General features: G+C 31.7%; 3 protein-coding genes and 1 long non-coding RNA gene across 5 annotated transcripts; 2 read left to right on the top strand and 2 right to left on the bottom strand.

Moving 5' to 3' along the window:
* The first annotated feature begins 2443 nt into the window (after nucleotides 1–2443).
* Nucleotides 2444–11320, top strand: LOC111638438. The gene is made up of 2 exons (XR_002758873.1): nucleotides 2444–2608; nucleotides 11097–11320. It is a non-coding gene; the product is annotated as an uncharacterized LOC111638438 (long non-coding RNA).
* A 1387-nt stretch (nucleotides 11321–12707) lies between these two features.
* Nucleotides 12708–15385, top strand: LOC111638443 (protein ALP1-like). Its single transcript, XM_023384152.1, has one exon. The coding sequence runs from the start codon at nucleotides 13178–13180 to the stop codon at nucleotides 14411–14413; it is 1236 nt and encodes a 411-aa protein (XP_023239920.1). The 5' UTR covers nucleotides 12708–13177; the 3' UTR covers nucleotides 14414–15385.
* A 174-nt stretch (nucleotides 15386–15559) lies between these two features.
* LOC111638439 (myb/SANT-like DNA-binding domain-containing protein 1) lies at nucleotides 15560–16253 on the bottom strand. Its single transcript, XM_023384147.1, has 2 exons — nucleotides 16009–16253; nucleotides 15560–15770 (listed from the first exon to the last, which is right to left on the bottom strand). Exons 1-2 carry the CDS (start codon nucleotides 16251–16253, stop codon nucleotides 15560–15562), a joined length of 456 nt encoding a protein of 151 aa, XP_023239915.1.
* Nucleotides 16254–16327: 74 nt separating this feature from the next.
* LOC111638442 (probable RNA-dependent RNA polymerase 1) lies at nucleotides 16328–49777 on the bottom strand. Of its 2 annotated transcripts, XM_023384150.1 has the most exons (9): nucleotides 49589–49777; nucleotides 44266–45997; nucleotides 44017–44197; nucleotides 43567–43824; nucleotides 43336–43497; nucleotides 32153–32299; nucleotides 31943–32067; nucleotides 26419–27352; nucleotides 26171–26287 (listed from the first exon to the last, which is right to left on the bottom strand). In XM_023384150.1, the coding sequence occupies exons 2-9, from the start codon at nucleotides 45991–45993 to the stop codon at nucleotides 26274–26276; spliced, it is 3549 nt and encodes a 1182-aa protein (XP_023239918.1). In that variant the 5' UTR covers nucleotides 45994–45997; nucleotides 49589–49777; the 3' UTR covers nucleotides 26171–26273. The 2 variants fall into 2 exon arrangements, with proteins under 2 accessions (XP_023239917.1, XP_023239918.1); XM_023384149.1 differs by having other exon boundaries at nucleotides 16328–27352.
* Between the last annotated feature and the right edge of the window lie 3703 nt (nucleotides 49778–53480).

Genomic DNA, 53480 nt, shown 5'->3' with positions numbered 1-53480 from the left:
AATATATATATATATATTATATTATAATTATATGTACAGACGATACTAAACTCAGTTTACCCGCCTAAACTGTCCGTAGCGTGGCGCTGGACGGCGGAAAGTAGTTCGGCTGCCCGATGACGTTTTACGTAATTATAGGAGTTTTTTACCGTTGTTTACGGATACCGCCACAATTTTTTCGCCGTCTTATAGGAATCGTAATTATAGGAACCCGTCTTATAGGGGATCTACTGTACCTAAATTACACAGTGTATGGTAAAACCTGTCTAAAACGAAACCTGAATAAAAGGAACCTGTTCAAAACGGAAATCTGGAAAATCGGAAAAATATTCGGTATCATGCGATTTCAGTTTACACGAGTTTTACTGTATATTTGGTCCACGAGAAAAAAGCTACTAAAGAAATGTCGATAGGATTTATCATTTGTATCGAATATATACAATTGATATTTTTTTATGCAGCCGCGACATTAATATTATCATTTAAATTATAATTCACAACCACAGAGCATTTATCGTATAGTAAATTATATCACGTGTAGGCGCGCAATGCACAATGTACACGTCTAACGATCAAGATTGAACGATGATTGAAATGAATAAATAATTATGCAGATGTAACATTTGTGTTATTGTCCTTATTTTCCATTTATGTCTTTTAGAACAGCTTATTAACGCTAAGATTTATCGGCCAAAACAAAACCGATATTTGTACAGTAGGAAAAAAAAAACTGAAAGTAGGAAACCCCCTTATAATATATGGCGCAAAATAGACCTTATTCTAATATTTCTACGGATGTTGGGCTTAAGTGTAACGGATCGAGATGGATGTACGATAATTTTAAGTGAAATGCGATGATACAATAGTTTTATCCCGTAAGGTTGGTAACTCTGAATTTACACCACTTCCGTATTGACGGCCTGATGGCTGAGCGGTCAAGGTAGCAGCCTACCGCTGTGGGGAACCCGGAATCGAGTCTTGACGGGCCAAGGAATCCCCACGAATTTTTCGGAGGGTGGTCCGTCCGGATATGTCGGGCCCCGTCCCTCACCACCCAGTCGCCCCATTGTAGGCCTGGCCAAAACCATAATGGGTCTGCTATAAGAGGACCTCCTTGTGCCCACAGGGCGGAAAGAGTATAAAAAAAACCACTTCCGTATTGGAATCTGAAGGACCAGTGTACTTTTTTTTTATTTGCTCTTTCCGCCCTGTGGACACAAGGAGGTCCTCTTATAGCAGACCCATTATGGGTTCGGCCAGGCCCACAATGGTGCGGCCAGGTAGTGAGAGACGGGAGGCGACATATTCGGTCGGACCACCCCCAAAAGTTCCTGGGGATATTTTGACCCGTTCGGATTCAACCCCAGAGCAGTAGGCTGCCACCTTGACCGCTCGGCCATCCGACCGTCAAACAGAGCAGATAGTTAATGAGGTAAAGATACCAGCTTACCATTTAGCTTGTGTCCATTTTTTAATTTTTTGAACAAATGAAATACAGTAGAGCCTCGATTATCCCTCGTTACCCCTCGGTTAACCGACCGTCCTAGTCGGCAAATTTCAAATGTCCGCTATTGATGTGGCGCTACAATATTTGGCTATGTCTTGGCTACTTTAATATTATTTTTACGTGTTTTGGCTGGCAACACTGGATCGACCATGAAAGGGGAGCCAGTATTTAAACAAGGCTTAACTTTCTAATTTTTAACGATACAATAGCGATGATTATTATTTTAAAAAATTTTTTTAGGCTTAACATCGATGAAAATTCAACGCAAAGTAGGTTAATAGCGATATACTAATTACATGGGATATAATAATATACTACACCAATAATAGATTTTTTCATACTTTTGGTTATCCGCCTTTCAATTATTCGACCAACCCCAGTCCCCAATTAGGTCGGATAATCGAGGCTCTACTGTACATAAAATATTTTTTTTTTTTTTTTTTAATAAAATGCAGTCTTAAAGATTTTATTTTCTGTTAGTAAAAATAACGTTAATTTTATAAAGGATAGAATCATTTTAAGCCCCTAAGTTTCCTCCAGGCCAGGGAAAAATCTTTAGGGTCCTTCTCTCGATGACCCTGTATGAGGCGTGGCAACCTACCGCTCTGGGGGACCCGGGTTCGAAACCGAACGGGTCGAAATATCCTCAGAAATTTTCGGGGGTGGTCCGTCCGGATATGTCGGGCCCCGTCCCTCAACACCCGGCCTCCCCAATGTGGGCTTGCTAAAAGAGGTCTTCTTAGCGCCCACGGGAAGGAAAGAGAAAAAAAAAATTACCTAGAATGTGGGACTAATTTCTTAATGAGATGAAAGATATTTTTTAATAGTTATTATAATATACTTCATTTTTAAAGGGTATAATTATATTTTTAAATTTAATTCAAATGTACAATTTTTTTTTCAAATAAAATAACTATTACGTAATTATTATCTAAAATTGGCAACACTTGATGGTAAAAATATCGACTGTATTTGGTGTCACGATAGAAGTCATGGTTTGTTTTCGTGTTAAATCAATTTTAAGACGGTGTACGATGATAATGAGCATTTAGAATACAATAAACATCGCTGATTTAACCTTCTTCCATAAATATTAAACCGGTAAATGAGTTTTTGTATATATTTAGTTTTTAATGCAATTTATCAACTTCCCAGCTTAATTGTTTTAATTTAATTAAATTATGTTTTATTTAATTAAAAATTAATTTATCGTCTAAATTTAATGTAAGTCCAGTAATAAATTACATTAAATGTGATGTTACCGGTAAATAAGGAATTGATACCAAAAATAATGTTTTTACTTAGAAATTTATATAAAGTTTGGAACTTTGAATTTCCAGGTAAGACTCCTACAATGAAAGATGTTTTTCTATGCACAACTCTTTAAAAAATATGAAATAACTTCTATTTGGATTTAGCAAATTGGATGATAATTGCGGAAGTCATTAGTGAAGGTGAAGTTTTGGATTAATGTCCGAAATGCATAAATAAACATATGATTTTCTAAAGTTTGTCCTCTTTATGACTGATGGTGTAATGAGTCTAGCGAAAAAGGGAAAGCTGTCACAGAGCTAGTATAATTGAACGTATGACTAGACAAGAAGCTTATTACAGATGACATAATTTGTTTTATTGAAAAGGATTGTCATTGGTTTGCTTGTCCAATGGTATTAAAGCATTTTTCTATGCTATGCACCTTGTACAGAATGTCAACGTGCTATGCTATCTTTATTCAATTCAACAATTGCAGTAGAAATTCAATAAGTATTCACGTACTTAAACTAAAAGGATATATAATTAATTCTGGCTTTTAATCGTTTGTTGAAAATACAAATACATGCGAACAAAAATAAAAACATTCCTGGGTGTTTTGGAAATGTTTATATACATAGAAATGACCTATTGATTTACATACAATTGAAAGTGTTAAAGAACTTTTGTTTTTAACACTTTCAATAATATGTGAATCAATCTTAAATAAACCTACTTATAATATATTAATTTGCCTAGAAAAATCAGATACAGTATTTAACTTAGGTGCTTGGTTTTAAATTTCAGGGATAAATAACATATCATAATTAAAATTCATTTTTAATTTGATTACTAGTATTTGAAATGTCTAGAAGAAAAGGAATTTAAACCTACAAGCACTTTATTTGTTTTACAAAAATTTTTATTTCTCTTAAAGTTAAAATTAATCATTCTGATTTGAATGATATGAAAATTATCATTGTAAGTAATAGATAGGTATTATATCAATTGTGCAGTTTTCTTTATATTCTTTTAAAAGGTCAATTTTTCAAAGAAAATATTTCCTCAAAAAATTGATGAAACTTTATGGGTTAATTCCACAGAAATAACCGCTGTTTTTTTGCCTGGACTGCATTTAATCAGAGACAAAAGCTTATCTTTGTATTCTTTATTTACTTATTTACTATGCATTTTGGGTGCAATATTTTTGTGTAACTTGCACCCCTCTTCAGGTTTTACATTTCTATGAATTGATAAATTTGATTATTACATTTGTTATTACGTTAAATTACAACAATTTTGGATTTATTTACACGATAGTTAACTAACCTGTTTTATGTTTAGACATACATCTGCCCAGTGTTGATGTTGTGTCCCCTAAGGCATTTTTAGACCGTTTTCTCCTCTTTTTGTTTTCTTTTCCTTTAGCTCCTCACATTTCCTCCCACATGTTGTCAACCTCCATTCCATCATTACCAAACCTAAATGATGTATTTACTGTAAATTGTTGTAATTTGCTGTAATAACAAATGTAATAATCAAATTTACAATGCATAGAAATGTAAAACCTGAAGAGGGGTGCAAGTTACACAAAAATATTGCACCCGAAATGCATAGTAAATAAAGAATACGAAGATAAGCTTTTGTCTCTGATTAAATGCGGTCCAGGCAAAAAAAAAGGTGGTTATTTCTGTGGAATTAACCCATAAAGTTTCATCAATTTTTTGAGGAAATATTTTCTTTGAAAAATTGACCTTTTAAAAGAAAATTATCATTTTATTTTGATAAACAGTATTCACTTCTTTGTAATAAACATATACAGTATTAAAGATTTTATGAAATTGGAATAACAAATCATCATCATTAATTTCTTGCTTCAATTTATAATGGAATTTAAATTAAAGTTAAATTAAACTAAGGATAAGTCACTTTTTTTCTAACTATGTGGGAAATTAGTATTAAAATTTATTGCAAAAACCAACTTAACAATGCTTAAATCTGGAACTGCTAGTTTATTTTCTTTTATTTATTTTTTTAACTCTTTGTTAATTAAGTAATATGGACTATACAAAGGTAATGTTAGTATTATGAAAATAGAATCTTTATTTTTCTTGTTCTTCAAATGTTTAAACAGAAAACTTGACTGTGTAAATTCAATTGAGAATTAGTGATTCTGGATGCATTAGCTAGCATTCAAAATAGTTTTATTAAATTTATTTATTTAAGAGAATAAATAAGATGATTTATAGTTTATTTATTGCTAAGAGAGAAAATGGCTTTTAGTTTGTTTATGATTTTAAGCTTATTGCTAAAAATGTCTATTATTTTAATAATAGATTCTTTAACAGTGAACTATACCATGAAAGAAAAGATGCAGAATTATGATATTCACAGAAAAGATAGACGTTTCTCAAATACTGTATATAAATGATAAAAAAATAAGCATTAGTTGTCAAATGGGATTATTTACTTAATATTTAATCTGCCTACTATACATAACAATATACACTACTATATTTTCAATCATTAATTGGAATATACAGTGTCATCCATCATCTATCTAGTTAGGCAAACCAGATCATATACAGGGTATTACCAGTGCTGTTGTTGATCAAAAAGTTCTTTGCATGCTCAATCAGTGATAAGCCATGAAAAGCTATAGATTATGGCAACACATCTGCATCATACTGGCTGTTTGATTGTTATCTGATTTTTGGAACATGAATCAGGCATGGTCAGGCATTGGTCAGTGTTACATTTTAGCAATACATCATCTAGGAACAGCTGTATTGCACACACAGTCCAGAATTAAACCATCATCATTACTTTGCTGTTTTATGTCTTGGATGTAAAAGGAATGTCTTTCAACTGTATGTGATGTAAGGTTCCCACCTGGATGGCATTGGACTGGCTTGACCAGCAATTTTAAATCAAGGCCAGTAGTATGAAAAAATATATAAGTGTTGGCAAAACAGTTTAAAATATAGCCAAATTATATTTTAATTGGAAAAATATTATATAAATTATTTTCAAAATTCCGTAAGTTTACTTATATTGATAAAATGACTTTCTCATTATAATTATGAAATGATTTGCAGAGGTGCTGTAGTATGTTAAATTTTCAAATCAATTCTTGTGATTCTAAAATACATGTGTGCACTAACTCAGCTGTTGTTTTCAGTTTTAAAAATTGATTTTTTAAAATGAACCAATCTAGACATCTGTCTCCTTCTTCTTCTTTTGAAAAAAAAACATTCATGCACTTGTTTGCTTCAACTGAATGAATTCAGAAATTGGTAATTCGTGATGATGACACTTGTTCAATACATTGCATCATTTGCAGAACATCATTTAGTGTTAAATGCAATGGAATTAAAGTATTTAAAAGGCATGCCAATTGTGATAAGCACAAAAAAAGAAGTTTATCTTTTCATTTACTTTCTCCCTTCCCCTAATGATCACATCGGCTAGTGAAGATGGTTTCCAAAGGTGGAAACCCTAATGAGATGCCATCCACACTATTATGCTGTATTAATAACCAAACACCTTTATCGTTGCTGAGAAGGTTTAATTAAAACAAACGTTTTTGACCTATTCCATAGGCCATCGTCAGGTTTAAAATGGACAATTGGAAGATTTCAGTCCACAAGATCGAATTCAAATTTCAAAAAACTGACAATGGATTTAAAAAATAATATACTAGTAATGTATAAAAAAATATAATAAAAATAAAGAATAAAATAAAATAAACTCAGAAATACTACTAAATATAATTATCAACTAATACAATAAAATTAAAGTGTAAATTATGAGTTTTCGGCAGATTTTTTAACAATATACTTCCAGGCTAATGGAAGGCCTTCCGCGTCTTTTGCATTAATACAAGTGTCCTTTAATTTTCTCTTATAAATCTCAATTTTCTCAGTGGTCTTCGCTAACGTTAGGGATCTCACTGGCTTGATAATGACCGCATCATCCCATATAACTACCGAACTTTGTGCCTGAGCCATCTGGCACAAAATTATATTTTTTATACATTACTAGTATATTATCTTTTTAATCTGTTGTCAGTTTTTTTAAATTTGAATATTTGTATTTGATCTTGTGGAATGAAATCTTCCAATTGTCCATTTTAAATCTGATGATGACCTATGGAATAGGTCAAAAACGTTTGTTTTAATTAAATCTTCTCGACAACGATAAAGGTGTTTGGTTATTAATTATTATTTTGCTGAGCACGTTCTTTTTTAATACTATGCTGAATGATGAACCACTGTGGCATTCTGATAAACATCTCAACAGGGCATTATCTTCAAGCCATTTTCCTGCTGTCATTCTGACTGAAACAAGTGAAATTCACAAGTGGGGAAGAAATCTCTAACATTTAGCTTTCCAGAATCAGCCTGTCTGGAATTTTGAAGACCCTCAAAGGACATAAAGTTTTAAAGTAAAAACAGATTAGAAACTATTTCCAAAAACAATGCTAAAAACCAACTGTTCTTCACTTGAGGCTAGAGATGGCTAAAAGAATGCCATTACACCAACTATTTCTTGGACACATTTAAAGACACTGCATGGTCCATTAAGCCTATTGCATGTTTAACAAGAGCCTTGTCAGGTAAATCTCTCACCAAGAGTCATGATTAAGCTAGGTTTACACTGACATATAAACTGCCAGTTCATCTCTGTTCAATGACCTTTCAATCAGTATATTAGGAGTCAAAAGTATCTCAACTTCTGCCAAACTTTGGTTTGTTCAACCAATCAACTTTCATCTCTAGTGTTTCTTTATTCGATCATCAGACAGCATTGAAAATTATATCATCATCATAATTATTATTATTGAAAATATGTAGCAATAAAATAATACTACTTGATTAACAGTAATATATTATTTTTCTAAACTGATTACATAAATGTATTTTCTTAGCATAAGGTTGCCATTGAGAACAAATCACACAGAAACACTTTTAGTGGAAAAAGGTTTGTTTATTGATAGGAAAGGATGTGCATTTTGGGCTTAATTCCTCTCTTCAGTCTTATTATAACAGATTTATCAGCAGAATGATTAGTTACAGATTTACTGATTGTATTGAAATATTTAGGATACGCATACAAAGGTTTATAAAATAAAACATTACCTGAGATTATAGTGACAGTTAGGATAACATGACTCACGAGAAGACATAGGTGTGCCTTCTTTGGCTGATGATACCATGGTATTTTCCACTGGGATAATTGTGCCTTTGTCTCAGAGTCATACCTGTAGACCCAGGTGTAATCTCTAGTTATAATCTTCAAAAAATCAGGATCTGTCTTGTTCTGCCAAATCACTAATGCGACAATAACACTATATATGCAACCGTCATGGCTGTCTGACAGTGACTGCAGAGTAGAATGACTTGCCAAAATTCTCATATGCAGTAGGGTCCAAGGTCAAATGATGACATAATCTTGGTTGGATACTTTTTGATCAGACCTTGTGTATGTTATTTGTTTTTTCATTTTGAATTAGTAACTTTTGAATTGGTGACTAATCTGAATAACAATTTCATTGGGCAGCAATTTGAAAAAATTATAGACCTATAAATTTCCACTGTTGTCCATCCGTACATCTGTCTTTCCTTAATCTTAAGAATGGAGTTAGTCAGATAAAAGATGAGACCAATTATGGAAACCTTGGGGCAGGAGGCCCCAATTAACTATATATGAACTTCTTATGCAAACCAGAAGTCGCGTCATTTCAATTAAAAAATTTTCTCATGAAAGGTGTTATATAGACCAACTGGCACAACTCTATTGTTAAAGGAAAAGTATGATGTACAGGGGCAAGTCACTACTAATTTGAGGTGGAGAGCATATATTTTAAATTAAACAAATTAAAAATATGATTGTCACAGTACCATGCTGCAATTTTTAATGTCAAAATAAATAATTGCTCATTTTGTTTAGAATTATTATTGATAAGTAAATAGATGTTTTAAGATATCTTAATAATGTTATTTGAGAAATGTGGATAGAATGACTTGATTATGCTGAAACAAGATACAAATTTTAACCATAAGAAATAATAATAAAGTGCAATTCATCTATGTGATTTGATTTATGGAAGAATTTTCAAGAATGATGTACACTTGTAAATTAGGGTTATACTATAATCAGATATTTTCAATATTTCTAGAAGCTTAAGTTTAAAATTATAGTTTTAGTTGAAATGCCTAAAATCTAAAATATCTTCACCACTCAATGATAATTTAATTACTAGCATTCTGTAATTAAAAAATGCTTATAACTTGCAGTTTCATTCAAAATGTTTGTATTTATGTTTTTTTTTTTTTTTAGAATAAAATTGCAATTAACCATTTTTATATTTTATCTATTTAATGTTAATACAAAATGATATATGTTTGTGATATAATTATAAAATATAATAGAATCTACCTATTTTAATCACAGAATTGTCATTAGTCATTAATGTTTTTAAAATTTTGCTTAATTGTAATCAGAGTTTGCTTATTGTCACTCTCTACAGGTAAATTGATCTTTTTAGTTGTTTTTGCACTGTCAACCTCAATGTGTGTCTGATGATATGCATTTATTAGGTCTTATCATCAACTATAAATATTACTTGGTTTTTAATTGTTATTTTCTCCTAGTACAGTGGTTTAAATTGCTTGTATTTGTTATTTCTATTATATGCTGGATAAATTATTAATTAACAAGATTTATAAATTATAATTATTAAAATTACAGGCTTTCTTTTGGTCATTCCCACTCTTTTTTGGCTCTATATTAAAGATCAAATCTCTCTTCTCTCTTCCATTCTCTTCCCTGAAACTCAAAGCTATTTTATCTTTTACATGATTCTTTAGCTCCAAATACTAGTGCAAAATTGTAGTTCTTCTGTTTTTGTAATTATTATAAGTTAGGGATTTATTTTTAGGTATGTATTTTATTTTAGAACTTGAATTTTTGTGTTAATTTGATCAATTTTCTATACTTATTTTATGTAAGTAATCTGGAGTCATGAATTTAAATTGCAAGTTCAGAATCAAAATCATATTCTTCCTACACTTTGTACCCCATACCAGAGGGACTGACCAGACGGAGCCTAATGCTGTTTCCTTCTCCTGGATGTTGATATTAGCCTAATGCCTTAAGTGAAAAATAAGTTAAATGACAAAATTAAAAGAAGCATAAACAACAATCCTATTAATATCAAAGCAAAGTAAAGAATGTTTGCATTTATTAATACTTTAATATCATGCTGATAAATATTGATTAGAGACTAGGTAGATTGCCATATTTTAACAAAGCAAAACAAATCAATATTGGGTATGTATTTACAAAATAGGTCTGTCAAATAACATTCTACATCCATATTCTATTTAATTATGTTAAATTTATTTAAACACTAGCAGATGAACCTGGCATTGATCAGGCAAAATATAACAATAGCAAAGATTAAGATTATTAGATTATAGCCGATCTTACCAGTCACTTTCACCGGGTGGAAGAATTAGTTCCCTCATCTTATGAGACTAATGGGTCAAAAAATATGTTCTATTTCCCACAAAAACACAAAAAAACTGCATCTAAAATAGCACAATAGAAACTGAGTTCTTCAGGGTAATCTTTAAAATGTACTGTTTTTGTATTTTATATATAAAAAACATACCTTTCATACATTTCCAGCACTTCTCTATAGTTCTAACAAACGTTTTTGGCTTGATTTATTGGCCTTCTTTAGGTTAGAAGCAATTATGCTGTGTTCGAAAATGGAACAATTCAAGTTTTTTCAATTATAAATTTCAATAATTTTATTGAAATTTATAAATTTCAAGTTACAACATATGAAATTTAAATAACCTAAAGGAATTTTGAATTGTTCCGTTTTCGAACACAGCATAACTACTACTAATTAGAATGGCCCGTAAATCAAGTCGAAAACATTTGTTAGAACTATAAAGAAGTGCTGGAAATGTATGAAAAAATGATTTTTATATATAATTTATAAAATTTCCAGTCTATAATAGAAGATTTAGTTTTTGTCTTTTTGTCATTCAACCTTGTTATCTTAATAGTTACAACTCATTGAGTTGTTTGTGTCTTGGTTAAAGAAACTAATAGTCTCTTAATGATGATGTCTACTAATGGATAAATAAATTGTTTTTATGTTTTCTGTAAACTGAACTGATGATGTAAAACGTAGCTAAACAACCATTATTTGGTTAATCACACAGAAATACATCTATAGTCATTTAATTAGCATATAATAAAGATTCTGTGTTTAAAGTTTTACATGTATAAAGTAAACTATATATTATTTTCATTGCAGGAAAAGTAATCATGGATTCAGGAAATATGGATGTAGAATCCAAATCATTTCTTTATAAAACAGGAATATCAAGCTGGATGAAAACAAATTTTGAGCGACTGAATACGTCGGACAATTTTGAAGCATATGGCTCGTCACCTCCAGAAACTGAAAGTTATTTTATTACTAGATTTAATAAGAACAAATTAAGTAATATTGCCAGAGAAACTTCGAAGATTTCAACAGGTAATTTTAATTTTTAAAGCTTGAAATTTGTTTATGTGAAAGGTCTCTTTAAAATCAATTCAGAATATGTGAATAGAATAAAATTGGAATAATTTTATTGAAAAATACTATTTGAAATTATAACTAAACTATTGTAATCAGTTGTTGTAGATAGCTTTGCTTATCGTCAAATAAACTAGTTGACATTATGCAATATTTACAGGAGAATATATAGAAGTAAAAGTGACATTATTATATTGAAAGTTTAAACAAAGAAATGTGAATTTTATACCATTTTGAAGTTTTGTTTTACATAAAATAAATTTTTAATGCAGTATAGATTATTTTTTATACAAAATATTTTGCAGTTTGAATTTATTTTAATAATGTCTTTAGAAATGAATGTTGTATTTGTGTACAGCTTGTTTTTATAAATAATTTTACACACATTACAAGTTCAAAATGTGTGTTTTAACTTCAGAATGAAAATTTTATTTTTTCCTGCAGGAATATTTACATGAATAAGTGTTTTTGATGTTATCTCAAATTGAAATTTATCTAATCAAATGATGATAATTACATAGCAACTTGAATGTTTACAATTGTATATTGGTTATATAACAGATTGTATTGTTTAATATGAAATTTTAAATTCTTAACTGTGTTTACGTAATGTTTTTCTCAATAAAAATAAACAAGAACCAATAAATAATGATTTTAAAGTTCATTCTAAACAACAATTTTATTAAGAAATACATCCACATCTATCGACAGATTACTTGATCGTATTCTAATTTACCAACTATCTATCTTTGCTCTTTGTGAATCTTTGTGTTTTATTCATTTAAATCAAATTTATTACTTATAATCAAATTATTAAAATAATTAAGTCTGATAATTTCCATAAACTAAAGAAAGATTTATGTAATTAGCATTCCTCCTTCATAGCAAATATGTTTATGATAAAACATTATTAATTTTCTTTAAAGTTCAAAATTTAGAATGTAGTATCAACATATTAAATAAATATACAGAAGAGGTTTATGCTACATATATAGCATAAACCTCTTCTGACTTTTTGAAACATATATATATAAATGTGATATAGCTTGATGAAATTATTCTATTGAGTTACTTGGTTACTTGCAATTTTTCTCTATAAAATTAATACAAATATAATAATATAATACAAACACAAATCAATCATAAACTTAATATATGTTTTACATTTTTAAATTTATATAAATTCTATAGATATACCTTGTGTAATTATAAATAATAGTGTTACTCATATCAACATTTTCCTTTTATATTTTTTAAAATAATTACTACTTGTTAACAAATATAAGTGTATTAAATTATTTTTTTGAATACATTAACATTGCAATTTTCTTTAATTTGCAAATGTTTTCTTATAAATGTATTTGCTGTGGAAGGAGAAGGTATAATTATGTAAATCTTTTATGGTTAATGGAAAGTATCAGATTTAATTACTGCTTTACCAGTTGTTATATAATACCCTATTCACACTGTATATTTTAAGCGGGATTAAGATTTAAGCAGAATTAAGTTAAGCCGCATTGCCGAAAACAAGTTTAACTACTTGTTCACACTGGGTAATTAAAGCGAATTATTCGCTTAGCCCTCAAGCGGGTGCACTCAATATTACATTTTAAATAAAATCAAACTTTTGTTTATTTTTGATAAATCATCATAAATTAATTTATATTTTGTAATTTAAAATAGAAATAACTTATTTAAAATACATAAGACGTTAGTTAGGAATTATTAACATTTATTATCAGTGATGTCATTATCGTTGTCGTTGGCAGCACGATTCTTTCAATGTTATCACTTTAGTGACAGCTGTGATAAGAATGGATTCTCGACAGAAAGTTGTATTATTATTATTTAAACTTCTTGTATTGAAGCAGCGTATACACGCTAACAGAGAAAGGTATCGTTTGACACGAACAAAAGCATTGAAATGGCGACAACGAGCAAAAGAAAAGGCATGTGTTGTAGCCATGATTTGTTCTACGCTTCCTAGTGATCGAATTTGGAAGATCCCAAGAAATCAGAAATGGTGGGAAGAGTGTGTTCCTGCAATGGATGAAGTAAGTTGGCGTGAAAACTTTAGAGTTTCTAGAGAAACGTTTAATTTCTTATGTGCTGCATTACCTGAAATGAAAAGAAATAATACTCACTTGAGACGATGTATTTCTACAGATAAAAGAGTAGCAATTGCTCTATATACATTGGCATCGTCGTCTGAATATAGGACTATTTCACATTTGTTTGGTGTAGGAAAATCCACCGTTTGTAAAATTGTTATAGACTTCTGCAATGCAGTTATAAATAATTTAATGTCTACCGCTATCCAGTTTCCACAGACTAGAAATGAAATTGACTTAAAAATTCGTGATTTTTACGAGATTTGGAATTTTCCACAATGCTTTGGATCAATTGATGGAACACACATTCCTATTTCACCACCAAAACAAGACTGCATTGACTATTACAACTATAAAGGATGGTATTCTATGGTCCTCCTTGCTGTTGCAGATGCCAAATATATGTTTACATATATAAATGTAGGATCTCCTGGAAGGAATAATGATGCACACATTTTAAAAAATTCTCACTCTCTTTTAACATGCCTACAAAATATAAACTCCTTAGAATTAGGGGAAAGAATTGGTGGAGAAGTTGTGCCACCTTTAATTATTGGTGACTCTGCTTTTCCTTTACAGCCAACTTTAATGAAGCCATTTCCAAGTAAAACAGAGGATGAAATAGAAAAAATATTCAATTTTAGATTATCTAGAGCTCGACGAGTAGTGGAAAATGCCTTTGGAAGATTAAAAGCAAGATTTCGAAGACTTTCTAAACGAATGGATAATAGGATTGATATATCAAAACAAATAATTAAAACTTGTTGTATATTGCATAATTTGTGTGAGAAGAGGGATGATCCAATAGAGAAAACATGGCTTAATGAAATAAATCAGTCTGATAGTTCATCAGAAAGAATTTGTGTTATAGGGATAAACAACACCAAAGCTATTTCAATTAGAAATGCTATTGCAAGAAGTTTTAGGGATGAAGATTAAGATTATAAGGATTTTAAATTAAGTTCACAAAACAAGATTTGTTACAGGACAATACTCAAAGTTCAGTAGAATATAGTTGTACTTTAAATTTTGACATTGCTAATATTAAATAATATATAAAGTTCTATCTGTTTGTTCTAAAATCATTAATATAAATTTTATAATTTTTATGTGAGCAGTCCTCATAACTTGAGTGTTAAATGAAACTCCTTGTATTCTTTTTAAACAAGCTCTTGAAAATCAGGAGACTGTTATAAAATTTATATACTCAAACATTAAGCTGAAATAAATTACTTTGACTGAAATTTTGTCTAGTGTTTGTAGTTTTATTCATTTATAAAGTCAGGAAAATAAACTTTATAACTGCAGTCCTCCTGCAATCATCAAATATGTATTTTCAATTGAGGAAAATAAACAATCATATACAATAAAAATGATTTTTATTTCAAATCATAAACATTCAAATTTTAATTAGACATTTTTATTATAGATAACAACTCCTTTTGCAATTCTATACTCTCTCTCTCTAGTTGCAGTCCTTCCTCTGCAATTTTTATAGATTTCCTTTCCAATTCCTCAGAAATGGCATTGCTCCTTTTAATTTCACTTAATAATTCATTTATTTGCCGTTCCAGTGGCCGTTTCTTTTTCTTTGATGACCTTGTCACCCTTATTTCGGGTTCAAGTCGTTCTGGTACTGGTACATCTATCAATTCATTCGAATTTTCATCGTTCTGTAAAAGATACAAGCACAATTATTTAAAAATATACACTTATTTTATTTAAATACTCACAATAAAAGATGTAAATCATATAAAAACATTAATTTATTAGAGTAAATGATGATTACCTGTTTAGTAACAACCACAAGAAAAATCACCAGAACTTAAATGCTTAATTAAACAAAAATATATGTAAAATGGAGTTTGTGAACATGCTTAAATATTTTACAATGTCTATTTAGACAAATGTATTCTGACAACTTGAATTTAACCGGCATTCTATAGTTCTTGCAGTTATAGATGCCAAATGGTAATAAAGGCACAGATGTACAATTTTAATAATAAATTCCAGAATGTTGTGTTATATTTAAAAGTGACCAAGTATTATGAGAACTTGAGTTATTATAACAAATATTTTTGATGGTTAAGTAATAGATCTTGATATAGACAAATAGGATACATCTAATGATAGTTTACCTGTATCCAATTTGAGTGATGGTAACACATTGCTACAACTCTCTTCGATTAATGCTATATTCTGGGCTGGCTGATGTCCTATAATGCTATTAACTGCCTGGAAATATTGCCAGGTAGATGGGCTGCCTCTCGAATGCCCAATCTTCGTTACTTCTTCTCTAGTTAAAATAAAAAGAAAATTTCAATGTTTCAAATAGGAAGAATTATTTTTTTTAATTTTAATAATAGTTATTAATTTGATGTTTTCATCATTTACGATTATCGTACGAGTAACAAGAAATATAATTTTCGTCATTTACTATCAACGTTCGAAATATAATTGTTTAAAGAATTCTTTATTTAAATATTAAACGATAATTAATTTAACGATCACGTATTTCCACAATTTTAACTTACCTGTATTTGGCAGTTAAATTTTTAATTTTCGTCCTTACTTCCGACCACGTTCTAGCTCTGGAGGTTGGCCTCCGAAGACGAATTTCTGCCGCCATTGCCTCATATACACTTTTATTTCGTTTCGCTCGACGTAAATCATCTATCTTTTCCCGCCATATTTCAATTAAAACTGAAATCTTCTCCTCCGACCAATTTTCTGAACGTTTTTTCTCACCCTCGAATGTTTTTCCATCTGCTTCCGCCATTATTTTTGAACTTGTGGCGGACCACGTGGAAAGCTTGAAGCGACTTAAGCTTCTTTGAGAAAGAGATTTAAGCTGAGCCAGCTGTTGGTAGTTAAACCGGTTTAACGTTAAGTCAGTTCCGTTCATATTTCATTCCTTAAGCTAGCTTAGTCATTTAAGCTGGCTTAAAATATACAGTGTGAATAGGGTATTACACAAGTGGCTTATCGGTCTGTTTGCCGACTAAAAAAAAAATGAGGTACAACATCGTCCTACCTCAGAGGTCACCCAGATAAGCAAAATTACTTTTTATCATAATTTATACTTCGTTACTTATCTAAAGTGACTCATGATAATACTACAGCTATATCAGCGATAATTTATCTAATTATTTATGTCAGTCATGTAATTAAATATATAATAACTGTATTAATAATATAGTTATTCATTCGAATCATTAGAAACTTCTTATATTTTAAAATTTCGACTACGTGCTAGACATTTGCTATTGTAAATCTTTGTTTCTCATTTTATTTTTTCATTTATTTGTTTCTAATTTCATATAATTTACCATTTCTTAACACACAACCCCAATATTCTTTGATTTCATACCAAACTTCATAATTAATATCAATATGCATATATATATATATTAATCGTATGGTTAATGTAACATATATTATACTTTAAAATCTAACAATGAGTTGCGTAACTTTCCTGGAAACAAAGTTAAAGTTGTGAGTGGCGCCATTGTTGAAAACTAGCGAAAAGTTTCGTTTCGAGGGTAAAAATAAGTTTTATTTTTAAAATAATTGTAAATGCTAACAAGTAAAACCTTCATTAAGTTCGACGCTTCTCGAGATACAAATAAGAACCCCCATCTATCACCTCCCGAATTTTAATCACCAAAATTTCATAGCATCAATCCACAATACATAAAACCTTTGCAAAATTTCAGAAAATTTCGATACAAGATACAGGAGTTATTAAGCTTCAAAGTGGACGAACAAATTGTACCCCTATATATACTAAAATCTATACGTACAGAAAAAATAAACTAAATTGTTTGCATTTATGGACGTTTCAAGATCCTCTGAGTCTAAAAATGTAAAAATGTTGGGTGGACATTTGACTAATCGCCATACTTTCCTTCTGTTATTATATAAATTAACAGGCCAACTAGCGGGCAAGTAAACCATTCAACATCGGCAATTTTGTTGGTTGCAGGTTCGCGCCTCATCAACGATCTGTCTAGCCACATGGAAATTCCTTCGTTTTCTTCACTTTAGTAACACCTAAATAGGAGTCAGTTTCCCACAGAAAGTCCTCCCGAGAGGCATTCCCCTCTGTAGATAGCCCATGTATCGCGTTGCCATAAATAAATAAACCAAATATTATAAGCCGAGAAAGTAAAAATTATTAAAATTGATTTAAATTAGCGACTACTTACCGATTAATCATATGTCTGAAAAGCCTTTGTGTCGAATCCTTATAATAATCTTTCAGTTTCGGTTTTCGTTTTGTTATCGAACCGATAACGAAATCATTACGTAAGATGCTTCTAAGTGAAGCATCTTGCATAATTATATAAGTGATAAGCATGCGTAATAAAACTGCTATAGACTCATACTAACAATGGAAATGATGTGTCATCATTTTCATAAACATTATTTACTTATTTTTCTATAATAATAAATTATGTTTAATTTTTATAAACTAAGCAATGTATACATTAGATAAGAATTTTATTAAATAACTACAGCTGATCTGAATATAATCAGCATTTTTTAAACATTAAGTTGATTAAATATAGAAAAAATATCAACAATTGTAATTTTAATTGTACAAAATTTAATTACAATTAACTTTTTGAACATAAGTAGTCCTCGGTATTATCATAATAATTCTAGCGTCTTAACGCTGAGTGGTTGAATTTGACCAATGAGTGACCAATTAAGAAGCAAGTATTGTAATTTTCTTATAAATTTATAAAAATGTACGATGTATGTAACTTAAAAGTAACTTTTTAAATGGCGGTTATTACATTTATTAACAATAACTGATATAAAACACAAACTTGATTTAGAGCCAACATTTGTTCGCCTCTGAAACGGTCACTAAATTGTATGTGGCACTGAATCAGGGTTCTCGAACAATTAACATTATTTGTAGTAGAGATTTACATACTAGGACGAGTATTTAAGTTACGTAATGATGTACAGGGTTCAAAATCATATATTTAGCGATTCGCGTATAAGAAGAGACCTGTAACACCTGAAAAAGACGTGTTCATAAGTATTTATTAGCGATTCTTTGGACTATATTTGCCATATAAATACTGAGTCTTCTTTCCACACACATCGTGGGTTCGACCAGGCCCATACTGGGACAATGAGTGGTGAGGAATGAGCCAGACATATCCAGGATAGATCACTTCCAAAACTTTTTGGGGATTTTTCTTCGCCCATATTCAATCATGGATACCAAAGCAGTACACTAAAGTCTTTAACAGCCTTGGACAAACGGCCGAGGGTGGCATATTAAGAATGACGCTATAACGAGGTTCGGTTTATAATAATTTCTGCTGGTTTCGGTGATTATGAAATTTAAATGAATGATTGCTAAAAAGAAATAAGCTTTAAAATGTTTTCAAGTATTTCTTATATTGGCTTAGAAAATCCCAACCACGTCAGTTTTTATCTAAAATTTATTATACTGAAATAACTTTGATATCTGTTTACAATCCTTTTGATAGATGTGATTAGTTAAATATATACTTTGCATATATATTTAATTAGCTTGTCTCTATAATATCAACAAATTCTTAAACTAGGACGATAAATTGTCCTCTCTCCATAAGTATGGATACAGTAGCTAAATTTAATGAATCAAAACAATAAACAAGAGTTCGTTTTTACTCCTTTAATTCTACTTTGCTTCGAGCCAAATTATTGTTGTATTTAATTGTAGCATTGGTCGTTCATTTGTGGCAATGATTATTTTCAGAGAAAATATTTAGTGACAAAGTTTGATATTATCTTGTCCCATTCTCGGCAGATCAGGTGTTTTTGATTCTTCATTATTCCAGAATAATTTGGCAGTGACAGGATGGATAATACCAGCAAACACTGGTAGTTGGTTGTGGATTTACGCCTCGTCAACAGGCTGTCTACTTGGTGTTTTCACGGTTTACTTCACGTTTATAACACCTAAATCGCGGAGTTTTCCATTAAATTCCTCCTATGTCGCGTTGCCTTATACAAATAAACCAATCCAAATCAAAATACTTTGTATCACACCCAAATCCCGTACGTTTCTTCTTGATTTTACATGTCAACAGATTGGGGTATGCTTCGTTTTGAGACGTAAATTGGGTTTGAATCTTTTAAAAGCAGTACTTCTATATTTGTCATTAGTAAGATGTCCATTTGAAAAAAAAATCATCATACCTATATAATAGATATGTTTCTGCCTGTGGTAACTCACTGGAATAAATATCTCGTAGATTTCGGGCTGGATAGAAAAACCATAAAAAATGATTGTAATAATAAAGGAAATATCAAATTGAAAATTGATTGGCAGGAGGCTACAACCATCCCTTCCTACAGTACCATTTTAAAATCCGGCATTGCTGTTAACCCTCCGCACACAAATAAAACCACCAGACAGAGTAAAGACGTTCTTCTGGTGTACCAAAAATATGATGAAAAGAACAGCAATAATACACGCAAATTTATTCAAGAAAAAATCAAACCATTAAGCTGGGAATAGGGGTCGAGCGCATACGGCACATTAGCTCTGGTGGGGTGACTATCGACCTAAACAATAAGCAAGACATTGAAAAGTTAGAAAAAAAACCATTCAGGATAATATTCCAGAACTACAAACAAGGCATCCAAAAAAGAGGAATCTGCATATGATTGTTTATTCAGTGTCTAAACAAATAACTCGTGAGAACCTGACCAAAATGTTATATGAGCAAGATAGCACATTAAATGAAAATTACAGTAAAGAGGAACTCAACGAATATTTGAAAATTAAATTCAATGTAGGGAAACGTGAAGGCCAATATTGCAACTGGGTCATAGAGGTTACTCCTCTACTGAGATGACAGCTTCTGGCCATCGGAAAATTAAACATAGAGTGGTCTTGGTGAAGAGTGGCCGACTTTGTTCCCGTAGTTCAATGCTACCGGTGTTGCAAATTCGGGCACACAACTGAAAGTTGCACACAAGATATCTCCACCTGCAGCCACTGTGCAGGTGACCACAGTTACAAAGAATGCCCAAATCGGAACAGCAGCCCCACATAATTGTCACAATGAAAAAGCAAATTCAACTCCACATAATTCTCATGATGGTTCCTGCCCTGTATATCAACGTGTCAAGAATATCATCATCGACCATACCGATTATGGATCTTAGTGAAAATAAAAGCATCAGTTGTCTGCAGATAAATCTGGGAAGAGGCATTGCTGCCACCTCCCTACTTGCCACAAAATGCCACAAATATGACCTGATATTCATACAGGAACCGTACTGCCTACATAACAATACTGCTTGCCTACCTACGTACTGCTCTGTGCTCAGAGGTACTGACAAGTACCCCTGGGCAATTACCATTATGACTAATTCTAACCTCTCTGCCCTACATCATAGTAATTCATCCAGCAAAAATATCGTCTGCACTGAGCTTATCCACAATAACAATAGATATATCTTCATCAATGTTTATTGTCCTCGAGAAACCAGCGTGGAACAAACAGTCAACAATATTCAAAGAGTCATCAACAGTTTTAGTCATGCAAAAATAATCCTTCTTGGTGACATCAATGCACATTCTCCTACATGGGCGGTGAACAACAAGACCATCGTGGAGACGTCTTCGAAGAGCTCTTTGCCCATAATAGCTTCCAGATTCTTAACAATACTCTCTCACCTCCCACATACACTTCTGCCCAGGGTGAAACTTGGATAGATGTAGCCACTTGTAGCCTCAACTGTATCAATGATTTTGAGTGGTGGATGGTGCTTGGTGACTGTAGCTTAAGTGATCACGCATGTATCTCATTTAACCTCCCCAGTAATAACTGCAACACGGACTCCCCTTCTCTTCTCAAATACAACTACAACCTGACTCTGGCAGACTGGACTGGGATGCGGAACTACATGGACTCCAACTTCATAGACTGTAATCTTAACAACAGGGACAATGTGTGTAGTGCGCTTGACCATAACATTACTATCATTCAGAGTGCATGCGAGCTTCATATCCCAAGGACCACCCCAAAGCATCGTTCTGTTCCTTGGTGGAATGAAAAGCTTACGGAGCTCCGTAAAATTAATAATAGACTACGAAGCAATTACCAAAAATGCAGAACAGAGCCCAACTGCACCACCCTTAGGAATCTCTACCTTGACCATCAAGTAACTTATAAAAAAGAAATTAAAGACGCCAAGGTTCAATCATGGCGGCAATTCTGTACCGCAGCTTCATCTAACCCATGGGGTTACTTAACCAAACTGTGCACTAACAAACTACGGAAAACGCAAACCTTGGTTAATGCTGATGTAGAGTCTACTGGCAATAATTTCTTCGACATCATCAATAGGCAAATGAGCTCTTTCTGCATTGAGGACAACACCAACGAAGACACCCCCTGGCACAAACACATACGAAACGAAATAAACGCACCTATCCACACTACTCACTCTCCAGATTCAGCCACGAAGGGATCAATCATGTCTTCTTAAACCTGAAAGAGAATAAGGCACCAGGAGTGAACAAAATTACCAGCAAAATAGCCAAATCCATATGGAGGCTCATACCACAGCATATCATTAACATGTACTATACAACAGCTGCCTACATAATGGGATCTTCCCGATTGGGTGGAAAACCGCACAAATAATTCCGATTCCAAAGCCTGGAAAACCAAACGAGGCTAGGCCAATCTCCCTGCTGCCAGTGTTTGGTAAGGTTCTGGAGCGACTCCTGACAGACCACCTGGCTTGGCACATAGAGACCAACACTATTCTCAGCAAAGCCCAGTTTGGTTTTCGCCAACAATGGTCATCTGCTGACGCTATCCACCATGTCATCAGGAACATAGAAAGACTCCTCAACACGCACAAGTATGTGTTGGCCACCAGCCTTGACATTTCCAAGGCTTTTGACACTGCCTGGTGGCCACTCATTTTGTACTGTCTGAAGCAAATTAACTGCCCGGCCAACCTTTATTACCTAATTAAGGATTATCTCAACGAACCTTTTTTCATATAGTGACCCCTTCTACAATATGGGTCACTATATGAAAAAAGAAACATCACCCGTGGTTGCCCACAGGGGTCGGTCTGTGGACCACTTCTGTGGAACCTCACGTTTAATCCTTTTCTACTTGAGGATTTTGGACACAACAACATTACTGCATATGCAGACGATGTTCTAATTTTAATTGGAGGTAATTCACGTGCAGCACTGGAGAAAAGAGGCAGTGACACGCTTGAGCAAATCTACAACTGGGGCCTTAAACATAAACTCAAATTTAATCCTGACAAGACCATATGCATAGTATTCAACAAACCAAGACAACCAAATTTATACCTTCGTACCCCAACTATCCGTATGAACAATCAGTCTATTAAAGTACAGAAAACTATTAAGTATCTTGGCGTCTGGCTGGACCACCGTCTCAACTGGGACGACCATATCAAGTACATAACTAACCAAACCAACCTCATTTTTTGGGCTCTCTCTCAGTTTGCATGTAAGAAGTGGGGTTTAAATTCTGCTGCTCTCAGCATCATTTATGATCACATATTCACTCCCATCATCACATATGCAAGTGGTAGCTGGAGCTGGGCTGCCAGAAAGGTACATCCACGTAGTAAGCTTATCTCATCCCAGCGCAAAGCATTGATCCTCATCTCTGGGGCCTACCGCACCACGCCCAATGGGAGTCTGCAGATCCTTACCAAAAACCGCCCATTACCGACGTTATTCAAGCCAGATATGAGCTTTGGCAGCTGAAAACTGGTCATGACATCTGCACTACTACTTGTAATATTCCTGCTGATAATTATGAGAAAATAAACCTGCTCACTGATCTTACTCCCCCTTATATCTGCAATTACATCAGCACAGACACGCCTATCAACCCTGACGTGGAGATCTACACGGATGGCTCAGGGCTAATGGGAAAATTGGATGTACCTTCGTTGTACATCAAGGACAGTATGAGATTCACCACCAGATTTACAGGCTCCACAATTTATGCAGAGTCTTTCAGGCTGAGCTCAAAGCCATTCATATGGCAATTGACTGGTCTGAACAGCATCTCGATAACCAACAGATAGCCATTTTCACAGATTGCCAGTCTGCGATTGCTCTCATCAACAGCAGACAGCTTCACCTTATCACAACAGCAATAAAAAATCTCACTTGTCTTTCCTCAAACAGTTACAGTATCAGCTGGGTCCGTGGGCACCAAGGCACTGCTGGAAATGAAAGAGCAGGATCAGCTGGCAAAGGCTGCTGCCAATGATAATACGTTGGATCCCATATACAACATGCTCAGCCATAGCAAAGTCAAACGTCTTTTGTATAATGATATTCTTCTCCTCCGCTGGCAAAACTCTTGGAACAACAACCACAGTAACCTAACCTACCAATTCATACCTAATATCAACGAGCACCACTGCCATACCTGGATTAATATCAATTCTCTCCTGACTCAGTTTATTACTGGCCACGGAAGATTTTCCAGTTATCTCCATCGCTTTACGGGTAAACGTACTCCCCTTTGTGCCATCTGTAGGGAGGTGGATGGTCCCAACCACTATCTTTACAAATGCGTGTGCCTTGAAAGGGAACGCCTCGAAATTGAACTAATTGCACAGAAATTAAACATCTCCTGGCCGTGTCAGCAACATGATCTCCTTAAACACAAGGATCTTTATTCAGCCTTTCGAAACCTAGTGCTTGCCTGAGCAAAGAAACTACTCATGCGTGGCACGCATCACCATGCATGAGTAGTTTCTCACCAGGCTTCGTTCTCTTCATTACCTTCGCCACTGCTACAGACATCTGTAAATATTGTACATATGCCACCTAACTGCTACTGTTTTCAAAGTTGTAATGTAATGGCTCATATTACTTCTCTTATGTATTGTATCCTATACTCAAATTGTATTTTACACTCTATTATAATGTATCATTACTTTTCTTGCTGTATTGTGCTCAATTTTATGTATTTTATGTGCTTTTTCCTTCTACACTTATGTTTTATTTTGCATTAACACTTGTAATATTGCATAATGTCTGTACTTGTATAGCCTTCAAAATCCATCACTTTGTAATTCTGTATGTACCTTTTACTGTAAACAAATTGTAATTAACTACATCATCCTTGTATTTAACTACATCATCATCGCTATACCTGCAGCATCATTGTATTTACTCCTGTATACTATTCCAACCTAATTCTTGATATCTCTGTAATTCCTGTATTGTAAACATGTTAACAACTACTGTATCTGGTTTTCATTCCCGGTAGCGCCATGCGGAGCCGGGCATGTACAAACTGTTGTACATAATAAAGATATTGATTGATTGATTGATTGTATCTATGACAAGAAGTATCCCGATTATAATAATGGATGCCTAAAACACGCGATGTGGACGACCAAAGGAAAATCCTTCAATTTAGAGGAGTATATAATGAAAAAAGCTAAGCTTAATAAGTGCTGTATATTATCTTAATTAATAATACGATAATAAAAGTTAAAATAATATCTTTACTTTCATATATTTACTACATTTGTAATTATAGTACATCCCGTCCCGTCCCAAAGGTCCCTCCAACACCCCTACTGTACCTGCATGAGCGTATCAGTAGGCCCTGAGACTTAACACACAACCAGGGGCTCGTCCACCATGATTTTGTACCACATGGTGTAACTGTCAATGCCAAATTCTATGTGAAAGTGCTCAAGAGACTCAAACGAAGGGTTCATCGCGTCCAGCCGAACATCACATATGATTGAAAACTTCATGACAATGCATTGGCCCACATCGCCTTCCTCATGACCTGCTTCCCCGCTAATTCAAAGGTGCCAATGGTTCCCCAGCCGCCCTACAATCCTGATGTGGTTCCCTCAACTTCTTGTTCCTGCGCTTGAAAACTCCAATGAAAGGAAATCATTTCAGGACAGTTGACAAAGTCAAAGAGGCTTGTACCAAGACTCTAAAGGGCATTTTGGAAAAGGCCTACCGAGATGCCTTTGATGCCTGAAAATCTCGCTGGAAGTGATGTATTCACGCAGGAGGAGTCTATTTTGAAACCTTTTAATGTATTGTACTGATCGGATCAATAAATGTCTTCTAATCGACTCACTGACATTACTTTTTGGAAACCTTGTACTTTAACAGTAAACTACCCCTCTCAACACAAAAAATTCTGAGTAAACCATAAACTTTTATAAAAAATCTCTTAATGTGCTTAAACTCATAAGGATTGTGCAGGGTCTTTTACAAAAAATTCAATCATCTTGTATACTGTCAATAATACTATCTTTAAAACTTTTGTCAATAATCAAATCTTGAAAGTGATTGACAGCATATTTATTACCTTTCACAGTTATCAAGGACATCCACTTACTATCATTTACTTGAACCAGACGATATTTGATCTCTTTGAGATTTGTCCACTGTTTTAAAATCTCTATGACTTCATTTTGATGGCAGCAAAACCTTCTTGAGAGATCATCATCATGCAATTGTAATCGAAAGGTTGCCTCTTCAACTTGCTCTTCGATTTTCAAGTGTGCATTAATGGATTGAAAGAATTCAGTGTTATGTGAGCATACGAGATTCAAAAGGATCTTGAAAGATAACTGTCCCAAAAACTGGTTATTCAAAATATATGGCACTACATATTCTGTTGTATTTAATGAATTCTTTTCCAGCATCATACATGCCAATCTTTCTAAACAAGTCATCAGTGTCTGTGTGATTGATATTTTTCCATCACTGTCTACAATTCTATCTGACGTTTCCTGAAATACATATTGAAGTAAGTCACTCAGTAAAGCTTCTGGCACTTCAGATAATTCATTTGATTTTAAAATTTCATTATTTATCCAGTTATGCATTATCATAAATATAATTTTGCTTACATCGAACTTACTTTCAATTGGTTTTTCAAATGCATTTGGAAAATTATTCTTGAGAGATTTCTCTATTTGATTTTCAAATTGTTTTCTTCTAGAAATGCAGCTTTTATTTACATTTCTATTTCTTTTCATAGTATTTAAAACATCAGTTATGGTCCATGGTAATCCAAGATAGTATCTCCTTTTCTTAATGTTTGTTTCTTCTCTTTGTGTTTCATCGTAAGTTACCTGGTACCAAGCAGATGCTTTCTGAAACACCTTTTCCTTATGTTCTGATCCATAAAGATTTTCCAATATAGTTTTCTCATCATATTCTTCATCATTAACAAATTCACTAACAAAATCCTTCCGCATTTCTTTAACTAGCATTTTCACTCTGACTTCAATAAGCTGTAAATCATTCAATTCTTGATTTTCAGTCACATACTTATGCATATTGCAAATATATCCAGATAACAGTTCAGCTTCTGTGTCGATACCATACTGAGTTAACATAGTCTCTACCTTTCTTTTATATTTTCGGTAGGCTTTTTTTGCTGACCTTATATATATTTCTCTGCTGTCATACAGCAAATCATCGTCCAACCTATAGTGTTTGTAATTGGGAGTGTCATACTCTGATTCAACAAATTCCTGAAAACCCAACTGCACAATTTTGCTGCAACGATAAAGCTGACCAAGAATTTTTGTAGATCGATACGAATCTTTTTCAATTTTCTTATCAAAAAAATCAGGATACTCACTTACATACTCGTCATGACTCAGTGTTTCATTAACGCCAGTTTTGGCAAAATCCAAACATTTGGAATATTTTTTGGCTATATTTATACACTTTTTGCTCATCACTCCATCATACTCTTTATCTGCCCATGCTAAATGAGCATTAGCCAATTTTCCAAGATTATATTCTTTTATAAACTTGCAAAAAAATTTCACCATGTCTTCAGCCTTTGAAAGTACAATAATCTTATTAGTTACATTACTATAAACAGTAAATATTAAGAATAAAACACATTTTTAATAATCCAGCAAATAAAAATTAATAAAATAAAGATGTTTGCTACCATTTCTTAATGATCATCTTCAGTTAACATCCAATAGAAAATAAAATTGAACACAAAAAAGAATGTAAATACGAAATTAAAAATATAAATAACGGAAAAGTAGCTGCAGTGGATAAAATAAACAAAAAATAATGTCCCTTAACAAAAATAAAATAAATAAATAAAGACATTAATTCTTGTAAAAGGATCACCATGCGGTAGGTAAAGAGTCCTCATCCCTATGATTGATGCAACCAGTTTTCTTGTGTGCCTTAAAGATCTCCAATTTCTCTAGATATTTTATTGTGTGTAAATTTGTTGTAGGTTTAATTATTTCCGCCCAATCCCAATGGACTTGAATGTCCTGTTGTGTTGCGTAAGTCGATAGCGTGGTGTTATCAAGGTTCTTATCAATCATATATTTATGCTCTTTGATACGTTGCTGCAAGTTGCACATCATTGCGCCCACATTGACAAGATCTGAATCAAAACACCAATCGTGTAATGGTATAGAATAGATCCCTGATGCCAATTTCCAGTCATATCGCCTCTTATCGTTTCTTAATATCTTGAAAACTGTAGGATTGCATCGATATATCACTCGGAAATTATTAGCTCTGGCCTTTCCTTTGTGTATTTGTCTCAAAAACGAGACATAATTTAAACAATCCTTTGTCTACGGTCTACTGTAGGATGCCAATGTTTAGTTGTTTGGAAGGTTGCGATAAATTTCTCTATGATTTCCTTTCAGTATCCCTGTTGTTCTGCAATCCTTAAAATATAGTTATGCTCCGCTACCGTGTTTTTTATTCTTGTACAATGTATATAAGCTCTTTTTATCCAAGATCTGAAGGCCACTAATTTGATGTGATGTGGATCAATCTAATTATGCAGAATTAAAGTGGGTTGAAAGCATGGTTTTCTGTATATGCTGGTCCAGATCTCTGTCTGCAAGTGATGGAAATGTCCAAAAAATTTACAATACTTTCACTCTCCTGGTCCACTTGTAGTAACAAACAGTAAGGGTTATTATTGATCATATCCAAAAATTGCTGTAGGTTAGGTGTAGGTTAGGCAGCAATGTATCAAGAGCATAAATATATGATTAATAAGAACCTTGATAACACCATGCTATCGACTTACGCAACACAACAGGACATTCAAGTCCATTGGGATCGGGCGGAAATAATTAAACCTACAACAAATTTACACACAATAAAATATCTAGAGAAATTGGAGATCTTTAAGGCACACAAGAAAACTGGTTGCATCAATCATAGGGATGAGGACTCTTTACCTACCGCATGGTGATCTTTTTACAAGAATTAATGTCTTTATTTTATTTTTATTAAGGGACATTTTCCGGCTAAATTTATATTTTTTCATTTATTTTATCCACTGCAGCTACTTTTCCGTTATTTATATTTTTAATTTCGTATTTACGTTCCTTTTTGTGTTCAATTTTATTTTCTATTGGATGTTAACTGAAGAAGATCATTAAGAAACGGTAGAAAATGTCTTTATTTTATTAATTTTTATTTGCTGGATTATTAAGGTGTGTTTTATTCGTAGTATATTTATCGTTATATAAGTAAATATTAACATTAATAAATTGAATGTTATGTGTTTCTATAATTATTTTAAGTTTTCAATTCAAGTATATATAAATTATATTTCTATATCTGAAAATTAATAGGAGATATGATGAAAATATTGTAATTGAATCATACTTTAATAAGACATTAATTCAAACTCAACTGCAAGCTTGAGTGCAGAAATGGGATAATTTGTTTATTACTTTAATTCTGAGGATAAGAGAAGTTTTCAAAGTTAAATTATAAATTTTAAAAAGCTGAAAAAACTTAATTTACATTAAAATTCCTTTAGCTATGTTCTTCAAATGAATAACATAAAAGAAAATATTTAAATTGTACATTTATAATCCATTTCAAAAGCATTAAATTCTGTCAAATCCTATTTTTTTTTTTTTAATTTGAAAAAAGAACAATTACATGTCATATAGCATACTGTGCAAAATGCAAGTTTGGCTTAAAAACATTGTCGTGTAACAGATTGATGAATGGAAGAGTTTGAAGACAAGTGGGATTTAAGAGATTCAAAAGTTCTTGTGGAAAACAAATCCATGCACAATTGAAAATTTCTACTCACTGGTTATTTTTATTACAAAATTTGTTGTGAAGAAATTTTATGGTATAAGAATTAGAAAAATTTTTAAAAAAATTATCCAGATGAAATGAAACTATAAATCTCCAATGGAAACAAAATGACAGAAGAAAACCATTGTGTTTACAAATGTGCCAGTTGTATGAAAATAAAACTGATTCTAAACATATGCAAATAATTAACTATCCTTAGCCCAAATTACATTACATTTGTATATTTAATTACACTAAATGAAATTCAAGTAAATCTGGCTTCAGTATATAATTATTTTATTGGATTTTTTAAAACTCTCTTCATTCTTTGGGCACTTTTAGGGAGCTTTTTAGCAGCTCATTAAGGCTTTGGCCAGACCCTCAATGGGCAACCAGATGGAGAAGGAAAGGTCCATGCCTGAATGACCTCCTCTCAAATAATTCCTAAGATTTTTTAATCCATCTATATTTAATCTGATTCCTTAGAGCAGTGTTTTTCAACCTGGGGGTCGCGGGTAGAAGAAAAAGACAAGTGTTTGAAGGTCCTACACTACATTAAAAAAAACTACAATTTCAGCGAGAATTACGGCCCACCCCAGAAAATGATAGTGGAAAAAGTGTTCAGCTGATTTGCAAAAAGAAATAAAAAGTAGAAAAGAAGAAGATGAAAATTCAAATAATAATAAAAAAAAAAAAAGGTCAACAGTTCCCTGTTATAATTAAAGGAAGTTTCATACTTTATGTGTGTTAAATTATTGTCGATTCTTCTGAAATTTTCATTTTAATAAACAATAATTTGTCTCAACAGAAAGAAAATTAAATACATAGTTTTTAAAATCAGTGATATAGTTTTAATATGGCCCTAGAGGGGTCTCCAGAATTTTTTAATTTGTAAAGGAGTCGCGTATTCAAGAAGGTTGGAAAACACTGCCTTAGAGCATTAGACTGGCAACAAATTATTCCACCATCTGGTCATCAATTGATTATTGACAAGACTACATCTTGTTTATAATAGTACTGCCTGCTAGGTATGAAGGAGTACATGTCAGGAGTTGCCATTTGGCATAGAGTATTAGGTGCCCAAATCATGCGTGTATAAAAAAACAGATTTGTAGGTACTCAGGGGACTGAGAACTGAGTCAAAATAAAATTCAAAATGGCAACACTCTCTACAAACAGGCAGTAGTGCAAGATTTGCGCATGTGTTGCTTGTTGAAAATGCAAACGTTGTAAAATCAAATTTTGACAAACGCATGCATTGGGAAGTTCAAAATGAGAAATCAAATTTTGACAAACGAATCTTTGGAAAAAAAACCCATATACTTGTCCCATGTTATTCCCGACATATCTCTGGTCACGATGTGCTGACCTTGATCGGTTGACCCAAAATATCTCGTTTCAGCATCGGAACCTTTTTTCAAAGTAGATGGCACTAGTCGTTATAATTTTATATGGAAACTAACTTCCAAAATATTATTTGTTTTTTTCTTACATATATATAGTGTTTGTACAAAATAAAAAAATAATTTCAGACGATAGCCAGGATTATTTTTGTTAGGCATCGACAAAAATTCAACCTGGGGTNGTACCTGTCCCATGTTATTCCCCACATATTTCTGGTCACCACGTGCTGACCTTGACCAATTGACTGGAGATGTCTCGTTTCATCATCACAACATTTTTTAAACTAGATAGTATGTCATTATAATTTTATATTAAAACTAACTACTGAAATATAATTTGTTTTCTACATTTATTAATATATATATAGTTTGTGCAAAATAAAAAATAATTTCAGACAATACGATAGCCAGGTTTATTTTGTCAAAAACGGGAAATTTTCATTAGGCATCGACAAAAACTCAACCTGGGGCAATATGCAACATTGAGAAATTTTGAAATTGGATAGATTAATTTCACTGAAAATGCATTGTGGACAACATTGTAGTCATGGCAAGTGAAGTTTGAAAGATCATGCTCAAAACCAGTGATACCAAAGAAGATTGGAGAATAAGAACGCGACCCGCCTTGAGCGTCAAAATGATTCCGCTTAGTAGTGAGTCTCTGAGACATAGTCTTGTCCCAAATACAGTCTTGCTGTTTTACTTGTTTAATTACTAAACTGTCTTTTAACCAAATTATTTCAAACAACTTTACCAGGAAATCTACCAATATTTTACAAAAAGAAAAGAAAATCAAAATTAATTAATGTAAGATATGAAATATTTTTCATTTTTCTCACAAATCATTACATTAAGAAAAGAAGAAAGCTAATCCATAAAATAGAAAATAAAATATTTGTTTACTTAACGTCGAAAAAATGGAAAGGAACTGCATACCTGTACCGGATGATCCAATTCTTCTGCTGTGGCTTTCGGAAAATCCATAGGCGGATGGTTATTGCACTCAAATATTAAATCTTCCAACCATATTACACTATACTCATCACCATCCAGGTCTGATCCTTTAATAATACATATTTACATAAATAAACTTTTTATTATTTATTTTGACAAAATATCTTTTAAATAAATTTTACTTTTTTTTACCTGCCATTTCATTAGGATGTGGTCGCTTTCCTTTTGCTGGGAAAACTATACAATCTTTAATATGTCTTAATTCCGGAATATCAACTGCCTGAAATTTGCGGACATCACCTGGATGCATGCAAGGGTTTTTTGTCACTAATACCTCTCCTGTAATAGAATTCATTCCTCTGTATAAAGTAATTTGTTTAAATTCAAACACAAAATAAATGTTTCAGAAGTATTACATTTCCATCACTGAATTAAAATTAAAGCCTAAAATGTTTTTATTGATATACATTACTTTCTGTATATAAAATTTATTAATAACTGAGTGGTAATGCAGTTTCATCAGGCTAATTAAATGATAGATATTAAGTAATTTGATAATGTTCTGACATTAATGATGAGAAAAATAGATTCCTGCATGGGTTGCTGTATGTGAAGAGTTTGCACACATTCCTCGTATCTATATAAATTTTGTTTCGCATCCCAATGATCTGCACATCAGGTAGCAAGTCTAAATTATTCTAGTATGAGTGAATGTAAATGTGTGAGTGCATCCTGTAACATCCTGTTCAGGACTGCCTTCTGTCTAACTTTCAAAATGGCTCTGCCCATCTGCAATCCTAATCTGAAATAAGTACAGTGGAACATCGGTATACGACCTTAATCCGTTCCCGATGTTTGGACTTATACCGAATAGGATGTATACCAAACCAACCTTTCCCATAAGAAGTAATGTAAAAATGATTAATCCGTTCTCATGTAAAAAAAAATGGCTGGCTTTAAACACCTTGCTTTCCTGGCTAGTTCCTGCTTGATTTTTCGTGAGATCAGCGTGTATCTTTTTAGCTTTCTCGTAAATAATTGCTTCTGATACACTGTCTCCAGCACTGTTTTTCAGTTATCCAAAGCAAAAGCAATTTCTCGACATGATCTAATGTCTTCGATCTCTGTTTAGAAATTGATTTAACCCCTTTCACAACGTTAGCAGATTTAATAATGTCTTTATTTTTTGCAATTGTCCATATCGTCGTTCTCGGAATACTGTAGGAACAGTTAAAATCTCGAGCACGCGTGCCACCTTCGTATTTCTCAACAATCTCTTTTATCAGTTCCATTGTAATTCTAGTCAATTTTTTAGTTTTCTGTCACTTTTCATTTGCCTTTTTGGTATTTGTGATTAATAAAAATAATAAAATTTTACTTACGAATTAAAATCAGAAGAAATTTAACAAAGTTATAAACCGTTGCACTGCGAACATCTAATCTGGTCTTGTACACTGATAGTGCTACTTGTTCATTGACGGCGCATATAATTGAATTATGTCGTATACCGAACAAAAGTCGTATACCGAGCAAAATTTGTTTCGTCAAAACAGGACGTATTCTAAAGCAGACATATACCGAGGTACCACTATATATTGGAAAAAAGTAAACAAACAAACAAATTATTGTAAAATAAAAATGCACACAGTATATTGTTATGTATTTTTTATAATCATCATAAACAATGTGGTACAAGTGCTCAGCACATCTGACATATTTGTTATTCACTATTCCAATCAAAGTAACATCCTCAAAAATTCTAATTGATAATACACTGACCATTTATAATAATAAGAACACATCCGAATTCCATTTGCTGAGTTTTTTCTCTTTATTTCAAATGTTTTCAGCATATTTGGATAGGCCATCCTCAGGTTTTCATTCATCGTTCCAACATGGAACCATTCGTTCGAATTTTATTTTGATTTGAATTTTTGAAATGTGTTAACAATTTTTTGTATATTACATAAATAAACAAAATAAATAAAATATGTCACTAAACATGCTACATATTAGCAAAAATTAAATAACAAATTTACATGCATCTAAATGCAAAGGATGCAAATACATTACCAACAGCATGGAAATACAAAATAGAAAAATGTTTAGGTTTCAATAATCCACAAAATAGGAACTGGAGATTATAAGTTATTATATTTTAGATGCATGTAAATTTGTTATTTAATTTTTGCTAATATGTAGCACGTTTAGTGACATATTTTATTTATTTTGTTTATTTATGTAATATACAAAAGGTTGTTAACACATTCAAAAATTTGAATCAAAATAAAATTCGAATGAATGGTTCCATTTTGGAACGATGAATGAAAACCTGAGGATTGCCTATCCAAATAGGCTGGAAACGTTTGAAATAAAAAGAAAAACTCAACAAATGGAATTCAGGTGTGTTCTTATTATAATTAATATTGCTGAGAAGGAGAGAGATAATACACTGATCTTTCCTCATTTCCAACTGTTGATATACATGCAAAGCAAATGTTTTCAGCTTCTTTCAGTGGCCAGCATCAAGCCTCTAGCAAAGATGTTTAGCCAAATATACATATATTGATAGCATTGCCGGAAATGAATGAAAGGTCAGTGTATATCAATTTCTACAACAGTTTCAGCTTGAAGAAATAATAAGATTTTAAATTCTAATTGACACAAACAGGGCAAAAAGACAAATTATCTGTGATTGAAAAATTTAGGATAGCAAAAAAGACTAATTATTATATATTGTAGCATACAACAATAATTTTTAAATTCTTGAGGCAAACTTCTGGTTACAATGTTTCTGTCAACAGAAGTACACTGTAGAAATTTAACTCTTTTTATATCAATTAGCCTATAGTATACAGTAGAGTGTCGATTATCCAAAAGTCAATCATCTGAAAAAATTCCAGTCAGCAAATTTAAATTTTTGCCAGTGCTGTGGTGCTGCAATCTTTGGCTATGTGTTGGACTACTCAAACATTTTACGTTTTATATACTAAATTAACTTCTGAAGTATAATTTTTTATTGTTTTTATATTTTTCAATATATTTATTTTGTTTGTACAAAATAAAAAAATAATTTTTAGCGATACAATAGTCTTCGTTAGGCTTAACATCGACGAAAATTCAACGCAAAGCGACATGCTACAGAGAAAAATGTCAAGGTGGGATAAATTAATATATTTTTTCGTACATAATCGGTTATCCGAAACATCGATCTTCTGAACAACCCGTCCCCAATTGATTCGGATAATCGACGCTCTACTGTAGTTTCATTACACATTGTTTTGCTTAAATTTGCAATTTCCAAAGACCAATAGATTGAGGGAAATTACTGTACTTAATATCTACATATTTAATTAGCCAGGTTTATTTTTAAAGCCTTTTAAATCTAAAAATAAAACAGGATTAGTCAAAATTACGTCAAAACTTTTCTTCACTGGCCACTGAACTTTTTTCCTGATATTCTGTGAAAATTTTGATATTATGTCCATTAAATTAAATGTCAAACTTGCAAGGATATATCAGAGAAGCAATTGTTCAAACTGATGAAAATATACTGGAGAAAGTCTGGTATAATTTGATCTCCACATTAATGTGTGATCTAGGCAGTTGTCATAAAGATTAATGGAAAACTGGGATTACACATTAATGTGTGATCCCAGTTTTCTACACACAAAAGTTATCAACTATATCATTATCATAATTCACAATCAATCAAACTGAAAGTACTGTTAATGTATTTTCAACTAAGTAATTTTAATAGAATAATTTCCTTTTTTCTTTTTTTTCTTTTGCGTATTGTAAGATAAATGTGTTAACATAATGGAAATTCTTCACAACCTGATAATTCAAAGACAACTTTGATCATCCTGAATAACTGTATAATCTGCTATCATCACTGCTGTACTGAACATGTTTGTTCAAGTATACAACCAAATTTCTGGCAATTGATGGTTCAGCATTCTCTTTAATCTAAACAAAATTATAAGAGGAAACTTTAAATTCCCATTGCCACCAGACTTGTTTACTAGACAGCCACAGATAGCATTGTGTAGTACCCACTTATTTACAATATTTATAATGCACTTGTTGGTATATGTGAGATCAACCAAACGCTCCCTTCACAAATGTCTCCAGAAGCATAAATATGATATAGATAATAATAAACACACCACCACCCTTTCAACCGTGGCCACAGAACCTGGAATAAGGGTGGATCTACAGAATGCCCGTATGGTAAGACTATCACAACGTACGGACCAACTAAGAATTATGGAGACCTTAGAGATTTATAAAGCAGGATTAAACAACACATGTATTAACTCCAAAGATGCAGTTAATATCTCTAAAGCATGGAAATTTTGCTATGAAGAAACACCCCACACATAATTGAGTGTAATGTTGTTTATTACAAGTGCAATTTATGCAAGCTTTAACGTCATCGAGGAAAGAACATGGTGTTCTATATTTTTGATATGAACGTTGACATTCTAGGATTTGAATCGCATTTAATCCATTACTGTTCGATTTTGCAATATTTGAATTTATTAAAACGGTAGCCTGAAGAAGACCCTGGTAGGGTCGAAAACATTTGCCAAAAAGAGTAATACTAGGGAGTTAGAAGGTTTATGTTCAACTAGAGAGAATTATAATGCACTTATTGATGGTGATATTCTTAGTTTATTTTGCTTAAATTTACCATAGATATAGCTTCTAAGAGTGGAAATTGTCATTTGTGGCAAAATGCAATTTACATTTAATATTTATTTAATTTAGGTTTCTAGCAGTCCATGATAAACTTTAGACACATGGGTTAGAGGTATGTTGAATTATTATTACTCATGACCAGAGCTGGTTCAGCTAAATGTTTAATCTTGTAAGGCTTTTAGAACTAAGGATACTGAAAATATAGTGGTGTACCTGTACTATAGTCCACGTTTGCTATCATACTTCACATATCACCACAGTTATTCATTGGTATAGAGAAATGGAATTAAGATTTATATTTATATTGCTTGTATAGGTCATTTCAAAAAAAAAAAAAAATGGAAGATACAAATAAGGATACTGTCAACTTTAAAAGTCAGATGTACACATTACATTCTGTTTAACTTAATGCCAAATGTATTGACTGACTGCTCTTTATACAAGATGCATAGTAATGTACATCCAGGTAACTGATAAATGCAGAGAGCTGCAGTTTACGTGAAGTATAGTTACAATAAAATGACTAAGTGCTACAAGATAAGACTGTTTGCAGCACACTTAGATGTAAAATTTAAAGTTAACACTCTTATCTTCAAGACAATGCACAATACAGAAAAAATCAATTATAAAGTCATTGAGTATGAGCAATTTAGTACAAAAAGAACATTGCATATGTGATGTAAATAGCATGAGTAGACAGCATGAAATGCTAATGTGCACATCAATCACAGACAATAAAATGTGTCTAATTCTTACTTAATTGTATTGTAGAAAAATACACAAAAAATCAATTTTTCTTTCTGACTATGGAGGGTATATAACTTCAAAATTCTAAAACATTACATCAATAATGAAATAAAAATTAAAGTTAATGAAAGGTAAAAGCAAACCAACTTTGCAAAGAAAAACACTTTTATTACATTGGTAAATTCCCTAAATGCATTTCACTAACAATACTTGGCCTCTTAAGTAGGGTTTTTACCATACTTTTGAACTGCGACGATTTTCCGTGACAATTAACCATACAAATTTCCACCTTTATATCGGACAAAAGTCTCCCAGCATGCAGCTGTCAGCACACCAATATTTAAATTAACAGTATTATTTTGTATAATTATGGCAAAATGCTCTTACCTTTTCTTTTTACATTATTTTTTTCCCTTATCAACAATTTTACATTATTAATGTTAATTTCACAATTATTAATACAACAACAATGAAAGATAGCAGAATTATTAAGTTTTAATCTTACAGCTGCTAAATGTTCTGACAATCTGGTCTCCAATTTCTCTTCATTTCACCAATATAGAAACTTGGAATATTACATGTGCATTAGAGTCTGTAAACCAACCTTCTTCTTCTAATGGGTCCTTTTTAATATTTCTTATAACCATCAGATCAGATAACCTATTTTTTTGAGTTGGAGCCAGTTTAATTTTGATTATTTTATCAAAATTTAAAGAGGATTAAGGGATTTACCAATGTAATAAAAGTGTTTTTTCTCTGCAAAGTTGGCTTGCTTTTACCTTTCATTAAGTTTAATTTTTATTTCATTATTGATGTAATGTTTTAGAATTTTATACCCTCCATAAGTCAGAAAGGAAAGAAAAACTGATTTTTCGTGTATTTTTCTACAATACAATTAAGTAAAAATTGTATAATTAATCTGACTCCATTGTTTTAAATAGTTATTTTGAATAAAATGTTTATTTCTCATGTGTTCTCATTCATTTCTCATGTATTTATTAATAACATGTGTATTTCTTATTTTCCTGCATCTTTATGCTTCATTCACTACCTTATATTTTATGTATTGCATTGCTATGCTGTCAATGTGTAAGGACATTACTATGCACCCTGTATATTAAACTGTCTGCAAATAAATAAATTAAACTATTGTTTATTTTAACCCAATAAACCAAACTTTTCTCTTAAAATTTAAACAAAAGAACTGATGCATAACTTTACATCATTTTAAACTGTTAAATGGTTTTAACAAGGAGAGGTTCAGGCTTGGCTCCATCAGATTTCAATGAGTTTGATAAATAGTGTAATATAAGTACTCTACTATATATCAGTAATAAAGTCACTTGATGCAACTCAAGTTCTTGCAAGAAAAACAAATTTTAAGTTTTCTGCATTTCTTATAACCAAACCTGAAAAGTATTTTCTGAACGGCCTAAGCCAAGACTGTAACGTTACTAACTACTAATGTCAGTATGATGTTGATACTTTAACTGTTTACTGTTCTGCTTAAAGTTGTTCAAACCAAGTGAAAAATTGTTCTTTTTAAATCATCATACAGGAACATCCAGGCAACTAATTAAAATAGACTTCATTAACTAAAAGATTGGCTACGCAGGTCAGACATTGCTGCCCTTCATCAGTCCTTTCCTTAAAAAGTATCTGGTAAGGTAAAACATTGAATTTTTTAAGTATAATAATCCTAGAGAAATATATAAACTAAATGCATATGGTAACTTGATAATTAAAGTTAAATTAAAATCCTGCACTATCTAAAATGATGATAATTTAAAAAGTAAAAAATTTAAATTTAAATTAATAACAAAATGATAAATTACCAAAAAACTATTTAAATTCATATATAAACATCTCAAAACTCGATATTTTAGTAACATGCCAAATGATTTTCAGATTAAAATCAGGCTACTTTACCATTATTTTTAATTAAATTCATTCATTTAGATTCATTGTTACCCACAGGACCCTCATAATCTCCAAGTGTTCATAGAGTTTCTTTAAATAATATTTTTTTCTTTCTTATGGACTTTGACACTGATAAAAAAAAAAGTTGACATTGACAACATACAAGAATATAAGAAGGTACATTTGGAATGCTTTTGCTAATATTTTTCATATTTTTATTTTTTGAGTGAGTAGAAATCTTTTACTAATAGTGTATGCAGCTGAACACTGTGTCCAGATTTCAAGCCAGATTATGTATTTAGAATTTTTTAAATAACTTACTTAATTCTCTTCTTAAAAGTATGTTTCATTTCAACACAGATTTGAAGAAAATGAAAAAGAAATTTAAAAGAAAAAGCAACATTTGAACCTGCATACACATCATAGAATCCAAGTCAGCATTAGAGCCTAGTCTATGGTGACTCAGTTAGAAAACACCTTTTAAGATCTGGTTATAACAACCATGGAAAATGTTAAACTCATTTCTCACAAATCTTTGAAAGTTGCATCACATGGTTTTATTAGTTTTCTAGTAGAGTGATAATACAAAGTATTTACTTGTGAGTACTAAATTGGCCTTTCTTTATTGCTAGACTAATTACACCACCACAGGAAATCAGATTAGCCTTAAATAATCACTTTATTAAGAATGCATTTTGGACCTTAAATCCCTCATCAGCATGTTGTACAAAAAATTTAACATGCCGATTCATTGCTTAAAACATTAAAATTAAACAAGCAGTAAAACAAAAAATGTATGTAATAAAAGACACTGTTAAAACAATAAAACAGAATAATGAACTGATACACTGTTAAAACAGTAAAATATAAATATATTTACTGTTAAAACAATAAAATAATAAACTGATTCACTGTGAAATGATAAAATGATTCAAAGCACATTTTAGAATTGCCACCATTTTCTCTCCTCTTTATATACTCCATTTTACCAATATATTTTACCATACACTCCATTTTCCAAATACAAACCTAGACAAGAAGTGTATCATAGTATTACAAAGTATATTAAACTCATTTCCTTTATTTAAATAAAAAGACTGTTCATTTGTTGACTTCCTGAAATAATTAAGTTATTTGTTAATTTAGTTATATATGTATTTTAATTAGTTATATTTACACTTAGAAATAATTACCTAAACTTTAAAACTAATAAAACATTCAAACTTATACCTAAATCACCTATATTAAATTATATTATATTGAAATTATCTATACTGATGATATAAAATGATATCAGTTGTAATCCTGACAAAAATGTATTATTTTATCCATAAATAACTTGTTAGAACTTCTGTAAAGAATAAATAAATAAGGCACATCCCATTATGTCATTTTGCTTATTGTTGTATCATATTCAAAATTTTGAATATGAAACTAGCTTTACTGTAGGCTAAATGATATAAATAATATATAATTTGGTTAATGTTCTAATTGGGATCATGTTCACAATATCCAGTATTTATTTCCTGCCTCACAGAATCAATTTCAGTGTTTATAAAGAAAATTTAACAATGATAAATATTAATGATCAAAAATGTTTTTTTTCTCAACAGTGTTGAGAGACGACTTATGGTATTTCAATTTTAATGATTTAAACAAAAAAGTATTGAAAGGAAAGCAATTTTTAGTATAAATGTTTATTATAAAAAGCTTTGAAATAATCAATTAGTCCCTCAATATACACTGGCATGCAAAACTTAAGCAACAATGTAATTTTTAAGCAGACAGCCATGAACTTGTAGAAAAGGGCTTGTTGTGATCAGTACAATGAACACCCAATTCAATAGAAAAGTGATTCACATGCAAATGTCAGGAAAAAGACATCACAGGTGACAAAAGGATACATAAAATGCATGCAGTCATCACATGCAGTGTAAGACTACAATAAAAAGAAGGATGAAAGGTGCTATTAAAGGCATTCGCTGCCAGTTCAAGTGAGTTTGTACATACAATATGGCTAGAAGAAACCATCTGGACAACTTTACATGTGGTAGAATGATTCCCAGGTGATTGATTGCAAAGTTACAGCAAAAAAACAATTGTTGCTTAAGTTTTGCACACCAGTGTATTAGTAAAACAAGCATTGACATCTTGCTAAATATGACTGGCAAAAAGAACTCATCTATATTGGTTCTACTAAGTGCTCGTCAAAGACCAGATTAAGAGAACACCAAGCTGATCTACAACACAGAAGGCTCACTACAGCCCTAAGTACATATGCATCAGACCAGGACATTGAGGGAGAACTCGGCAAAGTAAAAAATTATTGCAACCACACCCCACTCAGAGCACATAAAATGGTTAGAAGCTATGGCTATTTATAAAATGAGCCATACAAATACATGCATCAACCAAAAAGAAGAGCTCAAGCTATCACCATCCTCGCAACTTTTCTTAGACACGTATCGATAATAACTGACACCCACACACAACAGTGCATGTCCATCAGAATGAAATTCGGCAAATTTTTCTATTTGAAATCTCCTGTTCTATTTTTTCTCAAGTATTCCATTTCCACCTGAAGAAGAACTTCATAAAGTTTGAAAACATTTGTGAGACAATCTTTTATAGGATGAATGCCAGTAACAGGTTCGATTTTTTATTGTAAGTGTAGTAAACTTCCATGTTAAGTGTTAGTAAAGGGTTGAACAGTATTGTCAATTTTTCTAATTGATTAACACCAGTATTCATGCTTGCTTCACTAACCAATCTGATACTATCTTGTTTTTAAAATTTTGTTATTCAATTTATGTTCCTTTTTGGGACCATTTGTAACGTGACAATGACTATAAAAGCTGTCAAAAACTTTATTTTCTCATTAAATTTTATGTTTCTTTTGCTCCATTTTTGGTTTTTTTGTTGTAAAGCCAAACAACCACAGATTACATCAGGCTACTTTTCCATGATTATATTTAATTAATTACTAAATAATTTAAATAGAGGGAGGCATTAGTAACCATCTCTTGTTAAATTTAATAATTATAATTGAATTAATATTTATTAAATAATTTAGAATTTTCTGAATGGAAAGAATCGGTCCAGAGTGGGACTTGAACCTGCAACTCCCGCTTACAGTATGGATGCATTGCCAGATATGTTACCTGAGCCTCCAATCTGATCTCCTCTTCTAGACATTTAAATATGATATCACCATCCTTGGTTACTTATGATGCTGACTGGGAACACCTTCAGCATCCTGTCCTATAAACTCCTACTCATGATACTCAACCAGCCACTGCTCAACCCCAGCATGGTATATATATACCATGCATATTGTGTATAATATATATATATTATACACAATCATCACCATCATCATGAAGCCTGATAAATTTGTAAACCAAACAACCACTAGAATGCATAAGGAAACTTTTCTGCAATTATATTTAATTAATTACTAAATAATTTGTCACTAGAGACTGGAGGCTCAAGTGGCATAACTGGTAATACATCTAAACAGTAAGCGGAAATTGCAGGTTTCAGTTTCATTCTAGGCCAATTCTTTTCTTCCAGAATATTTTAAATTATTTAATAAACATTAATTTAATTATTATTATTAAATTTAATAAAAAAAAAGCTACTAATGCCTCCCTCTAATGACAAATTATTTAGTAATTAATTAAATATAATCACAGAAAAGTAGCCTATGTAATCCAGTGGTTGTGTGACTTTACAAATTTATCAGGTTTTGTGTTGTTTATGTATATGGGTTTTTTGTTGCGTTATGCTTTAGTTTTATCCACTATTAGTTCTATAAAGTTTCATTTACCCATTTCTATTGTCATTTTAAAGTTAGTTAACAATTCTGAAATGACACCAAAAACTTTGTATATTTGCAATAGTTTCTTGTATAAAAAACTGCACATCATCAAATCACAAGCAATAATTCATATTTTAATGTTTAATTTATGAAATTATTAAAAATTTTATCAAAATATCACTACCTGTAAGTATAATGGGGCTCCTGTCTTCTTCATCCCAAACATCCTTAGAATACTGCACAAACACTTGCCCATATTCCAACTGTTTCGTTTCATCCAAAACGCCAAACATGGTCCTTCCCTTATCTGGAGTAATCTTTATTCGTGTTTTCTCCTTTAATGTTTCTACAAAAGCATTACTTTGTGGGTTATAAAAATATTTGTAATCTTTAAATTATTTTAAAATGTAAATACCTATATGTTTATAAAATATAGCCTTTAATAATGACACAAAGAATGGCTCAAACAACATTTCAATTCCATACTTGTGAATAGCATCATAATTAATGCGAAATGAACAACATTCCTTCAGCAAATCTCTTGCATCTTCTTCATAAATAAAACTCTTAAGTAATTTCTCCAACATGCGTTTTTGAAGCTCAAAAAATACACTGTCTCTTATTCCCAAGTGTGATAAAATAGTAATAAAATGCCTATTCAGATAAACTAATCCTATAATAAATTAAATAACTTTAATTTAAAAATGGATCTTAACAATACAATAGTAATAAATATCCACTAGTATTATGCAATTTAGGAAACATTACATACTCTGTAAGGGTAATTCTTCTGTATTACAGAATTGTGACACTCATTTAATTTTATCAAACTGATCTTTCTTCAAAAATAAAATAATTTACTCACTTGGTTTGCTAACTTTCAAAACTTCTAAACTCTCACTGTCAGAAGGAAATTTATTCATGCTCTTTCGAAAAATGATTTTATCCCCTTCCAGATCTGGCCAAACAGTTAACATCCCTTTAAAACCGGCATATCTTATTTGCATGGCTGAAGGTTGGTTTGTAAATTTTAAATTTTCGTACACCTAAAAAATAATCTATAGTTCAATAAATTATATATTAAAATATTAAAAATAAAATTTAGTAACTATACCTTTCTCGCTAATGAAAGGGATATTTTGCCTATACCATCAGAAAATTCATATTCCTCTTGAGATTTTGGACAAGTGACTTTTATGTCATCCTCTTCTTCAATATTATTCTTGTCCACATGAGCAGCTTCTATTGCCTGAGAAAAAACTTGACCCATCCTTGCCATATATTTTGACACACATTTTATGTGCTCAAACTTTCCTAACTCGCAAAGGATATTACCAATATCCTCGTATGCATAGAACATTAAACCCTGATCTCTTAAATGACTTGTTGAACAGCCTAAAATCTTGTAATGTCTTTTACCAATTTTAAAACCATTTAACAATTCTCTTTTTATTATATCAATAGCTTTGTTGAACTCAGACTGATCCCCTCGAAATGAAAATGACAGTTTTTCGAAATTATCGTCTCTCACGGATACTCTCAGTGCATTTTCTTCATCAAACTTTCTAAAGAAGCGACACTTAAAATACGTCTGAGGTGGGAGAAAGATTACTCTTGTTGGTGTCAGAATAGCTCGTCGAACATTAACACAATTACCATTTTTTCCATTGACGTCATCATCATTAAAATCTTTGTTTCTATTGTAAATAACATTCAGAGCATTTTCAAACATAACAATGTGTTTCCTTTCCAGAGCTGCATTAATTTCAATTAATGTCAATTCCAATGCTTTAGGATTTTCAGAAACACATCTCTTTAATTTCTCATTTATATCTCGAAGATTGTTTTGCAAATATATTTGTACAGAAACATCCCTGGTTCTAGAAATGATGCATTTTAACAAGTAAATACAGTTAAAGTTATCGCTTGGAATTTGCGGAATTGGATAATTCTTAGGTCTTTTGCTTTTGTTAAGGAAAGAAAAGAAATAATCCATATTCCTGCAGTTATCGACCAGACGATGGATAACATCTTGCGATTTTTCCCATGTCATCTGCAACTTTAGTACAGTTGACAGGCCAATGTCGGACTTGGAGCAATGATAAAAACTCGGCATCCTGGTATAATGAGTGCATGGTTTTCTGTTAGTATAATTTGTATATTCCTCTGTTTTGGCATTTTCTGGAATTTTCACCATATACACCATTGCTGGATAAGTGATATATAAACACACTTCTGCTGTTTTATTAGTTGGCACTTTATTAATGAGTATCCTATAAATATCTGAATATTTTATTTCAAATTTGTGTAACAAATGTGTTTCAGCACTCTTTTCTTTTTTATTCAAATTCTTTTTGGTAACAATAAAATATATGAGCAGTTTCTTACAATCATGTTCAAAATCTCCTTTTATCTGCGTTATTTTATACTCTAAAGAGTTGTCGAGATTTTGTTTGGCAGTATCATAATGTTCGACCAAATTATTTAATCCGACAATTGTTCCAAAAGCAAAACTGTGAATATTTACCTCTTTATCATTGAGTTTAGTGAACGAATCAAATATTTTATTTTCTTTAATCGATATCCAAGCTTGATTTTGACCAAAATCTTGCCTGCACCATCTTTCTATTAAAATTTGCTTGTAATCTTCTAAAGATTTTGGCAAATTTAATTTGCAATTTAACACATTTTGTTCTTCTTCATAGTAATCTGGAAGTCGTGGAATCTCTTCCCATTCTGACAATTTACATCCTATGCAATCTTCAACCTTCTTTTTAATATAATCTATTTTTTGCTTTGGTAGCCAAATTATCTTCACTTCAATTTCTTTCTTTCTATTCATATTACTAGAAATTATTATTAATGTAATTCATTGTCTCATTATACTTACAAAGATAAAAAGATTAATAAGTTCATCAGTAAACTATTTAATTTTTAAAATATTTTAAAATTAACTCTTTAAAATAATACAATTCATTAATATTCATTAATAGTTAAAATTTAAATAAAATACATTCTCATGAATCTAAAATTATTATTGTTTGAGGTTGTTCTAATTAGGTAATATGATCAAACCTCAATACAGTGCTTTCTCAAATAGAACTTCCCTTGTAAAGTGTTAATGAGGACTCATAAATGGATCTCTTCCATAAGTATCTGTTACTAAATATATGATTTTGTAGTGCAAATGACATTTTTATCAGCAATGCAACTTAAATTTGCATGCAGATGTTACTACATGTAACTCTTATTGTTTGAAACACTTGTTTTGTACCACACTCAATTGAAAGGCAAACAAATATATTCTGTCAAATCTCAATTTATTGCTGCTATCAGAAATGGTCACAATGTCACGAGAGGAACCAAGTATCAGCTATTAGAAATATGCATCCTCTATTGAAATGGTATTTTGTGTAATATAGTTAAAATACCATAGTTATCACTGTTAATTTACTTTACTGGTAGTTTTTAACTAGATAGGTAAGCATAACTTTATAAACATACCCTTAGCTTTCAGTTGCTTGTTCAAGGACTGAAAATTGTGCTTACAATCTGTGTGTATATCACACTATTTAATAGTTTTGTACTACTTTTTACAAGTTTTCTATGTATAAGCAGTATATATCGAGTTTATAAAAAGAAAATGTATAAATATAAATAAGCGAGTTACAGTACGAATCTAGAAGAGCTGCATGTGGCTTCCAAGCTACTGTTTGGCTATTGTGGGTATATAGTATAGTCCTGATTATCTAAGGTAATATGAATCAAGAGTTCAGCCAATAATTAATAAGTTGGATAACTTAGAATGTTTGATAAATTATTAAATAAGCTAAATTTTCATGCTTTAACATGTGTCATATGTAAAATGTATTGTATTTTTAGGTTAGGCCCATATATTATATAAAACTACTACTAAATTATACAAAAAAAAAGAAATACTTTTAATTTAATTTACAAGTTTTATATATTAACTTAAATGTAAAGCTATAATTAAAAAAAAAAAATTAAAGAAATTTTAATTGTAAAGAGAAGTCCTATGCACTGCCCAGCTAAGATTTGTGAACTTGCACTACATTTTTTGGCAAAACATTCTTCCAATCTTACACAATTCACCTAGATTACTATATATTTAGTATATGTAAATACAGTAAACATAGTGCAAATGAAAATATGTAGTACATATTAACAAAATCTTCAAACTTGTTACCGGTGTATTCTCCCACAATGACAAAAACACAAAAAATAAATAATGTGTGTATAGTGTAATAAAGTATCGTGTGTTTTTATGTAATCTATTTGTGTATTTTGTGGTAATTAATGTATTATAGAGTAAAATTATGTGTATAATGTGCTCATATATGTACAATTACACCTCTATGAGACAGTTGAGACCCATACCCACAGGAGGAGACAAATTCAAAGAAACCATATCTCTACACGTGACCCTTGGCAAGACAGTGTTCCAAAAATCCACCCATTTCCAGGTTCCACACGATTGGGAGTCCTGTCACTCTGCTAAGACTATCACATTTAACTATTTAACCCATGCAAATATGCCGTCTTTGAGTAGCCCATTTCATTGTTCACCGTGTACTTGGATGGTATATGGTTTTTGGGGGCATGGTGGCTTGACTCCATGTGGGTGACAAGGCACTTGCTCACACCAAAGAGCATGATTATATGCAGAGCGCTAGGTCAAGGCAAGCAATCGCTCACTGTAATCAACACTGCATGGAATATGCAGTGTGTCATAGGCAATAGGCAGTATGCAGGTTCACAGCAAATATCTCTCAAAGTACGGTTTCATCGATGTTTTTGCTTGTACAGAGGGGTCTATAACTCAGAATAGTGAATCCTTTAGAATTCACATTATAGCATACCTCTCATGTCATATGTAGAGATATGGTTCCTTTGACTTTTTTGCTCTTATGGAGTATACTCAGGCCCGCTGTAAGCGGGCGTGCATTGCACGCGGGCAGCACGTCCAGGGGGTGGCAAATCAAGCGATCGGTCACGTAATATTCAAAGTCATTGTCCCAATACCCACCCTACTTATAGAATAAGAAATGTCTTCACAAGGAGAAAAAAATCCGACCAGAGTGCAATTACTATATTCTTATTTAGCCTATATTATAGCATTAACAGCACCTCTATTGGCATTTATCAGAATTAGGATGCAATGCGAAACGTCTGTCGGCAGGTTGAACTATCCGGCGGCGCCCGAAAGCCAAGTACTCATAGTCGTGCTCTATGACAGAAGTTGACAGGACTGGAGAAATTAGGGAATCCCCACAGGGCTTCCTTCTCAATTTGTACTTGTATGCATTCGAACAGTTCTATCGCATATCAAATTGCAATTATTTTGTTAATAATTCTTCTGACATGGGTCTAAGTATAATTAATGATATTTTAACTTGGTTAGGATTTAAATCTGAAGCTTAAAAGATGATTCAAGTAGCGAAACAGACATTGATGGTATTGATTTGTTTAATGAAATCAATACTTTAAAGTTGCATTTTCCAGAAAACCAGTCTAATGATCCACAAACCCTATTATAATATCTTTTTACTAATGACTTAATTTCAACATTTCCGAACACAGCAATAGCACTAAGAATATTACTTACATTGCCGGTTTCAGTTGCATTTGGTGAAGGGTTCTTTTCAAAGTTAAAATTATAAAAAAAACTATTTAAGATCAACAACGCACCAGCAAAGATTAAGTAATTTAGCTATATTTTCAATTGAACATGAAATCTTAGACTGCTTGGATACATGAAAATTGATAGCAGATTTCACAAACATAAAGGCAAGAGAAGTTCAATTTCTATAGATAAATATATGGTTTTACACTTAAGTAAACAAAAATAACTTAGTAATAATAAATAGTTTTTCTCTGTAAAGTATTTATTCTTTCACACCCTTATGAGACAACACTAAAGAGCTTTTCTGACAAGCTCAGCGTAGGTAATCGTAGTTAAACAGGGGGCGGCATAATCGGTATTGCACACGGGCGTTCAAACTGCTAGCGGTGCCCCTGAGTATACTCTACAGATCTGTTAAGGTCCCAACAACCATCTCATTCAAAGCTTGAATTCAGCCCTTAAAACCTTTATTACTTTATGAATGATACCATAAGTAGACACAAAACACACAAGAAATTCTGAAATAAATATAATAAAATGAATAAACTGTATGATACGATTTGGCTTAACCCACCTCCCTTCGTGTCATCTATGGACAGTCCCTTACATTAAATTATATTTATTTTTATAATACAAATTAATGAATTACATTATTTTACAGAATTACAAAATAATAATTATTATTATACAATAATCATTACTATTTATATCTTTTTACTAAAACTCCGTCGTAATACTTTCATTTTTAAACATTTCTGGTATAATTTGGCATTTGTTTAAACAATATACTCACCTTTCTTGACTGAACACCACACCACGTTCACCAGCAATAATAACCAACACGTGACCTTCCTCTACCCATAAAAACGATGTGTTTTGGTTTTGATTGTAGTTTCGTTTCCAGTTGCTTGTTAAATTATTTATGTATCGAAATTAACTATATTAATACAAATTTCGCGTAGAAAATTAAAAACAAATAATCGAAAAAGTACTTTAAACCTATGTAAAATATTCACGTGTTTTATATTTTTAAATATTGTAGCGCTATCTCGTAAGAAATCTGTCATCACAAAATATTAATTTACTTGAATAAACTAAATAAATTTAAATTAATTATTGTAATAATAAAAGTGTATTTTTAATTTTTATTATTTAAAAACGTATTTATAAATGTACAAAATTTTATGAAAATTAGAAAAAAAATTTTTCTAATCTTTTTAAAGTAATAAAAAAACTGCTTTTCTTTGTTGAAATGATTTATTAATTATATTTTGTTAAAAAATTAAATTTTGGGGGATTTAAATTAATATTAATTAAATTTTTAAATAAATTATTACATACAAAATATCTCAAATTAGTTTATATTCACTAGATGGCGCGAATTTAGAATTTGATTTTTACCTCAGAGATAAAAAAATAAAATAATAGTTAAAACGAAGCAAAATTCCTAATTAAAAGTTATTTTTAATGTTATTTTTAATTTATCACGAAAAAAGTTACATAAAGATTATTAATAAAATCTTAATTTTCATAAATTAAATTCTCCCTCTAGTGACGGAATCAAATAATTAATTGATTCACAAAATGTATAGCCGAAGAGGTTATCAGCTACCGCTCTGGTGAATCCGGGATCGATTTCGGAAGATCAACTCCTTAGACATTTGTAATGGGTAATCTATTCCGGATACGTCGGGCCCCATCTTTTACCACCCAGCCGCCCCGTTAGGGGTTGGGCCGTACCCACAATGAATATGTAAAAAAAAGATCCTCCCTGAAGGATCTAAACGCTTCTATCTTCTGGTTAAAATAACAATGAATTGATTAACTTTCAGATATGAAAAACAGAAAACAAAATTTCCATTAAACTAAAAACATTTATATATACATGTAATTACCGTGTTCGTAGACTGTGACATGAGAATTATGCAAATTATAATTGTATCTATTGCGATCTGAAGCGAGGCGACAAACGTGTGCGTCGCGACTTTCGCTCTTCATAATTTCCAACATGAAATTTTAAGATAATAGGTTGTATTAGATCTACAAATAGGATAAAATCTAAATTAAAATATATTTTTTGTAATATTCTTATATTTTGTTACAATAAACATAACGTATCAATCGTTAATTATACATAGATGGCCTGAAAGTTGCTCCAACAAAGGATCTACAGACTAACAACATACAACTGTTCTTATTTGTATTGTAGAAAAATAAACGAACAATCAATTTTTCTTTCTGTTCTGACTTACGGAGGGTAGGTAACTAAATTTCTAAAACATTATATCAATAATGAAATAAAAATTAAAGTTAAGAAAAAGGTAAAAGCAAACCCAATTGCAGAGAAACACTTTATTACACTTTCAGACTCACTAAATGCATTTCGCCAAGAAAATTAGGCCTCCTCAGTAGGGTTAAAGTCAAACTTTTATGAACATTTCAAAAGTTATTGTGGTTTATTGAATGTACCTTTTTACATTTTTTCATTATTTTATTTTATTGAATAATGTTAACTTACTTGATTTGTCTTGCCACGTGGTAGTTAGGGTTCTTGCCACCACGTGGCAAGACAAATCAAGTAAGTTAGCATTATTCAATTACTACAACCTGCCACAATTTTTAAAAAACCGTTTAATTATGTATTTTATTTTATATTAAGTTATTCGATTATATCAACTATTAATCTACCGATTGTCATTTTTATTTTCAGAAGGAGGTGACAAGAACAAACAGATTATCTTTTATAATGAATGAAACAAGTTCATTTATAATCTATCTGCTGATATTGTGAATGGAGATGGCTTCAGAAAACAAGTAATAGACAGGAAAACGGTTCGAAATGAAACAGATTTGAAGTTTCAATTCTGCCAAGAACAGCTATGAAAACTTTTTTCATCCTAAAGTAAGATTTATCTTACAACAGATTCCTGGACTGGTTCCTTTAATGTAAGTTCATATCTTGGAACTACTACTCACTTTGTGGAAGATTATTTTTGTAAAAGTGCAATAATTGGACTTAAGCATTTAAAAGCAAGTCATACAGCTGAATGTTTGTGCAAATGCCTAGAAGAAACCTGTTCAACTGTTGGGATTGAAAAGCACAAAATAGTTGCAGTTGTTACCGATAATGCGGCAAACATTTGCAAAGCAGTAGACCTTTTCGTCGGAAAGATAAACACCTTAAATGCTTTGCCCACTCTTTAAATCTCGCAGCGCAGGATTCAATGGCTGACATACTAGAATTTAATGAATTGCTAAACAAAGTGTAAGCCATTATTTCATTTTTTCATCACAGCACAACTGCAACCCATCAGCTGCAAAAGAAACAACTATCTTCAAGAGAAACTTTCCCTTTGAAACTGAAAATCAGTTTACTCACCAGATGGAACTCAGTATATGATATGCTGGATCGATTTTTGAAAATTAAAAATGCAGTTGCCATTGTGCTACAGAAACTAAAAGATGCTCCCAATATGCTTGTTAAAAGTGAAATGGAAATCTTGGAAGAATGTTTCAAAGTTTTGAAGCCATATTACTTGGCAACCGTTGAACTGATAGGTGAGAAATACACAACAAATACACTTAGTAAAGTTATTCCTGTTGTTGTCCTTATTGCAAAAACTCTGGAGGAAACAAACCTCATCACAAAAATTGGAAAAAATCTTAAAAAGACCTGTTTCAATAATATCGACAAACGATTTTGTGGCAAAGAAAAGAATATGTTATAAAACATATTTAAGATTTCAAAAGCAAAATATGTGCTGCAAATGCAATTTCTTTCATCAATAACTATCTATCCCGACAGATTAAATATGATGTAGACTGTGTGGAAACCTTAAGTGAAACCATTAAAAGCACAGATGAGAATAGTCTGTGGTCACATAGGGAAATCAGAGATCCCATTAAAGTCTAAAGAAGGTTTTTGTACTACATTTAAAACTTAGAAGCTGCAACTATATCACACAATGTTGATACTCTTGTTACATGACAGTCAACGTTTGCCCATTTCAATTATTACCTTGAGAAACTGGCTGTTACATATTTAGGTATTCCAGCAACCTCAGTACCTGCAGAACGTCTTTTTTCAAAAGTTGGAAATATTATTACAAAGAAACGATGTGCATTGCATCCAAAAAGAGTTGAGAAACTTGCTATTATGAGTAGCTTTGAGTTTAATGATATACCTTCTTTTTCATTATAGTTTGTTTTGTAATATTGTGTAAATTTTCAATTACAGTAGAGCACCGATTATCCGACCCCCAATTAACTGTCACCTCGGTTAACCGACCGCATTCTAGTCTGCAAATTCAAATGTCCGCTAGTGATGTGGCGCTACAGTATTTGGCTATGTCTTGGCTACTTTAATATTATTTTTACGTGTTTTAGCTAGCAACACTGGATCGACCATGAAAGAGAGCCAGTATTTAAACGAGGCTTAATTTTCTAATTTTTAACGATACAATAGCGACGATTATTATTTTTAAAAAAAATTGATAGGCTTAACATGGAGGAAAATTCAACGCGAAGTAGGTTAATAGCGATATACTAATATACTAATTACATGGAATATAATAATATACTACACTAATAATGGATTTTTTCATACTTTTCGGTTATCCGACTTTTCAATTATCCGACCAACCCCAGTCCCCAATTAGGGCGGATAATCGAGGTTCTACTGTATA

The sequence above is a fragment of the Centruroides sculpturatus genome, unplaced genomic scaffold (assembly GCF_000671375.1).
Source record: "Centruroides sculpturatus isolate CEXI.00-Female unplaced genomic scaffold, Cexi_2.0 scaffold1199, whole genome shotgun sequence".
NCBI lineage: Eukaryota > Metazoa > Arthropoda > Arachnida > Scorpiones > Buthidae > Centruroides > Centruroides sculpturatus.
This window is presented reverse-complemented; position numbering and strand designations above follow the sequence as displayed.

Bases quoted from the DNA above. Each gene is read 5' to 3' on its own strand.
- LOC111638443 (XM_023384152.1), top strand. From the start codon at position 13,178: ATGGATTCTCGACAGAAAGTTGTATTATTATTATTTAAACTTCTTGTA.
- LOC111638439 (XM_023384147.1), bottom strand. From the start codon at position 16,253: ATGGCGGAAGCAGATGGAAAAACATTCGAGGGTGAGAAAAAACGTTCA. The intron at 15,771-16,008 runs GTAAGTTAAAAT...TATTTTAACTAG, and splicing joins AATTTAACTGCCAAATACAG to AGAAGAAGTAACGAAGATTG.
- LOC111638442 (XM_023384149.1), bottom strand. From the start codon at position 45,993: ATGAATAGAAAGAAAGAAATTGAAGTGAAGATAATTTGGCTACCAAAG. The intron at 44,198-44,265 runs GTATAGTTACTA...ATTATTTTTTAG, and splicing joins CCCTTTCATTAGCGAGAAAG to GTGTACGAAAATTTAAAATT. The intron at 32,068-32,152 runs GTAAAAAAAAGT...GTATTATTAAAG, and splicing joins ACATCCTAATGAAATGGCAG to GATCAGACCTGGATGGTGAT.